This window comes from Pieris brassicae, chromosome 7 (genome assembly GCF_905147105.1).
Source record: "Pieris brassicae chromosome 7, ilPieBrab1.1, whole genome shotgun sequence".
NCBI classification, from domain to species: Eukaryota; Metazoa; Arthropoda; class Insecta; order Lepidoptera; family Pieridae; genus Pieris; species Pieris brassicae.
This window is the reverse complement of record NC_059671.1, coordinates 8,638,104-8,710,192: the sequence shown is the minus strand read 5'-3', so window position 1 is coordinate 8,710,192 and position 72,089 is coordinate 8,638,104. Positions and strand designations below refer to the sequence as shown.

Sequence of the window (72,089 nt, the reverse complement as noted above, 5' to 3'; positions counted from 1 at the left end):
CTTTATTTCATTGTATTTGAGATTCTTTATTTTGTCTATTACAAAAGAAACTAAAACAAAATAGGTTACAATGTTGAAACGCTGTCTCTGCATCACAGTGTAAACAAAATTTGAAAGGACATGACAACACATCTGATGACAATTGGCAATACAGACTGTATTACTTAATATATTGTTTTACCTTTGTATGTTTATTTTAGCTCATTAATTATTAATATGGTCTTAAAACGTCACGGCCATGGCCACAGATTAACATAAAATACAGATCATAGCAAACTTTGGCAACTCAGTCGATCGCATTTCTACTAATATTACTTATTTAAATAAAAATAAATCTGTAGACGCCGTTAGTCTTAGTGCTTAAATTGTTTGCTGAATTAGTCGAAGGTAAAAAATATATTTTTATACGAACTAATAATAGCTTATTATCAATACTTTTCATTTTTGATAGTATCTTTGTGCTCTGTTCAAAGTGTACGTATTGGTAGTTAAATATTATTATATTTTAGATAATATTGCTAATAGTAATAGTTTACAGTATACAAAATAAAATCGTCATGACGTAAAATAACTTATACATAACCATAGATTTATTAGAAAGTTTATTTTCAAGACGATGCCTGTCTAATCCTAATACTGTCTCGAAGTTAAATTTCGTCGGAAATTGTTTTTGATAAATATACTGTGCTTATTTATATGTATATTTTCTATATTAAATGTGTATTTTAAGAATTATAATTAAAACATAAAAATCTTGCGACTGGTTCATGAAATTATGAACTTTTAAATCTAATACTTTATAGAACCTGTACCTATAAATACCTATAGGTGTATTTTCTATAGTCACTAATAAATAATCTCAAATAGCATTATATAGTACCAATTGTATAGCTATTTGATGGGTACATAATATAAATATGAACTTGTGATTTATATGATTTAAAGATTAATTTAAGAATTAATTTAAAAGATTAATTTTAAATCCTTTGAAAGGGAATTTCTGAGGGTTTCTACGACAAATTGAGCGACATTGATAAGAATATATTTTTACTAGAAGGGTTCGTGTTTTCATTGTATTTAAACATTAACTTGTTGAATTTAGCTTATTTTCATACAACATTTATAGCTTCGTTTAATATTTTAAATAGTATGTTTTAGTACGTTTGGATTGATTTTGCCATATGAGACAATGGACTTTCTTGAATAATAATAATTAAAAATACCTCCAAATATTTTATTTTCTTCTGAATTCTTTTAAAGTCCGCTTTTTAAATGGAATACTAAATTAAACTTTATCTTCCATAATTTAATATAATTAGCGGACTGATTTATAAATGGAACCAAAGTTACGTTTTATGTTTAAGCTAATAACTTTTTGGCACTTTTAAAGATTGTATAGTTAGAGTAACCAGTGGATTTAGCGTGCAAATCTTGTCCCTGAGGCCGTAGTTTCGATCCTTGGCTGTTCACAAATATCTATGTGTTAATTTAACATTTGCTCCATCGGTGAAGGAAAACATTAATGGTCGATGGTGTGTGTCAGGCACAGGATGTAGCCCACCTAATTGTCTATTAAATTAAAAAAAATATCATAAACAGATACAGAAATCTGTGGCCCAGAACTCGAAACTTGTAGCGCACTTGATTTATATCGTGGAGGTCCGTTTAGGTAAAGATATTTGTATATTTAAGAGTCATACAGGTGTAACGCAGCGGAACTTCAACTCAAGTATGAGTACCATAGAGTTTTAGGCTGCAATTACTATTAACTACGTCAAAATGGCTTAGATATTAAAATATTTAAATTCAGTGTAACTAGCCAATAATCATCCTTATTGATTGATTGATGATGGATCAATTAAAAATGACTCGGCTACAAAATAATGATAATGATGTGCTCCACATGCGCATAACTATTGGGCAAGGCAGGTATTTCTGCAGTGCATTTATGAATAGACCAGAATTAGTATTTTATTTAAAAATATAGCGTGTTATCACTTAATTATTATTTAAACGACGAGTTACGTGATACAGCCCCTCCCTAACAGTAACGCGAATATAACGAAACGGAAACGGGTAGTAATTAAAAATTATTGTCTTTTGTTTTAACGTCTTAGTATTTTGTACCTTCATTGTTCCATAATTTATGTATTAACAACAAAGCGTAGAGCAAGGGGTATCTAATGTAAGCGAAAGCGATTCGGCGACGAGATGTGAATATTAATAATTCTTTCGTCTTTATAAGATCAGGAGGCTTATAATGTTAATAATTTGTTTGTGGTTTCGTTTGCAAATATGTTATTTCATTTTTATCACAATGACGTGCAAATTTGTCTTAGATAATTTGGTAAAGTTTGGGTGATTGCTACGTGATCGTAGGAGCAGTGTTGGCCTAGTGGATTCAGCGTGCGACACTGAACCATGGTGTCGTATGTTGTATTCACCGGAGGACGATCTGTTTGTGTGCATTTAACACCTGCTCATGAAGGAAGACATCGTGAGGAAACTACCATGCCTAGGCTCAGAAAATCATGCACAGGCACATGATCATTTCACATGGCCTGTTATGATCGCGATAAAGATACAGTAGTCTCAAGAGATACAGATCTTAAAGGAAAAGCCGTATTCAATAGTTACATCATCGAATGAATATAAATAAAATACCAAATAAAATATGTTTGTTATGGAATATAAGATACAGATATCACTTATTCACCGTATTAATCCTAAGTCTTACAAATAAGGAAGTTGTGATTTGTGATAATCTGCTAAAAATATTTGCAATAATAGTATTAGTTGTCTTTCTTCCCCCATATACTTAATGTAGGGGTAGAAACGCTTATAAAAATTTGTACCTAATGTTTACTAACTATTAAGTCTATTTAGACATCACTAAAAGTTAACCGTTTAAGTGAAGTGCCACAAGGAATGACAACATTCTCAGAAACGGGAATAAGTTTTTCACTAAAGCTAATGAATAAAATGCACATTCGGAGCAAATAAAATAATTCCTTGCATTTGAATCAAGTTCGTGATTATGATGTACGAGTTCTTGTCCCAAAACATCTATTATTTAATAAGGTTTTCTAAACATTAGGTACAAATGAAAATGGCGTTTTGTATGGGAGAAAATAGATTTAAAAAAATAGAATTTATTTCATGAATCAAAGTACCATTGCTATCTAATCACTTTTCCCATCTTATAAGTAGTTCATTGATCCCTTTATTAAAAAACCATTCGGGACTCAATAAAATCTTTGAAGGCACTTTCGATCCCAGAGTTGAATTTTTTACTTTGCAAAAAGTTATTCAAATTTCCAATAAAATTGTTATCTGTTGGAACACGGTATGGTGGGTATCTGAGACATTTCAATTGAATCTCCTCTAACTTTAGTAACAGTCTGTTGTGCACTGTGTGGTATAGCGTTGTCGTTATGAAGCAGTGATTGACCAGACTTGGATGTTTAGCAGGTAGCTTTTCCATCATGGTTTGAAGTTGTTGATAATAGAAATCTGTCGTAATAGTTTGGCCATATTTAAGAAAGTTATATCACAAGTCCACCAAACGCTTACCAGTACCTTTTTCGGAGTCAAATCTCGCTTGTGGCGCGATTTGGCTGGTTCAGCTGGGTTCAGCAATTGCGATGAGCGGTTCCGATTACCGTACAGAATCCATTTTTCATCACAGATAATGTTTCGATCTAAAATCCCTTCATTATTGTGCCGGTTGAGTAATGTAACGCTGCAGTCGAACTTCGTTTATCATTTTCACCTTCCCAATTTGCTTCAAGTGGATTAATACAGTTTTACCACTAACACCGCAGTTTGCAACAAACTCAGACGTTGTTTAACAATGGATGGGCTTCCACAATTCTTCGTTATCAACTTTGGTCTCCGGCCGTACCATACACACAATTAATCCTACGAGCCGTTTCTGCAGCACAAGTGCCACGGTGGAACTCGTATTCGTAATATAATATTTTTTATGTTTTCCAACTTATAAATATAGTGAAACAAAGAAAAAATTAATAATGGGAAAATGAAATGCACGAGGAAATACCTGTAAAAATTTAATTTGAAATTTCTTACCAGATCAAAGTGGCCAGGGCGACAAAACGCCAATTTCATATGTAAGGACCAAATAATAATCACATATACAACACAAAGCAGATAGGTTATTCTAGTATAAAAAATGGTTCATGTGGTTTAAACCATGCACAAAATTCTTTCATGTCACCGAAAGCTTTAGTTTAAAGCTAGTCGGACCCCGTGAACTTCGTACTCTGCATTTTATGCATTTAATCTTACCGATTTAGCAATGGGCAACGTTGCCGGTTTTGGCTGTCGGGTTTGTCATTTATGAATTTGGTATAGTGTAAAAATTTTCGACAAATTTTACCTGAATTTGTTTGTATGAGAAAACAAGATTTTTGTTATTTACCTAATAGAATGAGGATAGGGAGGGATCGAATGCTTGACCTCAGGGTCACGCGTCACAACCTGGCGTAAGCCTAGCTGGTTAAACTGATCCGAACATTTCTGGGAAACTTGTGCCGAAATGCTAAATTGGCAAATAACCTCAATTCCCAAGGGATAATATAATAACATAAACATAAAATTTATATGAAAATTATGTTTCGTATTTGCTTCGAGTTTGTTGAATCTGTTTGGCTAAATTAATTCACTTCACAATAATGATATTCAAACATAAATACAAATTGAGCGATCGTTATCTTTCGTCGGCACCCAATGTTGTTAATACTGCGTAATTGAAATATATAATTATATGTATACATAGTCTTTATACGAATAATTCCTTAACCAAGTCTCCAAGCATCTTACCTGTCCGCAGATGCACGTTCTGGTTGAATGTTCGACATCGGTTTGGTCAACGCCAAATCATACTCGTAGATCGCGCTGGATGCAAAGTCAAAATGCCCATACGCCAATTGTTGAAAAGAGTTAGCACTATAGAATCTTTATTTATGCTGTTTTTTTAAACTATAAGATGAATTTTAATATTAAACTGTAGCACTATATAATTTGTATATTTTCATTATATCTAAAAGACATGTAACACCAAAAATGCTGTTTCTTTAACTAATTAAGTCAAGGGAAATTGAAAGGGTGTAAGGTTAAGGGTAGGTGTGAAAGGGATCTTCCCCTGGACTGGTCTTCTTTTAATCTTTGACGATGGGTTGGTCAAAGCACAAGATTAGTGCTTTGAAGCGCTGTATGTAACATGATAGAAACCATACGCCAACTTATTACGCCGCTAACATATTTATTATTATTCTTTATATGGTAAATACGGTATGGTATAACAATTTGTATTGTAATGTATGGCAGTTGGCGAACGTTCCAGAAAAGACAAAAAACAAAGAAGGTTTCAGAGAGATTTTTGAGGGTTCGATCCTGGCGGAGCTATCGGCGACGTTGCCAAACTCTCGCCAAGTGAGTTAATTTCCATTGCAATACAAATTGTTTGCATAGGTAGCAAGCGACGTCGCCAGGCATCCTGGTGACTTAGCGGCCTAATTATAACTTATAATACTTTGCGGCGCAGTATTTTTTATAGAATAGAGGTCGTGCTGTCAGAAGGCTTTCTGAAGTTCATTGCTACCAGAGCGTACTGAATACTGATTAGACGACACGCACTGATTAACGAAAATTAATGTGAGTGATATTGTCAAAAGGTTCACGAGTACTTTGCTGGCCTTTTAAGAATTGATTGGCTTTTCTTGACTCTAAGTCAGACTGTAACTTCCCTCTCACTAGATAGATACATTTTCAAGCCTCTTTATGTATATATCCCATTGGAGTTTGAGAAGTATGGAATAGTGTGTCTGCGCAAGTTTTGGTGCTATATCTATCTAATTTCAATAAAGATTAACTGCTGGCGAATCGCCCTAACCTTATTACTTTTTCTGTAATGCGAAGAAAACACTCAACAAATTACCAAAAAGTTAACGGATATTGTAAGCACTTTAAGATAATGATCTGAATATACAAGCTCCCGTTTATCTTAATATTTTAGTAATCTTAATATAGTTCTTACGTTCAGCCTTGTTATTTCATTTTTTATGTAAACAACTACAGTGGTACAAATAAAACTTTCTTATTTGAACCTTATACTAGGAATAATTAAGATCATAACCTCTTACTTATAAACTCGTTACATCGTTGGTATAACTATTCCTACGTTATGCCATAGGCACAAGACGGCAACGTCGCATTTCATTGGTAAACTTAAGGAAAAAAAAGAAATTGGTCTCTGATAATCGTATTTCTGTCAGTTTGATGTTTCCAGTCGCTGTGATTTTGAACCGAGGTTGTTTATTTTGATTATAATAACCAGTTTTAAAGGATTTTAAAATGCCTAATAATAAATCAGAACGCTAAATTCATTGGAAGAAAGAATAAAAGGTATGTAGAATTGTGAATGTTGAGAAAAACTGAAAGATGAATGTTGCTTTTGTTGAATTTTAATTTGTTTCTTGTGTTCGATTACAGCAGCTTTTTAGAAATATATTACGACACTATCGGTCCAAAATTTAAAACAAAGTTTAAAGACGAACACAAAAAGGAGAAAATGAAGGCTTGGAGTGCAATAACAGAGAAATAAACCACATTTTAATAAGTACCTGTATCTGAAAAACTACATTGTTTAATCAAAACATATAATTGTTTTTCAGCTGTGTATGGACAGAGCCTAAATAAATATTCTCTTATTTGTTACAAAAGTAAGTAAAGATAGTTTTAGTTTCGGGGAAGCCTTATATGCAAATATAGTTTTCAAGGTCTGGAAAATGAGCCCCTTCAAAAAGAACACTAATATAATATAAATTTAAAATTACAGACAGATATTCTAGTGAAGACTGTAGTAATCACTTTAAAATCAATAGAATAATGTAATTAAAATGTTTTAAAATTAAATAGAATAATGTTTTATTTGTTTAAATAACTTAATTGTTAAGAAAACCTAAATCCTAAAAAAGAGCGCCTTCAAATGGAACATAAACAAAATTAAGAATATGGCAGAAATACACTGCTAAGTAAAGATAAATTTAAAATTACAGACAGACATTCTATTAAAGACTAAAATAAATAGAATAATGTAATAAAAATGTTTCAAAAATAAATAGAACAATGTATTAAAAAAGTTTTATTTCTTATTGTCTTTGGTTAACAAAGCTTTTACACATTGAAAGAAAACAATTTTTTAACAGGTTTTAAGGTACTTATTAATTATTTATTACTACTAGTATTAGTAAGGTAATTATTTATTACTATTTATTTTTATTATTTACATAATTTTAAATTTAAATTTGTATTTCTTAAAATAACTCAATTGTTAAAAAACTATCAAACTTAAATGTTTTCTTTAATAAATATGGCCCTCACTGCTGCTCCACGCAGCAAGCATAATCAGAGATAGGTTTCTCTTTTAATTCAATGGCTATATTGTGCAAGACTGCCAATGATACTAGATACATCTTGGCTCTGTTGATGTTCTGAATCTCCTTATCGGTTGTTCCATACGCCAAAACATCTCTCTACACTATTGCGAGTTCTAATGTGGGCATAATTGTATGCTTCTTCTTGGTGAGTGTTTGGATTTAGTAAATAAATAAGGAGTGTAACCATAGCCAGGGCCCCATGTAATGGCCTCTGGCTACTAAATTTACTTTAAATTTGGCATGGCGTAAGGTTTAGCTCTATTTATTATTATAATTGTTTGTAAACAAAATATATGCACGTTCATTGTCAATTTTTTCATGAAGAATCCTAACCTTTTTAGATAAGTAAATAATGTACTAAATAATCTATGACGTAAGTGTTTTTTTATAGAGGCTGGTGTTAAGTAACTCTCAATAAGTCTCAATGCCAGAGGGCTGTGTTAGGAACTAATTGGAAGATATACAATAGAATTTATATAAAAAAATCAATGGCATTACAACCTTTTTAGGCCTGGGCCTCAGATTTCTGTATCTGTTTCATGACCATTTGTTAATCTTATAGGCAAGGTGATCAGCCTTCTTTGCACGCCGTCGATTTTTTGGGTCTAAGGCAAGCCGGTTTACTCACAAAGTTTTCCTCCACCTTTCGAGCGTATACAAAGAAAGTCAGAGTCATTGGCGCAGAGCCGGGGATCGAACCTATGACCTCAGGTATGAGAGTCGCATGCTGAAGCCAATAGGCCAACACTGCTCTATACAATAGAATTTATAGTATTGTCTTTTACATTTACATTTAAAGAAAAGACTTTTTAACGGCAAGTTAGTATATATATATACCTGTAGACAGTTTGTATATACCTGCATCTTGCAAGATGCATATATTGTATATACAAACTGGATTGCGACTGTGGCCTGTTTTACATAGGGCAAACTAAACGCAATATTAGACATAGACGACACACAAAATCAGCAGTCTGTAAACACACACTAGATAGGCCTAATTATTACGTAACCTTTGACCAGCCGAAAGTACTTGCGAAAGAAAAAAGACTCTTCCCAAGATTGGTACGTGAAGCCATTGAAATCAAAAAACACCCCAATTTCAATAGAGAAGACGGCCTAAAATTATCAAACACCTATATTCAATAATATAAATTATCCAATAATATTCAACTTAAAATCGAAATAGAAGACACCGTGAGTCATTTTTGCAAAAACCCATCATCTTTTAGTCGACATCAACTCCGGGGAAATAAATACAGATCATACAACATTCTCTACAGCTGTGATACTTTTTAACATTCAACACCTTTTGTCTTCAGTCACCGTGACCACGCACGCTGTTAAGGACGCGAAACGTCGGAAAAAAATTAAAATTATGTAAGTTTATACATCGCTTCAATCCGTTAAAAAAGTGTTTTCTTTAAATAGAATTTATTCTAATAAAAATTCAAGCCAGACAGATGTAGAAATATTTCTAAACTTTCTCTACTTGGGGATTTACAAATTCGAGCGTTAAAACGGCGTTTATAGGTCTGACTACTCGCATAAAAAGGGTTGGTCCGTCATAATTATTGAGTCAATGAACTTTGATGTTTTAAACTGCAATGCACCAATGCTATGATAATTATGTTATGTCCTGGGCATGGTTTTGTTTAGTCTGTTAGTTGGTATGAATAATGTAAAATAAGTCAATAATCTTTGTATGATTTGACGCGGTAAGGTAGTTTAGAAAAAATTTAAACTTGTCAAGTCTCATTCAAAAGTCATTTAAAATAAATGCAACTTTATTTCTGTTCTTTTTATGAATTAATTTTACATGAAGTTACTGAGCTTAAATTTAAAAATATGCTGAGAAACTAATACTTTTTATTTTATACAGCTTATTTTCTAATATTATGATAACACGATGTAAACAACTAAAATACTTGAATTCAACGTTTCTAACTCGAAAATCGAACGATTCTAACCAACTTATTTGCTAAGAAGAACTTTTCATTGGTTTACGATAAACGATGTAATAGTAGCAATGTGTTTTGTATGAAGACTTCCGCAGCGTATGAACTACGCCTGCACGTACATCGTTCAAATAGAGTTACTGTAGTAAACCAACGAATTATATTATCGTATAACCGTTGACAAATACTTGAGTACTGCTAAGGGTACATAACAAACATCAAACGAGTTTGTTTAAATTCAAATTCACATTCAAATTCTTTTATTGATTTAGTAACATAACGTAGACATCGTCCATAAAGAAATACATATTAAATGCTTCTAATTAGACATTTACTGCCAGTTCTCAAATCAAGGGCGTAGTACGGACGAGAAGAACTGGCAATAAACACGGAGAGTTTATTCACTCTTTTTAATCGCCAGGTGTTTTGCTTTATAAAATGTTTGTAAAGACCTGCCATTACAGTATGTTCCACATGACATTAAGTAATTCATAGTTAGGTAATAATAAAACTAAAAAATAAAGATTTGTCCTCTATCAGCAGTAGGCATGGTAACTAATTATTATCCTTATCAGTACTTAAAACTTTGTTTTATACTTTATAAAACATTAAAGTCAGTAAAGAGTTTCTAGTGGTAATAATAATTTTAATAATAAAAGACCTCGAATTGAAAGGTGAACCTCAACTTTTGATAGCAGCCTTATATTTGTGTCTTTAATACTTAGTACATTCAGCAATAACGAGTTAACAATACTTCATTTAGCAATAATGAGTTTTCTCACTTAATTAATTAGTAAACAATATTAATGTATTAAAAATATATAATTTTTTTATTGGTAATGGATATATAAATATACATATTCTTAATAATGGCGATAACATTTATGTAATACGAAATTTTAATCTTCGTCTTTTGTTTAAGCAGCGTTCGATTACTATGTTTGGCTCCCAATGGCAGACATATATACTTAACTAATAATAAAATTAACATATATCACTGTTACGATGAGAAGTAAACTGAATTTAAATATTAGTTTAAGAAGCGCGAAACTTACTTATGAAAACTAATACAGTGCTCGCGTGTTGTACTTGAGGGTTTAGTGTGGGTATGATGAGCGCAAGAAAAGTTAGCGTTTAACGGAATTCCCAAAATTTGAAGGAGTAGGTTTAGAAGAAATATTCTTCGTATATAATTTTGGATTTGGCGGATACTTAACTGATACGGATAATATGCTCACATTATATTGTCTACTGACTAATTTCTATCACTCCTCCTTCACTGTGCAAAGTATCCTACTTTGGAATTCCTTACCAATTGATATCAGACGAGCTCAGTCTTTAAATTTATTTAAAAATCTTCTTTCTGATCATTTTTCTTCTGCCTCGTAATTAGCTACTACTTATATAATTTAATTATGAGTCAATTAACCTTTGGCAGAGCTTTTACAAGTCTGTTTACACATATTATTATTTATATTTTTCTTTGGATTTCATTTTATTTAGTTTTAGTTATAGTTGCATGTTATTTCAAGTTTTTTTTATTAATTAATTATGTACTTCTTGTACTTTACCCTCTGTAGGTACGTTCTTGAAGTTTCTTTTTTTATTCTCTCATATTAGGGTTGCCTGGAAGCTCTTGTTAGCGATAAGGCCGCCTGTTGCCTAATAACTTATGTAACCTACTTATTTTTTGTTTTTTGTTTGTATAATAATGTATATTACGGTAACAAAGTATAAATAAATAAAAATATATCCTTTAACAATATTTTATACCGTGTTCGAACCGCGAACGAACCGTGTACGGGATTATAATGTCCAAGCAGTCTTACAGTTTTAGGTGTAATATTTTTTATGTATAACTATAATTCTTCATTCCGTGGTCTGACACGTCCGTTGATTAAAATGTCGAATAATTCCGCTCAACCGCAAATTGATCCCATAAATATTTGCGACCCCTTCAATCACTGTGATGACGTCATACCCGAAAACGCGCTGACATACTTATTCCAACCACTAAGGATATAGAGAACTCAGCCTCAGGGGCCTTCGGGCCAGTCCGTATGACTGGTCCAGGATGCTCCCTTTTGGTCACAGAAAGTGCAGCACCTTCCTACTTCTGTATATGTAGGGTGGCAACGGGCAGACGGCTCATCTGATTTTAAGCGACACCACCGCCCATGGACACTCCCATTGCCAAAGTTTCGCAAGTGCGTTGCCGGTATTTTAATAATTGGTACGCTCTTTAAAGCGTAGTATTATCTCAAAAGATTTAACAGGATACTCTCATTCAAACATATGCTGTAGTTGCTCTAACTACGAGTTGTGTATCATGTTATGTTCAACAATTGTCAGTATCACAGTACAATCAATTTATAGTTCAGGTGAAGTTGTGACCCGACACTTCATTCTCGTTTGTCAGAGCCCCCATCACGTAATAGCCAAAGGCAAGTACCGAGAAGCAATCATGCAAAATAAAGTCATGAAATTTGATTATTATTTTGTCAATTGCAAATTCTATCTTCAAAAATGTAAAATTTGCGCGTCCGTCATAACAAGACAGATACATATACTAAGTGCTGTATTATTATAGCTTCTGTAACAAGAATTAAAAATATATTCACATAAACAAAATATTTGGCCTAGTGTTTTCTACCTCTTCATTTGTTTCTGTCCCGGGAAATTCTAGACCAATCAGACCCTCATTGTGGTTCACAGGTCATTCCTCTTACTATACGCTATTACTATATACCATATTTAGAACAGTGGATTGATTAAAGATAAACCTGTGGCGCTACAACGTTCTTAGATCTGAGCCTCTGATTTTTGTATCTGTGTAAAGATCATTTGATAATCTAATAGGCAAGTAGGTTTACGCCGTCGAATTTTTGGGTCTAAGGCAAGCCGGCTTCCTCACGATGTTTTCCTTCACCGTTCGAGCGAATGTTAATGCGCAATAATAGAAAGATAGTGCAATACACAGCCGGGGATCGAACGTACGACCTACGGATGAGAGTCCCACGCTGCAGTTACTAGGCAAACACTACTTAAGTGATTGATTTCACCGTAAAAATATTACATATAGTGTTCTTTAATTTAATAAATAATAATATCAAAATCGATTAGTTTGCACTAGTCTAAGGTCTACAGAAGCCATATTTGGCATTCTTAGGAATTTCACATGGTATATAAACCATGTGTATTGAGCATTCATTCAAGCCAGATAGCAGATTATGAATAAGTTTTAGTCTGCAACCGGGAATTGAACCAAAAACCACAGTCACAGTGAGTGACGAAACCGCTATCAAAGGACATATTGCAATGGTGTCGTGTATTGTTTTTAGTATTTAAAAAACAGGTGTTTTTTTGTTTAAAAGTGTTTATCGGTTAAAGGTATTCCATTTTATAACAGCATTACAATGGACAATACAACATTTGGTCTGGTTAACAAATAAACAGCGCGTTTTTTTTGCATGAACGTGAAAGTTTTCGAAAGTCAATTACCTAACTGAAAAAAATACCGCATTTACAACGCTCATACGCAACAATACTCTATAATCATGTGTTACTTCTTAAGATCATACAGGTTTTATAGGTGACACTCAATTAACGTTATTGATTCGAAGTATGTATCTGTTTCATGATCATTTGTTAATATAATAATATAAATGTTTAGGTTTCCTTTAACAATCGTAATCACCTGTTAATATTTTTTGTACTATTAATATGCTGATATAACTTGCAATTAAAATATAAAAATAAACAAGTGCGACCTTTTTTATCTCTGTACCTCAGAGCGTTGTATCTAGTTCATGACCATTTGTTAGTCTAATAGGCAAGGTGATCAGCCTCCTATGCTTGACACGCCGTCGACTATCACCGTTCGAGCGATTATTAATATATTTAATAAATTGCAACTATATGTTTTTATAATCACAATGGGACTATACTATCTTGGAGTAACAGATCCAACATTACACATATTAACAATGAAAATGCAAGTACAAACACAAACATAAAATGCAACTTCATACCCAGCCGACTGACATTCCAAAAGGTAACTTTGAGTTTTACCTTGAAAGACGTAATGGATGTGCAAATTGAAGGTGGCAGGTTGTCCCAGCATTTAGTTAGTAATATTACTCGCTTGCTTGCTTATGAAGAAAAAAAGCATTTATAAATATACAAATCCTTAAAAGCAAAATAATAAAATATATGAACGTATGCGAACGTAATATAATAATAGATTATTAAGAACTGTCATTATTAATAAAATATTTATAGTCATTCTGCGTGACTTTGCCAACGCTTGAGACATTTTCTTGACAGTATATCTTCTACAGCGTTTCAGGTACAGTGTAAAGCAAAGCCGGGCACTTGTTCCATTTGAGGAATTTAACTGAAAAGATTTTTGAGATGTTATATTTTTAAACCAACAGTATTAGTGTTGGTCTAGTTTATCGTGTGATTCTCAACCCTGTAGTCCTCAAAATCTTAGCACGAGTAACATGTGTTCATTTGAAATATCGTGAAACCTACAAGCGTGTTGAAGCTTCTATAGAAAAACTATCACCTGAAGACAAAACTCTCCAAGAGTTATAGTAAAATCGGATTATTATTACTAAAAAAACGGTGTCAAACTTTGAATAAAAATATATTTTAAACTAGTGAAGGAAGTACTAGTCACACTTATAATAATGATGCAAAGGACAATACATTTTCCAGTAATTTTTGTCAAGATGAAAGTGACCGTATGATGTCTTGAACTGAAATAAGAATTGTTTGGCAGGAATCGAACTTAGGTATCCGGGAACGTTTTGAATAAGCCAAATGCGTGTTCATGGGTTTAAATAAAACAGTTCAACAATCAATTTAATACAGTTGTACAATCATATTAATCTTAAAGTTTTTTCTGATATTAAAGTATCAAAATAATTCAATACATAATCTTAATTAGTTTTTCTGTGAATTCTAAACACAGTTTAGTTTTCAAAGGCTAATTTGTTCAAGCCAATATTATATATATAAACTTCAAGTCAACTGTAAATTATATTTAATAGAAACATTTTGAATATTTAATCCATAACTTTATAATGTTAAATCATCCGATAATCCATTTTAAGTCTAACGAAACAATAATTACAAGTCCTTAAGCTGTCTTCAACTAGCATACGTTTTAATTACAAGAGAAACTTCTTAATTTCCCTCTGGGGAAGTGAGGAGCTTCCATTGAACGTCAGGCTAAATTGATGGGCTCGCCTTGTGACCAGTTGAAAGCTAAACCCGCGTCAGTTGAACGTCCGAAGTCATAGTAGCCACACGCTCCTATGTTTCGGGGACTGATTGCCACGCGGTTGGGCATGTTTTGCCGCCTGCGCACACAATAACATTTTTAAACAATAGAACATTTTGCTTTTAAATTTATTTTGAAGTGTTATGTTTGGTTTGAGTTGGTCATTATGTTGATTGCAAATGGGTTAATTAGAGTGATTTACCGGAAGTGATGTTTGCCAACATGAGAGCTGCGATAATACTTGTTTATATATTTATGGTATTACCGGGGCCTTCGTACACTGCGGATAGTTTAGGTTTGTTAAATTAATTTATACGCTTTGTTTATTAATTAGTTTTAAGCCTTTTAATATAGAAGAACTTAGAATAATCTACTGAATTTATTGTGATAAATTTTGCCTTATAGATATCTAGATATATAGACCTTGCAAAGCATTTTTTAAACTACGGAGTCAAAGTCATGGGAAATGACTTCCGTCTTTAATTTAAGAGTGAGTGATAGAAGGCTTCGATTTTATGTATTTATTTATGTTTGGCGCAATGCTGTTATGCTTGCGTAGATTTTTGATGTATGACTCTCAAAGGTTTTCTAAAAAGAATTTTTCGTTTATGCAGCGTGCGTTGTGTGATTCAATTCAATTTTATATTTCATAACTTTCAGTTTAGTTGGAGCGTTGTTTGCCAGAGCATAATAGTACTTATGCATTGTTTTTAAGCTTATGTTTTGACCTAATTTCAGTTATGATAGTGCATTATTATAATAATATGTATGTACGTCCTTGTTAATTAATTAGGATAACAATATTATTCAGCCGTGATACTCTATGGTATTCTTAAATATTTAGAATCAGTTTTATAGAGTTTTTTCTTACGTCTCCATTACAATTAGGAGACAAGGATTTTTCTATAATTTCTCTAATGAAAGGTTTTAGTAGAAACCGTTGCTATGGTAACCAGATGTGAGTTTCATAGAACACGGATTCATTTGTTGATTTAAATTATTTGAGTTTTAATACCTTTGTACGTTCTTTTGAAACAAAAAAGCTTGAATAAGCTTGAAGGTGGTTTGCATACATCTATAAAAAATTCTATTAAAAAAACAAATACATTAAAATTATAATAAATATTTTGATACATTAGAAACAAAGATTTCATTCACATTAAGCTATATTTATAAGATTATAAACAAAGCTTAATAGAGATGTATTATGAAACTGTGAAAGGTTCTTTTAAAATAACAATTGAACTGGCAAGCGTACATATGTTGCCATGGCAACATAACTCAGTCCGTCCGCTAGCTCAACTTTCTACTAACACACCAGACTACGAATTGGACTTCATTTCAATAATGTTCGATACTTTTGTGAACGGCCATCACATTCCCAATTTAGGTTTTTAGAAGAATTGCGAAGTTTAAAAAAAAATCTTATCTACAATTAAAATGAATGATTATTTTACCACCCAATACGGTCACTTACCTAAATTTGTGGTACGATGTAGTATTTTTATAAAAAATATAATATTATTAAAAAAAAATTCATGATTATTCGGGTCAAAAAACAATAGTTTTTATCGTTGTTTCGGAGCTTAAATAAAAAACTTAACAAAAGTATAAAATATACATACGTACTTGTTGTAAGTTAACATAAAATTGTTAAATGGCGACAAAAGCTCACCCTGGTTTAATAATATTACTGCGTTACAACGAAATAATTAAATAAATAAAAATGAGTTCCTTGTAAATTCTCAATCTGTTAATTTAAACTTAGAAGTTCAGCGTAAATACAGAAGGTTGTTGCCGTTTTAATATTAGCTGAAACAATTAACTCCATTCCTAAACATAACTATTAGCTTATTCAAATTAGAGCAAATCAATCCTGAAATTTTCGATTCGTTTCCGACTGAGTAGTTGCGTTAATTAAACCCTAATTCAATTTCGCGTTAATACCACTGGTATCACTGATATTGCATAAAAGGAATATGCTTAAATCATCCTAATTGAAGTTTTTCCTTTTACCTTTGAAAGGCTTAAAAAAATGGATACGTTTTCATAATCTAGTATAAGTCACAAAAGAAACTTATTCGGATAATTGTCAAGTGTCAAAGTTTAGTGGTCTTAGTGTTGGACAATGTTCACTTCTACACAATATTTTAAAGCTATGGTTGTTATTAACCCTAGTGTTAGCGACACATAAAACCTCATATTTGGAAGCCTTTATTGCCATTATAGATGTTTCCTTCATGGATAGATAAACTTAGTTTATAATTAAATATTTGTCAGTGACGTGAAGGTATAGAATTTATTGTTCATGAACATTTCCTTAAGGTAGAAAATGTTTAATATCTCAATAACTTTTACCGTGCTTAGATAACTAACTATGCTAAGTTTGTTTTGATGAAATCAGTTATGTAGACAACCAAATGTAAAGAAATACAGAATGAATGGAAAAAATCTAAACATTTTTCTTGTTCAAATATATTTTGGGTGTTTTTAAATACTCCTTAATTAGAATAGATATCGATAATTGAGCGTTTGAATTACCTTTCAACCAATGTTAACCGACCATAAAAATTGTTCCAGACAGATTTATATATGAAAAATCATGAACGAATACGCAGTACAAGAGCGATTCCTCACAGTTCAACTCAACCGAATAACTAGTTCACAGATGGTTGACTGTTCGTTATATCGATGGAGTCTTTTGTCTATGACTTCATATTACATCAAATATTTCGTAGATCTATTATCGTGTACAGTTTTGCATGTAATTTTTAGGTGATAGTAATACGTATCACTTCGAAGTCTGCTTTACCACAACTGAGCGTTTTTTAAGCCAGATTTTGCCCCGCATCATTCCTATGTGGAGCCAGTTACCCACTGAAGTATTTCTGAACCATTTCTCCTTAGGGTCCTTCAAAAAAAAGAGTAGCATTTCTGACAATGCATTTGCGAGCCTTCTGTCCGTTTGCCTCCTATTTTATAAAGAAAGCTTTGTTTGTAATCAAATACATTTAGACCTTGAACCATGAGCTATATGTGTAAGTTATATATGCTATCACAAGCTGGCCTTAAGTAACTAGCACTGATGACGATTAAAGACCAATCATCACCCTGCATCCTATAACCTAAGCAAATCCGATCGACTATTAAACCCGAATACTCTATGGTGTTAGTCCAGGTTGATTTCGTTGTCTACCGTAGTTGTCTCGGTTTAACGATAGTATTGGACGCTTGCACAGTTGACATACCATAGTCTAAAATATTGATTTTTATGAAGACAAATGGGCAAGTGGGCAAGTGCGTTGCCTTTTCAGAATCGGTACAAAATATATCAATAATATTTTCAAAATAATTTATACAGTCCAATAAGGTAAATGGGCGCTTTAGGTACTTACGCTTTGACTAATGTACCCACATTGTTAAGATGAAAACTCTTGGAGCTCAATTTCGTTAAGACGCATTATGTCCTGAATGTACTTAAAGCTCCATTATCTTTATTACAACATACATTACACTTTGTCTCAGTCGAGCTTTTTATAATAGAGTTTCGGTATAAAATAAACTAGGATTAACGGTGTTTGTACTAGGTTTTTATAATTCTTAAGTGGTTAATATTACCGTCACATCTACATAGTACGATCATTTAGTCAGGATATTTTTACCGTAATAAATTGCGTATTTTTAAAGTACGACTTAAAAGTACAAAATATGCATTTATTTTATTTTATACGCTACAGTTGAGATCTAAGTCAAAATGTTTCAGCCTTATATTTACGTCTGTTAATTAAAAATTCAATAGAATTTCCAGCAAACTTGGGTTCTTGACAAGTAGATGTTACGGCGTGCTACGAAACGCTACGTTAGCGCTACGCAATCAAGGCTGTTTTTCGTAGCGCTATGCTTTTACTGAATTGTATGTTGCAAGTTGTTGAGATTTAAGAAATTTTAAAAGTATATTTGAGAATTGTCTTAGTAGATTTATTTTATAAACAAGTATAAAAACGGTATTACGGATTAAGTATAAAAACGGTACGAAAAATTCTGACTTCCTTGCAGTTTGACTTGGCTTTTAGCCGATCTCAACAGCTAAGTTTAAGTTTATTTTTTTTAGTTAATTTAAGACTTATTCTTTGTACTTTTATGTTATGTTACATACAAGTTACGTAGTGTACAGTATTTTTTATTTAAACCGAATTTTTATACTTTTTTTCTACCATTACACCTTAACACTTATTTGATAGAAAATTAAATAGACCCTATAAGGAATAATAGACAATTCAACTTATGTATATTAACAAGATGACGTGATGATCGTAATAAAACATTTTATGAGGTAATCCTATCACGCAATTTCCACGGTGATTGCATGTGTTGAACGTTATATAGGACTTTTTACTATACCTACTAAAACCCTACCATTGGTGCAGGCTAATAGAGTCTAGTCTTAAACAACGTAATCTAAAAAAAACAAGATAAATTCTGGGGGACGCTTCCTCTCCTTTCAAGTGTCTCCTTTGGGGGTAAGGTTTAAAGTAAACTAAGCATTAGCTAACTAACTAAGCATTTATAGAAGTCATAATTAGTACTAAGTATCGACTCTGAGTCACCCTTAAACAATTCATGCCTTTGACGAAATATTAATAACTGTATGGAAAACGTTATCTTGCATAACGGTGAATTAAGATTAATATTAATATTTTTATTTTATATTAAGAATATATTCTTATGAAATCCTTCCTTAACAAGAATTAGGAAATGACAGTGTATTGGAGCAATTTATCTTTATCTCAGGTGACTTATTAGCCACGTACACGGGACATTTTAATATCGGCATATCTAGGGCTTATGCTAGGATGATACCACCTCTATTCTTATTATAGTGATAGTATTTGATGTATATATATATATACATACACACACACATATATATATATATATATATATATATATATATATATATATATATATGTATAGGTAATCAACCGACCCAAATCTGTTGTTATGATTTTTTAATATAAACTAAAATAAAGTGATATAATATATATATATATATATATATATATATATATATATGTATAGGTAATCAACCGACCCAAATCTGTTGTTATGATTTTTTAATATAAACTAAAATAAAGTGATATAATGCTTCCTTTTTTATGTTTTGCTTGACATGTTTTTTTCAAAAAAAATTTAAATATCATAATAATTATTTAAGAAATATAATGATTGTATTTATGTAGTAATATTCATAATCACATTTATATGATTTGACATATATAATGCTAATTTTAAAGTATATGTTGCAAGCTATCTTTTACTTTAAAGCTTTTTCTTTTTAAAAACGTTAAAATAAAACAAATACTAAAATCACTAGTAAAAGTTTTCGTTTTTACTAGTTATTTTTTGATTATTATTATTATGCAATGTGGTGTGATACTACGATGCCTGAAGTTACATTCCGGCAACGTGCTATCCGTAAACATTTATTTTCCCTGGACATCCATAAGTCGAGCGGGCCTGATGGCATCCCCCCAATTGTGCTGCGTACTTGTGCTCCTGAGTTGGCTCCGGTCCTAACGCGCCTTTTCCGGTACCTGTACTCCCTTAACACTGTTCCGAAGTGCTGGAAGACAGCTTTGATACATCCGATGCCTAAAAAAGGCGATCGCTCTGATCCGTCCAACTATCGCTCAATCGCAATAACCTCCTTGTTCTCCAAAATAATGGAAACCATTATTAACGGCCAGCTCTAGAGGTATCTAGAGGGCAACCAGCTGATAAGCAATTCTCAGTACGGCTTTCGTAGTGGTCGCTCAGCTGGCAATTGAGTCCAAGGGGGAGGCGCTGGCGGTAAGTTTGGATATAGCGAAAGCCTTCGATCGGGTGTGGCACAGAGCACTGCTCTCGAAGCTTCCAGCCTATGGGCTCTCCGAAATTATGCAACTGGATTTCCAGCTTTCTCGCTGATTGGAGTATTAAGGTCGTCATCGACGGAGCATGCTCCGACCTTAAACCCGTCAATGCTGGTGTCCCACAAGACTGTGTCCTATCCCCGACCCTGTTTATTCTGCATATTAATGATATGTTGCAACTTAGCAACCTTCATTGCTATGCGGACGACAGTACTGGGGATACTTTTTACACGGGCCGGGCAGGTATTTCTTGGGATGTTGTTGATGAGTGCCGGAACATACTTGTGTCTGAAGTCGAAACTCTTTTACGCGGAGTCTCGGACTGGGGTAGGCTAAATCTAGTACAATTTTGACCCCAAGAAGACACAAGTCTGCGAGTTTTCCGCTAAAAAAACTCCCTTTGTCGCTACTCCCCTCTTTGAAGGCACTCCTTAAAGCCTCAGCTAACATCGGAATATTGGGCGTTGACATATCGAATGACGTCCATTTTCGCGGTCATTTGGAAGGGAAGGCGTTGCGTAGAGATGTTGGGTCTCTCTGCATCTTCTACCGCATTTACCATGGGGAGTGTTCAGAAGAGTTGTTCGGTCTAATACCCGCAGCTGAGTTTCATTATCGGACGTTAAGGCAAAATACAAAATACCATCCGTATCACCTCGACGTCCGTCGTTCCACAACTGAGCGTTTTCTAAGGCAGTTTTTGCCGCGCACGACCGCTATGTGGAACCAGCTGCCCACTGAAGTATTTCCGAACCAATTCAACTTAGGGTCCTTCAAGAAAAGAGCGTACCAATTCTTGAAAGGCCGGCAACGCACTTGCGAGCCTTCTGGCAATGTGAATGTCCATGGGCGGCGGTATCGCTTCACATCAGGTGAGCCTCTTGCCCGTTTGCCTGCTATTACATTTAAAAAAAATGCGAAAATACAGCAAAATATCAGATAGGCACTGGACAATGTCTCTTTTAAATTAACATTGTAGCTGTTGTGATCCGCAAATATATTTATCGGTTACGAAATCAATGATCCCTGGATTTTGCGCTAAATGTTTCCACTAAACGAGTAAGGCGTGAGTGACGTCACAACTGTCACGTTTTTAATTATAATTTATATCAAAGGGTGCGCCCCTTTGCCACTCACGGAATTCATCAATTAACATGAAGTTATACGGAATAATTTGAACAATGCAGTGCATTTTTATGTTTGTTTAACTTATAAGATATACTTTTTTTGTATTATTTTAGGCGAAGGTTGGCGATTCAATTTTTTTATAAGATTTCACTATATACGGCTTGAACTTTACCAATTTCATTTCTTTTTTTAGGGTTGTCTGGAGATAGCTTGTGAGCGTTACGACCGCCCATTGTATCCCTAATATTTTTTATGTGTTGATGTTATTTGTTTTTCTATAAATGTAACTAAATAAGTATATATTAGTATGACTAAGTATAATATATGTAACTTGTGCGTAACTTGCACATAATGCTTCGAATTGCTCTATATTCTCCAGACTATTTCCCGTTATCAGACTTCAAGAGATTGCTGGGTAGAAATTGCTGAAGATGCGCTGTTAAGAAGTATTCACTGAAACTGTAACTTGAGGCTAAAGACAATCGTACTATAATTGTATCGAAAAATTGTAATAGCCGTTGTATCGCTATCGAAGGATATTAAATAATTAAATCAAATTCTATCATAAAAAGATTTTTACGCTTACGAACTTTTTAGCCTATAAAATATTGTGAAGAAATTAGTGTGATACAGGCGTATGTCAAGCTTGTTAATTACCTAGCCTAAAGAATCATCAATATAACAGACGCAAATGTGTGTTCCATGTCTTATTGAGTGCTAAATGGTCATACGTTCACAAGCTCTAATAATCAGTTGACGGCTCAATAAAGTATTATAAAGATGTCAATGACCCCAAGTTTTAATTTCGTATTCTCACGTCACATGATAATTTCTAATTAAAAACTGTAGGAATATTACAGCAAACCAGCTCAATACGCCCACAATGTGATATCCTGATACGTGGAGAGAAAATAATATTTTGTATTATTTGGTTCGGTTTTTAAATAAAATCTAATTAATGGATGAAGTGGTTTGCAGTATACAACAAGTCCTTTAAAGTGTTTGTGCTAGAAATTTATAAAACAGTAATATAATTAATAAATTTATTATTATTACACGAAAGCATATCATGTTGAAACTGTCGTGTTTGGGGTGTTGTGTCAGTTAAGGGCGATATTTTTATTTAGCCAATTTACTTTTAAGTTATTTGTATATGTCCAAGCTATTATCCTACCAATATTTTATTATCAATCCGCATTTATATCTGTCTGGGTCGATAACTCCTGTCTGGAACTCAAGTTCTGGCGCGAAAACTTTCTCCACCAATTTCGGTCCCGCGCTTCCCTTACAGTATATTATTTTAAGGATGACAAGTCTTTGAATTGATCATTCCGTCTCGTTGGCATACGCGATCTTTTGACTTCGGTGTTGTGAATCACGATGAGCTTCTCTAAGTTCTAGTTGCGCCTACGCATTGTGTATAGCAACGTTGCATAGAATCTGGATAAGTATTGTAATTTTGAAAGATCCTAAATGTGTGTACTTAATTGTGCCTAACCACATGACGAATGCAAATTTGAATTAATATCATTGGTTAAAGGATTTTTATGTCTTTTACTTTATTTTTTATAACAAGAGAGACATTTACCCATAATTAATCGCTTTGCATCGGCTTTCAGCAGTTCCACAACACGAAATGCAAACAAGATAAAATAATACAAAGAAACAGCAATGAATGAATAGAAGTAAAGTAATACACAACGTCTCGCTGTGTAAATAAAATAAAATAACAATTTCCTACTATAATAATGATTACATTAAGTTTTTGTTATTATGGTATTTAATATTATTACACAATCTCCGACGCAGTGAAGGCCTCCTCTAAATTCTTCTACGTTATTCTCTTATCTCTCTCTCTCTCTACATATTCGCTCAAGGTAGAATATAATGTAAAAAACAAAACAGTACCCTAACGGTCTGTTGTTGTTGATCGATCACAAAAAACGACGTGATCCTTTGTTTCATATTTCATTCAATTATTCTAAACCTCATTATCTGTAGTTTGAAACTAGTATGAAACGTTTGAGTGTCGGTACATATGGTACATAAGGTGTATACCTAGATCTTAATCTGTGACGAAAACTAACCATAGAAGAGGTTGCATGTTTTTATGCTCACCAGACCAGAGGCGCAATGCCAGCCTTCAATGAGTTTGTCCATGAGCAATGATACAATGTGAGTGTCCATGAGCGGAGGTATCACTTTACATCAGATGAGCCTGCCCGTTTACCTCCTATTACATAAAAAAGCGCGTCCTTTTCCGCGTTTATGAATTGGTACTTGGATGAAGCATAAGTCAATTTGGGTCGGAAATACTTAAGTAAGTAGCTGGTTCCATATAGTGGTGGTGCGTGCCAGGTGGGGCCGAATTTGCGCTTTACAGAGTTGGAAGCCGGTGGCCCGTAGTGAATTATCGTCTCGCCTTACTTAGCACAAATGACTCGTGTACATCGAGGTACAACTTATTTAGAAGGCTTTTTGGCCTAATCTATATAATCTTACAGTGGGTTTCACGCGCGGTCTACACAACTTTTTAATGGAATCTCGGTCCATTTACGTAACTTAGAAAACTACTTACTGTTCGCAAACTATTCCTTATTCTTGTCTTGTTTCGATTAAGATGTTGGAGTAATCTGTCTGATCTTTTTTGTTTTTTCTTGAAACAATGTAATGGCATTTAAGTTAGTACCCTTGTGTAATCTAAGGTTCTATAAAACTAAACTTTTCAAATATAATCGTCTTTCCTCCAACCTCCATTTTGTTCTTTTTGGAGTAGAGTTTGGAGTAAAGTTTGCGACTAGTAAATAGTACCGGTGACCTGGTGCTTTCCTCGCTCAACTAATAAGTATCGTGACGAGGGAATCCTGCCATCGTCTAAGATACACTTCCACAGGGACCAAACTTTTTAAATTTGTTTTACTTTCATTTTTATTAATTTTTGATTATTTTAATTATCACTATATAGGTTAAAAAAATGGTAAATACTGTATATTTGATTGTTATGTTTTAATTATAATTTTATTTTTATTACAGTTTCTGGTTGTATTTCATTTATTTTTACTACGTACGTTTATCTCTTGTCAATTAACATTGCGCTCTTGTTACATAATTTATCTGTTAAACTTACATTTAATTAAATGCGGAGTATGTTTCAAATAATGTCGTCTATAAGACATTATTGTCGACAGAACTCAAACATATGAAGTATCGATCTATTCATTGACACAAGAAATTCTATACAAGGCGCGTTTTAAGACTAGCAATGCAGTATAAATCCATGTCATGGTGAAGTATTTGTATGTAAAATCTGTCATAAGTGATGTGGTTGAACTTTATTTACTTTAATACTTTGCATAAATAAATCACAACATTTTTTTTGGTATTGGCCCCAGATTTCTGTATCTGTTTCATGTTTGTCAATCTAATAGGCCTTCTGTACCTGCCGTGTTGGGATCGGCAAGCCGGTTTCCTTACGATGTTTTCCTTCACCGTTCGTGCACTACCAGGGTAACCTACGACCGCAGGGATGAGAGTCTCACGCTGATGGCACTAGGCTAACACTATTCTATAATAATAAGGATCAAAGATTATTATATAGTTGTTGTTTATATACTTCAATGTAACCTAAACCTGAGTATATATTGCCAAAATGTAACTGACTACATGGCGTACATACGGTTCATGGTACCTAAACACACAAATTGAGAACACGTAGAAGTGCAAACAATCCTAAAACTAACACAGATATTGCGACACAAGCAAAATTGCATGCCCGTTATTTATCTTATGTATCGTGTGTGTGCGACTCTCTAGGTTACCGTGAAATGAGTACGTGCGTTCGAATCACGACTGTGCACCAATGGACTCTTCAATTTGCGCATTTAACTCTATTGTACATATTACGGAAATTTCGGGAAGACATCGGCGTACTATACCAAGAATAGACACCGTTACAGAAACTGTTCGGACTTAGTAAAACAACATATGGGCCAGTCACATATTTATCAGTATAATCCTAATTAAAATCTAAAAAGTTATAGATTAATTTTAACTTTAAAAACTTCCTCCTTGAGGCACTCGTTGTAGTGACGATGACGACGTTAATTTTATGCCGATTGTATGCCAGACAAATCAATAGCAGAAATAATACGCATATGCGAACGGTTATACTGTAAAACAAAACACAAACGAATGTTTTTCACTTGTTTAAGAGAGAGAGAGAGCTATCGCTCTAGTGCAATCACAGATACGCGAAACGTCGTTTAATCAATCACAAACAAACACGATTTCGTATTTTGTTTTAGTTTCCCCATATCACAGTAAAATAAATAGTCTACACGATTCTAAGCTCTTCTACCTTTTTACACTGTTTAATGAATAGTCAAAGGTCATTCATAAAGTAAATAAGAAGGTCAAGTTTTAGTTGAATTTCTACATTTAGTTTTATTTTATATGAATAGTGATAAAACGAGATGTTTAAAAATAGAATTTCAATAAGTGATCTAAGTCGAGGTTATTTGCGAATGTATAAATTACATGTGGATGTACTATTGATTTGTATTAAAATTATTAGGCATTAGTGTATTAGTAATAGTAGTGCATGATGATACTACTGTAACGGTTATACTTTATCAACTTGAATCCAAATCATCGATTTTTGAGTCTAAGGCTTTCTAAGAAATATTACTTCAGTATAAACTGAGCATTATGAGCTTCCAAGTAACAAGCCTTATGTCATAAATATGATTACTAATAGAGATTTTCGTCTTCGCTAACACGAGAGTCAGGCATTTAAAATTTCCTATAGAATTTTTTCACAAGATGTCATCTAGATACACTAATAAGAATGAGTCAGCAAATTGTGTGAAAACCGTGTTTATTTGTTGCGTGATGAAGTGAGCTTTTCGCTTTAATAAAATTGCCAAGTTGTCGTCGGCGGAGAAATGTCAAATGAAAATATGTAATAAATTTTGTTTTGTTCGCTGTTAATAAACAAAATTGAAACGTCGCTGGCGATGACAATCATAGTTTTTGGACGAAAATTGTTGTTTTTGTGGTTACTTGAGACTTTCCTCGAACTCATTATGTCGAGCCATTTACGATTAATTTATAAGGGATCTTATTTGACGTGAATTTCTTTCTACCACGTTATTGTCAGACTTGGAGTCATTTTGTTTTTCTATGCTAATTTCTGTACTTATTTATTTCAAAATAAACATACAAATTCCATACAATTTGAATATGTATTATTAACATTCAGCAGCCCTTTATAGACAACAGATTTGCATTTTTAATAATATCTATATATTGTAAAGTTTATGTGCCTCACATAGGTCCGTTACTCAGTGTTATCTTAAATTTCTCGAGGGGAGACTTGTGAGGGCGGCAGGAGCACTTGGCAAGCTCTTGCCTAACCTCGGAGGCCCATGTCAGAGCGTGCGTCGGCTGCATTGCGGAATCATTCGCAGTATGGCCCTGTACGAGGCCTACATTTGGGACGACGCGCTGAGCAGGCGCACGATTCGTATCCTTATACGGGGGTCGCAGCGAGTGATTGCGGTTCGGGCAGCTCGCTGCTACCGTACCGTGTCGTTCGATGCGGCCTGTGTGTTAACTGGCACTCCTCGCTGCCTTATACCGCGCGAAAGCCGAAGTCAATAGTTAGCGGGAATCACACGTGGGGGCAAATAGGCTGGCTACGCCTCGAGCTGGTGCATTGACAGTAGGGGACTGGGTGAATAGACGGTAGGGTGCTGTGACGTTTCGGCTTTCGCATGTACTGTCTGGACATGGATGCTTTTGGCCGTATCTGAATAAGGTGCCTAGAAGGGAGGTGCATCCGTTGTGCCACCACTGTGGTGCTTCAAATAACACGGCGGAGCATACTGTGTCTGATTGTGTCACCTGGAGAAGGGAGTGTCATGACCTGGTATCGGTCCACCCCACCTCTCTTTACCTGGCATAATATTAGCTATGCTAGGAAGTGAGGGGGCATGGAGTGCAATGGTCTCCTTCTGTGAGCATGTAATGTTGCAGAAGGAGGCTGCTGAGCGATTGAGGGAATGGTCTGGGGATAACCGTAGACTGATCGGTGGTTTAATGCTGGGGTCTCGACCTCGAGTGGCCCGGAACCGCAGGTCTTGAATAAGCTCTGTATGTCGGATATAAGCCCGGGTCCCTTGGGTAGAATGCCTGGCGAACCCCGAGGGCACATCTTAAGGGCGTGTGAAGGGCTGAGGTGTTTTTAGTGTGTGATTCCACTACCCCTCTGAATAACAGAGGGATTTAAGGGGTCTACACCCAGCCCCACTGTCCCCGCGTCATGCTCAACATCCTTGGCGCAGGCCTGCGTAAGAGCATTTTCACCTCATTAAAAAAAATCTGGAAGATATGTTTTATATTCAACCGATTCTCTCATAATCCTTCTTTGTACAAGTGTTATGGCGCCGACACAAAAAGCTCATTAAGAGATAAACCCCGCGACCTCTCGATTGAGTATCGCACTCTAACATTTTTATAACATAAAAAAATATAGTATAATATTATTTGTATACAACTATAATTACTTCGCACGGCTGTGTATTTTTAGGTAGCATTCTAATAATTTGTTATAAATATACATCATTCTTATAATTATTAGGTATAATACCTTAACGTATATATACAATTTATTTGTGAAAATCTCTTGTTTAAGCCTGTGGTATTAATAGAAAGTTTATTCGCTTGGAAATATTGCATCGGAAAATCTCCATACGGTAAACAAGTTCTCGTCTCATCTCTCTCAGAGGAATCCGTCGATAATAAAAATTGATCAAGTATGTTATAGTTGCGAGAACTATGGTTCCCTAAAAATTCGCATTTATTCGATTTTAAATGTCGTTAACACAAATTAGGAAATCCTTCATAGAATTTCATCGAACATAAAAATATCTTATTCGGTACGGACACAAAAAGGCTGTCCTTGTAATTCACAGAAATATATCTACGTAATATACGTAAATACTGCTTATAGGAAAATATACACAATATTCTTTTATACGTCGTGATTTGTTATGGAATATCTGTAATAACTTTTAATTACTGTTAAGGAAATATCCCTTTTGTGGTGGTTACATACAATATTTTGTTAATTTACATTTGTATTATAAGACATAAAAAAAAATTCTACGCACGACTGACATTACTTGAAAATAATAGGGCCCAAACGTACTTGCACGTCTCTCGGCATGGCATATTCCTGGTCGGTGGTTAAATCTTCAAATTTCTTGCTTTAAAATTTTAAGCTTGCTAAAAGTAACATCATAATCGTAAACTGACCCGTTATATATGCTATGTACCCAATACATTATTATGCATTCTCCGAAACTTATATGAAAATAGAAAAAAGTTTTCTTTTATAACTACGGAAAGTTCTTAACAAATCCTAAACTAGCACAAAATAATAATGGCAAGTAAAATCACTCTTTATTTCTTCTCATTACAATAATAATTATAATAAAAAAGTTTTTGTTTCCATATCCTTAATTTTAAATGTTGTTAGTAGTATTTTTCTCTATAGCTTAGTGTTAGTAGTAGATGCTAGTCGCCTAAAGATATGGACCCCTCTAAGGTAAAGGCCTCTCCAACCCTTTCCAGATTGCGCTATCTATGGCATGAGTCTACCAGTATTTTCCTGCTATTTCTATTAAGTCATCAGCCCACCATCTTTTTGGCCTGCATGCTCTCATTTTACGTGTGATGCTTTGTCTTTAATGCCCATCTGTTGTACAGGTTGTACACGACCAGCCCGTTATATTTTAATTTCAGAGCTTGGGAAAGAGAATAGGTTACATTACTTTGTCTGTAAATTACGCCTGTGTTTATTTTAACATCTAGGGATTCTGTTTGTAAGGTTTATTTTAGCCTTATTGTACTTAATCTACCAGTAAAGTCGGCACAACATAATTAATACCTATAGAGCATCTCATACGATTCCGTTTACGGAACACTAAAACTAAGTGTATGTCAGAAAATTATGCAGATACTGTGGGAATTATTGATTGCCACACGACCTAGCCTTAATACTTATTCCCTACATAGATGACCTACTTGTAAACGTATAAAAGATAAAATACTGTACAGCTCATTGTAAACAATACTGTTTTTTATAGGGATTAATTAGCTTGCCATTGAATTTATAGCTTTTTTAGAAATTTTATTGCTTTTTACATTTAATATAAACATTGTTGCGGTTTATTTATATACAATTCAAATTTATGTTTAAAAGGTTGCTTTTTTGAAGTGAAACTTCTTTATCGGCGTTGGAAAAAAAATTCCGTCATATTTTTCAGTTATGTGCCATCTTTTTCTTTCCACGGTTGAATCGAAGAGATTACGATTAAGAATTAATAACAAAAATATATAATGACGATAAAAATGATAGTAATTATTCTATTACAATTAATAAAATTCTGTAATAATCTTAGTAGTAAAAAGGTGAAATGAAGTAATTGTATTATTTGTATTCATGTCTATATAAAGGCCTTTTGTTAAACTTTATCTTATTTAACTTTATTTCACCAATTTCTGTAAAGTTGCATATAGTAGATCATTTTTCGAAAAATAAGGTTATAAAGCAGTTTCACTTCTTACAAGTGTACACTAGTACACGCACACATTTTTACATTTAATATAAACATTGTTCCGGTTTATTTAATTTGCTATTTGTTGCTGCGACGAGAGGAATCAAAAGTTATTTTACAAAAAGTGGTTGTTTCTGTAAAATAAGCGGGGCAACCAAACCTAAGGGCTGCCTCAGACCATGGACACCCATCGTGAATGCTAGCTTTTAAGAAAGGAGCATGCCGATTCCACTGCTTGCTAGGTATAAGCTAGGTAGGTAGTAGGCTATAACAATTTTTGACGAGTTACAGAATTTAGATAATATTGTCAAGTGCCTATGTCGAGGTCCTGAACACATTACTACTCTTATTATATTATTACTGAAACCCGCAGTGGTTTTTAAATGTAATATTTGAAGAGTTTTGTATTAGTATAAAAAAGTCTAATGTTATGTGCTATGTTAATAGTTATAACTTTAATGATTTTGTAAGGTTTTAACACAGCAGACCAATAAATAAATGTTAATAAAGGTTATAATTTTTGTATCAAAGTTAAGTTATATTATATTTATTGTTAATAACAATTTCAGATTACAATAAATTGAAGAATGGCAAAAGAATGTTACTTGTCCATGAGGCGCTTTAATGTTCAACTTGTACATTTATGAAGAAATTGCATTGTAGTTTTCTTCATGAAATAAATGAAATCACAATAGTGTGTCACAATACCAATATACACTAAACAAGTATGGTCTTTACTATTAACATCTTAAATCTCCTCTCAATTAATATTTATAAAATTGGATTATTAGATCGGTAAATATTTTAGTAATTTTCAAATAGTATGATTAAGGGAACGTTTAAGGTAAGTACAACTTTGATCCATATTTTCTCACAAAGCTATTTCAAATTTTAAAATTGAGTTTTATTTGGCCTTAAGCTTCTATTTTAGATGCAATTTTTTAACTGAAATTCTTCTCGTAGACTCAGAAAAAATATCTGTTTATCACAGATGCTTTAAGACTTATTTTAGTATAATACTAGTTGCCTTTGGTAAGAGACTTGTGACGAGACAGGTTATTTTTTTGTTGTTGTTTTTGTTATGAAGAGAAGTCAGGAGAAGGTTCTTACGAAAGAAAAAAAATAAGAGAATTACTCGGGAAATTAGAAAATGTAAGAATACTTGTAACCATATTAAGTGACTCATGACTTTTGTTTTTTTTAGTGCATAGCATGCATATCGTTCAAAACACATGCTTCGTTTGGAATTATTATATTGATAAAATAAATATAAAATAATTAAAGTTGCTAATTGTTTGTGGGATTAATCTTGAAAATCCATGTTTTACACATGGCCCATGTCGCATGTTCCCATGTCCCATGTTTCTGAAATATTTTTTTAGTTAAATATACCAATTCGAAATAAATACTCATAGTTAAGACAGGACAACGCGACGTCTGTTGGGTCTGCTAGTTTAGAACAACTTAAACTAACGACAGCGGTACGCTGCTTATTATGCTCGGCACTTTTAGGTGATTGATTTCTAGTCATTGATTGAATTAATTAGTAATAAACTCAGCCTTAGATTATAAACAAGTGTTAATTGATGTTCTGTATACTTTTTTGAGATTGACAAGCTCGATGCTAACAATTAGTTTTTTAGCGTTTTGTGGATAAGTATTTGTTATAACATCTACTTTCTCAAAACACAATTAAAAACCATTTTCTACGCACATTTTATTCAATCCAGTAGTTTTTGAGTGATACAGTAGTTTTTGAGTTAACATTTAATGGGACTACCATGCTTTTGCAGTGCCTCGAGCATGTTTGCAAAGGCTGATAGTGAGAGCTTCTGGGCGATCCGTCGAAAACAACAGCATCACTTTTACGTTGATTCCGAGGCAATATCCCCAGTATAATAAGATGTCAAAAAGTCTCAGTCGCAAATTGTTGAAGACAAGTCTACGTGTAGGCCGTTTATTTATTTCATTATTTATTTATTTTTATTTGTAATCGGAATTATTATTATTATTTATAATATTACTATGGGATAGCATTTAGGAAGGAGATTTGGCAAATTTACTAAAAAGACTACATGTGCTATCGTTATTCAGGATATAATTTTTTTATTCTTCTAATTAAATGCGAGTTCAATTGAATGCATACTGTAATATTTTTATGAGTTAGGCAGCCCAATTATATGTAGCCCTCTCACATGTAGGTCAACTAAGACTTTTGTATTTTTAAAACTGAGAGTGGGGTCAACTCTGCCAAGAGATTCATGCATATTTTGTTTACCATTAATTTTATTTGGCATAAACTGAATTTTGTAATCTTCACATATTGTTCAAGTGTATCTTTGTTCTTTTCATGTAAATAGAACTGTGTTTTTGCGAAAAACTCACCGACATCTTATTTTTTTGTGTTTTATATACGACATTCGATATCTCTGAAAATATTTATATAGTTCAGTTTTTTGGTTGCTATATAAAATAAAAAAATTCAAAATAACTCTTTTTAATATATGTGCATTTTTGAAGGATAAACCGATGCCTAAACAGAAAACACTTTGGAATTTATATTTATAAAGACAGGTCTAAGGCATGTCGGTTTCTTTACGATGTTTTTCACACAACAACAGCGACTGTTAGCGGTCATAGAGAGGATAATCTTTGGTGAGTAGTACGACCTCACTGTTAAAAGTTGCACGCTTACCAACTTGCAAAAGTTACAACTTTCCTAGGCCAACACTGCTGTAAAAAAAGTGTGTGCGTACAAAGTACACATGTCAGAAGTGAAACTTCTTTTTTATTTCAATTATTACTAAGATAAAAGCCCCAATAGATGATCATGTACCAACATGATCATCTATTGGGGCATAGGGATCATATACTGGTGTATATGATCACTCCATGTATTTGTATATCTATATTCACATTGTTTACAAACTGTATACATGTTAATGATAATATAAATAAATAAAAAATCTGCGTTTACTGCACAAGACTATATGCGACAGAATTGCCGTCTTAAGATCTTATATGTAACTACTAAACGAATACATCAACCAATAGCATGTATTTATTCGATCTCCCTTTCTTACTCTCTCTCAATCGACCTCGATCGCTCTATCCCATTTCTTCGACAAAAAAAGCTGCACATCGTCGTGACGTTCATCCGTAAAAATTACCCTCATGCCTAATGTATGTCATATGGCTGAACCCCACAACATTATTATTAACGTATTTATTAATTTAAAAATATATTTTTAACGTCGTTACTATTATACGATAACCCTTACAATAAGTGAAAAGTCACACATACATAACCCCATACACCTATCATCTCCTAGTACCCACCCCTCTTGTCGCTCCACTGCGTCAGTATTTCTTCTTTTGTGTCCTAATGTAGGCATTGTTTAGTTCCGCCTTTTATAACACACATATTTTATTAGATGTTGTGCTATTTTGAAATAAGAAGGAACATAAAATCATCAGAAAAGTGTTGGCCTAGTGACTACAGCGTGCGACTCTCATCCCTGAGGTCGTAGGTTCGATCTCTGGCTTTTTTTTGCTGGAATTTCTTTCTATGTGCGCATTTAACATTCGCTCAAATGATGAACGAAACCAGCGTGAAGAAATCTTAGATTGAAAACGTCGATGTCGTGTCAGGGACATTAGGTACCTACTTGCCTATTACATTGACAAATGACGATGAGACATATACAGAAATCTGAGGTCCAGACTTAAAAAGGTTTTAAGCATTACTGATATAAAATCATTTAAGTTAATTCATAGTACATAACTATCATTTGTTTATAAAATCATTGTTAGCACAGACATACATTAGGATAGCCTATTTCGGTAAGGCTATCCAAATTGAAAAAAGTTTTTAATTCAATTAATCAATACTTCCTGAGATTAAATCATACAAATTCTTCAGATATAGTATAAGTATAGTGTCTATATATAGTATATTTTTATCATACAGTCGTATATATAATTTGTAAGAGTATTGGCAAATGTAGCTTGCATCTAGGTTATTTAATCGAAATGTAAAAATACTTAAAAGTCTATCTCTCCGCTTATACTCCGACGGCAAAAAACGACTTCTTTATAAATAGTATTTTACTTCATTCGTTTCATATATTTTATATTGTATATTAAACTAGCGGACCCAACAGACGTTGTCCTGTCTTAACTATGAATATTGATTTCGAATTGGTATAATTAACTAAAAATGCTTTATGATATATAACATTCTTTGTTTGTTGGTATTCCTGGTTTTGTTGGTATTCCGACTCGGGAACTAACAATTAGCGAATAATATTTTATTAATATAATAACTCCAATAGAAGCATTTGTTTTAAACAATATTAATTTTTCTTACATCCTCTTTGAAAATATTTGCAGCACGCATCACCTAATCAATCCAATACTATAAAAATAAAGCTGCGTTATCGGAATCATATTTATTATAATACGTATTTCGCGATATCTTCAAAAACATTTGCATTTTTCCTGTCTGAGATAAATGTGTATTTTAGCATTTAAATTATAAATTTATAAAAAAAAATGTATGTATATTTAACGTATTATAGTTTTTACGTAACGTAATTTTTTTTTACATTTTTTCTCTTATTTGCTTACACTGCTAACTTTTCCTATTTTTTTTTACGACTGAGGTGCAAACTAGCTGCTGTGGTCTCTGGAAGAATGACCAGCGCTGTGGAACAACTCTGCTCCTCAGCATAATGCTGAGCCAGGGCATTGGCCCTACAACCACAAGCACACAAGCATTATACAACTAAACCTTTTTCTTTAAAAAAAATTGTTATCTCTCTATTATTATTATTATTTTTTTATTTTTCTTTTGTTTATTCTTGTTATTTTACGTGTTTCTGTGTGTATGTTTTGTTGGAAATAAATGTTATGTTATGTTATTATGCTGCTACAATTCTATCATAATCTGGGCATAAACAATAAACGTTACCATGGCAACCCATTAGTTCGATTAAACAAACAAAGCACTTAAGCGTATTGTTTAAGTACATAGTAGGTGGTTGCTGTGAAAGTAATAAGTAATTCAATATATTATTATTTATAGTATTCAATACATATTACATTGAAGGAAATCAATTGACTGAACACTTACAAACTTTATTGAATTAACGTAAATTTTTACCGTCTCTTTGCGTATTGTACATCTGAAAACAATTTACGAAAAACGATGTAAACATGTTTTTGTTTCGTAAGTAGTTATATATTGGTTTGACTGTCACGGTTACCAAGGGTGGTTATAAACAAGAAAGTAATTCCTAAGGCCATTGAATAATATACTAAGAATATACATGAAAGTCGAAACTGTGTGGATTGTGATTGGACAAATGTATGCAACACTCACACAATGAACAATCATGTATATAACAATTCTATCGGCCGCTAACGCATTTCAGGTAAACGGGCAGGAGGCTCATTAGATTGTAAGTTATACCACCGACAATGGATACTCATACTCGCCAGTGCATTACCGGCCTTTTAGGAATTGGTATGCTCTTATCTTGAAGGAATAGATTCGGAAATTCTACAGTAAGCAACTGGTTCCACAAGTGGTGCGCGGCAAAAAGTGCCTTAAAAAGCTCTCAGTTCTGGAACGACGTACGTACAGGTGGAATTCCGTCTCGACGATCGATCATAGAACTCTGCCGGTATAAATTCAAAAAACTCCGTTCATTCTCCGTAGTAAATTCAGTAGAAGATGCACTGCTCGTTTATAGCAAGTTGAAAAAATACCGAATCGAAGTTGAATTACATTATGCCTAATGAAGCATAAACTCGAATTGGAATAAAAATTCCTACACATATATTAATCATGAATATTGTTTCGCAAACTATTTCAGCGCACAGTTGCTGTCATCAATCACTTTACACCTTTACCTATTGATTTTCAAACGTTCAATCACACTATGCTATTAAAATACAATTTTGATGTTGATACAAGATTTTGATTGTTAGTGTGTTATAAAATATGGGTAGACCTATGTATATATTTACTTAATACTTTGTTACAGTAATACATAAATATAGTACAATTAAAATAAAATGTGGGCATGTACTAGTGTACACACGTAAGAAATAAAACTTCTTTATGACCTTATTTTTCGAAAAATGATCTACTATATGCAACTTTACAGAAATTGGTTAAATAAAGTTAATTAAGATAAAGTTTAACAAATGGCTTTTATTTTTTATGGCTTTTACTTTATCTTAGACATAAATACAAATAATACAATTATTTTATTTTACCTTATTACTACTAAGATTATTACAGATTTTTATTAATTGTAATATAATTATTACTATCCTTGTTATAGTTATGATATATTTTTGGTTATTAGTGGCTTAGAATATCTTCGAATTAACCGTGGTAGGGATGAGAAAAATATGGCGCGCAACCGAAAAATGCGACGGTCAATTTTTTTCCAACGCCGATAAAAAAGTTTCACTTCAATAATTAGATTAAAGGAAGACAACTAGCGGCCTTCGGATCTCTTAAAGGCAACCATTATTTATTATAACTTTGTTGTATTACGTTGTTGGTACATAAACATTCAGATAACATAAATAAAGAAGGCAACGGACAGCAATACATGTATTGAGAAAGTATTCTGTCTTGAGTGTTGTAAGTGAACTCTTTAAAAGTATTTTGTGTTACAGCGCCGTATCCCGGCTGACATGCATGTTTTAAATTGTTGGAGATTTTTTTAATATATATATATATATATATATATATATATAAATATTATATATTATTAAACTAGACAAAATGGCTTTAAAACCAAGGTTTTCACTAATAACAAGTTAAATCATTAAACATTACTAACGTATGTTGAATCCCAAGAATAACTTAACCAATTTACAAACCATTAGAACATCCACAATACACTAGTATTATAGTTAATTGGATTAAAATAAATTGATTTTCTGTACCTCTTAGAGGATAATACTAAATCTTATCCTGAAGATATATAACCCTTGTCCCCGTTAAGTCGTTTGTATATATATTTCTTTAAATATCTCAACATTATCGCTACCAAACTAAACATTCTAATTACAGGCGATCAGTAAATCCATAACTAATTAATTAATTGCATAACGATCAATTTGCTAATAGCTTAGTCACCATACGAAATTTATATATCTAGATCAACCCTATAGGAAAATTAAAACGGGTTCTCAATGTTTAATTATATTGCTTATTAAATAGGAAGAGTATATATTAATTAATTGAATTTTAGATATATAAATCGTAAAGAGATATCTTCTGTATGTAAAAAAATATAAAAGTTCTCTCCGGCGGGGAATCGAACCCCGGTCTCCCGCGTGACAGGCGGGGATACTGACCACTATACTACCGAAGATTTCTTATCGTACTTAAAACATAGGTTCAGAATTTAATAAGGTTGTTGCGTATACCCAGAATATATTTTAAATTTGGTACTTTTTAAGTGCGTGTTTATGTGAACTATACTAAGAATCACGGTCACGTAGAATAAAGCTGGCCTCCGCCCATGGAGGCTTACATCACCGGGAAGCTTAGTGGTATTCCTTACGTTACTAAAGAGCCCCATATATTGGAATATTTATAAAATCTCTAATTATAATCTATATTAAGTTTTTGTATTCAATAATGAATAATTATAAATATTCACTCTAAGTTTCTATATACAGGACTGCTGGCTGGCACTTTAAAGACGATACAGCGGGCGGCATGTTACGACGAAGATGTGTCATTGTCGTGTGCTAAAGGGACCTATATTAGTATACAAGTCGCTCAATATGGGAAGGCATCCCCGGGAGGTTATAATTGCAAGACTGAACCACAAAACGTATCTGATGTTGAGAAGTGTCTGCGGCCCACTGCTATGCAGGTTGTATACCAATTTATTAGATAAGATATATATTATCGGTGAACCAATAAACTTTCTGTCTGCGCTATAATATGCGCATATATAACTATATGCGCATTTAACATTTCCACGAACATTGAAGGAAAACTTCGTGAGGTAACCGGCTTGAATTAATGACAAATGATCATGAAGAAGATACAGAAGTTCCAAGCCTAACAAGGTTGTAGCGCCACTGCTTTTTTAAATTCTTATTACATAACATGCGCTTTCTTCTACTAAATTTTTTAAAGTTATTTTAAACCTAAACTATGTTTCCAAAAAAGGCTTGTAGATGACATTAATGTTAATTAATTATAATTAACAATTAAAAACATTAATTAACCAAATAACTAGTCCGTCTAGTAATTCGTGTGTCCTACTTGTAACGAAACAATTAAAATCGTGTATTTCCATGAGTTGTGTTATTGACTCAAATTAATTTAAAATAGTACCTGAATAGTAATTGAAGTGAAACCTTCTTAACAGTACTCAATCCTCCAAACGGTAGTGGTAGCCTGCCAGAAGAAACCAAGTTGCAAATTCAGCACCAAACTGAAACCAGGCACAGCAGATCCTTGTCCACATGCAAGAAACTTCGTGGAAGTCGCTTTTAAATGCAGACCTCGTAAGTATAATTATTATTACATATGTGTTCTAGCTGTCACTTTGACCTCTCATTGTTCCCTTACAATAACACGTTGCCTTTGTCCGTTTACCTCCCATTACATAAAAAAACGTCAACAGCAACTGACCTTAGAACAGCGCAATACGGTCCTGTCGTGGAGTCACGTGGACTCTACAATTCTACAGTTTTGGAATGACGGTTTGAATATATGTAAAATAATTGTCAATATTAATATTAAATTAAAATCATTCAAATTAGTGAAATAGTATGAGTGCATGTTAAGTCTTAAGACTAATAAGAAATTTAAAACTACCCTCATTAACAAAACTGGATATTTATAAGAAAGATTCCAATAACACTACTTACAGTCTCTATTAAGAGAACTAAACACTATGTTCTTGTTTACTATTTATTTCCACTTACCACTGCTTTACAGTTGAGTAGGCTATATCGTAATATTAAATGATGTCAATGCAATGACACTTAATAAAAAAAACATATATGTGTACTAATACATGCGTTAGAAGTAATACTTATAAGATAAAAAAATTATTTTACGTTTTGAATACATTTAAAGATCTATTTTAACGCATTATCTAGTTAAATAAAGTTTTTTCAAATATAAGAAAAAATATTTCTACATAATTAAAGATATGGTCATTATTTATTTTAAAATGTCGACTACGCTAACTTCAGGGTGGCGGTTATTTGTGACGGTGTGCGTGCGCATGTTAAAAATTTACGCTCATAATTTTTCTCTTATGCGCCTAAAGTATAACTTCAAACAATACTAAATCTCCTACTGAAGGTGTATTAAAATTTTTAATTTCCTAAGCAGTAATTTTTACACAAGGAAAAAAACATACAAATACAATACTCTTCGTTTGATAACATTGCGAAAATAAAACATTGAATAACTGAGCTGATATTATTCTTTCATTCAGTAGGGTTCTAGTCGTCACAGCCATTATGAGAAATTTATTGGCTCTTTCTTTTTAGTTCACGTAAGATTCTGCTGAAGCCCGCAGGCGATCCTGATTTATCGTTCGTTTATTTATTCATGTGGGTCTTAAGGGCTTATTATTTCATAGAGGGCAAAATGTAGTTACGACGTTTGGAAACTACTATGTCTTAAGACAAACGACCTTATAAAACGTGGACTGAAGGTATTTATTTATTTATAAGTAATATTACAGCTACACACTACTACTTTGTAATATATATTATTATAAAAAACAAATCATTGAGACAATAAACAAATCTAAAAAGGATTATATCGTTAAATAAAATATACAAAATAGAAAACATGAGTCAATTAAGTTTATGAATATATTTAAAAAAAGCATGTGTGTACGTACACGTGTTAAAAGTTATACTTCTTTGGCGTAACAAGATAAAAATCTTATTAAAATTTAAATCTTTCGCCTTATTCTACGTTGATAGGAAAAACGAGACTAACAACAGAAAAAAATACTGTCATGATTTTCCCTAACGCGCCAAGTTTATCTTAAATAAAACTGATAATTAATATTAAATCACAACTTAATATTTTAGGGAAGTAAGAAATTCTTACGACTGCTAAATAAAGTCAAGTTGTAACCATGTTTTTTCTGGAAATAAAATTGTTGTTATGGTAACAAACAGTACTACGAAATCACGTTTATAATGTTTAAAGAACTTTTTTTTCTCATTACAAAAAATGTATTTCATTTACACGAGAAAACTTTATATATATATATACGAAGCCATCAGCCATCCCAATTTTAGACAACTAGGCTCATTTTCTTGTTTCTTTAATGCCCTTTTGAATTAGTTAAACGCGCTAATATTACGAATGTTAGGCGGTATTTGATTAAATAATTGCACACCCTCATACTTAATAGACTTCTTCAAATAATTTGTACGAGGCTTCGGCATGATAATGAAACTCGCTCGACGAGTATTGCGTGTAGAGGTGTGTTTGACTTTTTAAAATTATAACCTACTATGGAGAGAGTTATTTAAAAAAAATTAAGATACAGGTCCTATAAACATATAGTTGCTTAATCGTCATAATTTTGGTTTCTTAGTAGGTTTTACCTAGAGAAAAAACATATTTTCTATTGTCATTTGAAGATAGCATTTTGGCTTTATTGGTATGTCAAAGAAAAATGAGGTAAGTAAATCTATTTTTAGACTGTTTGACTGTATGTTAATTATTTATTATAATAAATAGTGTAAAACCTATAGTTTCAATATTTGTCAATAAGTTAGCATCTTTTATTTATTTACATAATAATATCTTTGCATTGTTTTTATAACACCATGCGCCTGTTTTATTTTACTATAGTAGTATTTTTGTTATAGGTACATGGTCTTCACATATAATTATCAAATCAAAGTAAATATATCCATATGAACCTTTTGGAAGGGGCTACGAAAGTATTTTTTTATATCATTAATTTTGACTTTCAACAGTATCTTTTTAAAAGGCCTAATTGAAATATAATAATTTGAATACATATTTGGCTCTAACGGGTTTAATCTAAAGACATATTCGATACTTTATATTAACGCTATATATAAAATACACAGAGATAGTATATATAGTTATACTAAAAGAGAGCCCAAAGTATACACCGACGAGCGTGGCAACGGCTAGTAAATGTGACGTTTTACCCAAAACTACGCTACAACTACGCTACTAGACATTTTATAATACGCTATTGACCATAATTAAAACAATGTAGATCAGTGAAATTATATTAAAATTATTTGGAATTAACAATTATCGTTAATAATTTCCTAGTAATTTATTTCTAAAAAAAGCAAAAATATAGGTATAATTTATGTTTCCTGAGTTAACGATATTTTATTTTTAAATTGAAAGTTGTGTTGCATAGAGGGGGCATAACAATTGTAGTAAGGCTGAGGTGGGGCGTGGAACAGAAAAAGGTGGAAAATACAAGTATAGATATTTAAGATAAAGGGCTACCTTGACTGCTATTTTCAATAATTTGTCATAGACTAAGGAAGTCTGTTAGTGTAAATAAAAGCGTCTCTGGATCTTGCCTTCTATCGAAGACTATATTACTCATTGTGTAATCAATAACTAACTTATTGGTTCTAGCAATATGCATTTTCAAATCACGCAAGCTTCCTTAAATAGTATGAGGGGTTGGTAATCGTGGCAATAGTTTTACGAGGGCAAAGCCAGTGTAGTGATTTATGTGATGTTATTAAATTCCGGCGAGAGGTCACCGGCCGGCCACGCCCGGGAGTGGCCATAGGTGCGCCGTTTATTTGTTGCTGGCTAGACTAGCGTTAAAAACGCGCGATTTCAAAGATTACATTGTCTCTATTTGTATTTGTTAGTAATGTATAGGTAGGTATGTATAAACTTTATTAATGTTACATTACTTCATTCAAAAAAACCTTTTTCATATACCATATAAAAACATTTTTCCCCCGATCTGTCATAAAATGCATTGCAATACTTCATGCTTCTACGAGTATACTTTGACTTTAAGGCTTGATGAATCAGTCATTTCCTTCTTTAGTACTGTATTTGACATACACTATATAAAACTCTCCGCTCTTATAACATTGCTTGAAGCTCTTGATTTGACTTGATGACGCATGTCTATAGATACTAACCAATAGACAATAGACTTTTAATGTAATTAAACGCCAGTTTACACATAAAGTAACGAATCCATTAAGGTTCCCTCAGAGTATAATTGAACAAAGAATACTCGAAGCTTTTATTTTGTGGTTTTGGATTTCTAATGGAAAGGGTTGAGGCATGTTTACATAGAACATGGCCAATTATGCAATCTAATTAGTTGTGTAATTAATACTGAATAGTTATGAATTAGTTGGAGCGGGTTTCCACGCTGATTGGCGTTTGACATATTTTGTATTTCAAATAACGGCTATAATTAATATACGTTGATAACGAGATTGAACTTCGATGAAGGATCGAAGTAATTTAAATAATTTCATACGTTAGGTAGGAAATATTATGCTACGATATGCATGCTGGTATTTGCTTGCAGTATTTAAAATTTGACAAAATACTTGCAGGAACTAAGCTATACAATGCTGTGGACGTAAATCAATCTGCAGTTCTTCAGTATCCTCAAACCAGAAATAATTACTGATAAGAGTTTGTTAGTTGAGCCGTAAGGTTCTTTATTTAAAATATGAGAAAGCTACGAGAAGCAGTTACTATAGTATCTCTATATGTACGAATCATCGCAGTTGCCTGATATGTTGTATACGGCCGTTAGATTCATGTAAAAAATAGAAATTCGATAAACACATTACGTCAGAAACAACTAATTGTCGAAGTCAATCTCACGTTTTTGTCAAAACAGGAAAATAACCGCAATATCGCCTATCAATTAATTACTGTATGAAAGCTTTCCCATACAGAGTTCATTAGGATTATAATTCTCCGTCACTCTTTAACGATGATATATTCCTTTTGTATACAAGTAATGTTTACGTTCAATGTTGACAAGCGTTGACGAACACTCAGGATTGAGAAAAAACGTATTGGTTTTACATACTTGTATTTTTTATTTGTCAGTCGAATGACTCTTTTGTAACTAAAGTTCTCTGTCTGATTCTCTCAAATTGTGACGTGGAAGGAAGACGTTTCAAGTAAACGAATGAAACATATGCCTGAAACCAATTATGAAGATGTAATCTTATGTATATTGTTTAACTCTGTTAAAATAACTACACCCTCTGTTACTACGATAGGCATTCCTTGAGGCCTTGGGATCCCGGAACAAAAACTCAATAAGATTGGGCTCTGATCTCTCTTTATAAAAAATACAATTATGTTCTCATTATTATGTTCTAATATCGTTTAAATGAGTGAATGTAACATTTGTAATGTTATATTTTCAATTTTAGCATCGATGTTTTGAATCTTATAAAAATACTTTGTCGCGCACCACTACTATGTGGAACCAGCTGCCCACTGAAGTATTTCCGAACCAATTCGACATAGGGTCCTTCAAGAAAAGAGCGTACCAATTCTTGAAAGGCCGGCAACGCACTTGCGAGTCTTCTGGTAATTTAAGCGTCCATAGGTATCACTTAACATCGGGTGAGCCTCCTGCCCGTTTGCCTCCTATTACATTAAATAATAATAATAATAATGCTTAATTTTCAACAGATGAATTCCGGAGTCGAACAGCATGTGAGGACGATATAATAAAGTTAAGTTGCAGCCCATACTCTCGGCTGGCCATCTACGAAGCTCACTATGGAAGAATCGCGTATGAGGCTCACTCTATGACCTGCCCGCAAGCCCAGGGCATAGTCGATGAAAGTAGGTATAATTAATATTTGCAAGCCAATTTGCCATTTGGGGTGTCCACGTTTCGTTTCCCTTGGGATACCAGTCAAGAACTCTTCGGAGCGTACGACCTAATGTCCCTTCATCGCTAATTCTATTTACGACAGTCAATTGTTTTAACATTAGTTATGCATATAAATATTTTATTCTTCAATCATCCAAATATATAATTATTTATAATTTGATTATTACTATAAATATTTTAAAAGTTTGGTAATTTTGGATGTTAATCGCTGGCGGCATTTCCTCGCTGTATTGCGATACTTATTCGTTGAGCGACAAAAGCTCTGGTGTCACCAGTACTATCTGCCAGGCGCCAACTTAAATCTTTAATTAGCGCCTGTAGACTTGAACCCCACGGCCTGATAGTCTCTACTCCATAGGGAAGAAAATCAAAAAAAAAAAAATTATAATTTGGGTTCAATCTAAATAAACAGTTAATTATTTTATTACAATAGTGACCTGTCTTAAGAAATTTTTAGGTCATAATGATTAAACATTGTATGTTATTACTCACAAATTCGCACGCTATTATGGCTGGCATATATGAAAAAACATATCTTGTAATATCATATGTTCCTACTTAAATATTTAATAAAATTAGTTTAATTGAACTTTTTATCCATTTCGGGATTTTTAGTTTTTCATAACACTTTCAGTCACGTTTTAAAGTGTTTAGATGCTTGACGTTTTAAAAATAAAGTGATAAATGGAATTATACTATAGTTTATAATATTTAAAAAAATCACCTCATTTAACTGTAGGTAATTTAGCTAGTTTTAGGTAAATAATAAAATTACTAATTTAGTCTATATTTCGTGTTGTTCCCACGAGAATGTAAGTGAGTGCTCCTATTTCACCATGCCTCCTACTTATAGAGGACGAATCTTTGTTTTTATTTTGTTTTATCATTATTAATTAGTAAATGTCACAAGGAACATGGTGTAATAGTTGCAGCTACTTACAAACAAAAAGAGTGGCGGAGAGTTTATTGCCTGTTCTTCTCTTCCGTTCTACACCCTAGATTTGAGATCTGGCACTAAATGTAAAATTGGAAGCATTTCATTTTTGACGTTCATAAGTGTACAATGTGTTATGAATAATATTTTTTTTTGAATTGGTTTTTTGCTTGAAATCGTTTCCATGGACCGATCACATAATGTACAACATTTTAATAATTTTTAAAACACTGTGGCAAAATCGCTTTATTATCTATAGTTTTATTTGTGTGTAATAAAAACATTATATATATTGACAGGTTGCACAGCCCCCTACGCATTGGAAACCGTGATGCAGTTATGTCACGGAAAACGGCGATGCCTCGTGGTTGCAAATCGCAAAACGTTTGGGTCCCCCTGCAATCCAACTTCGAGGGCGTACCTTAAAATTGCGTATGCGTGTGGTATGATTTCTTTTTTGAAGATTCAATTGACTTGGTTAATAATAATAGCATATTGGATGAGTTTTTAAATTCATTACAAGGGGACAATAACTTAATATAAAAAATATAGGTGAAGTACGCATCTATATGTATAAATAAAGTGCATTGTTAAACATGTTGCTAAGCGCAAAACTCGAAGACGGCTCGACCGATTAGTTTATTGAGAGAAAGCACTTTGAATATAGAAGAAAAAGTAAAAATCGCCCTTTTACATAATTTCTAGTATTTTATAATTTAAGTTATTTCCTATTTGTAAGTTATATTGATTTGAATTTCATCTTTAATTAAAAACGAATACCACAGACTTTAAATACAAACGCAATATTTTTCATATCATATTTATTTTCGGCTTAAAATATCAAAATTGTATACTTCAATTTTATGTTGAACAGTGTTATTTGAAACTCGCGTTTTAATTCAAACTAAATTTCATTGATAGAGCAGTGTGCTTCTAATATAAGCAACAATTTGCTTAAATGGAACAACCAACTAATTATACCACCAAATATTTTCATTTATTTTCAAATGCCTTGGCTTTATGGTCCTAAGACACCGCCTGTTGCCTAGTAACTTATGTAACTTACTTATTTTTTATTTGTATAATTATGTATATTATGGTAACAAAGTATAAATAAATAAAATGAATAAGTCACGACTATTGTTTACAGTGCCCTTAGGTGTATTGATAGATAGATACGAGAGTCCGGCAGCAAAGGATGAAGTAATACACACACAGGTCATGAATCAAGATGAGGGGCTATTTGATGATTCAGGTGTGTAATATCAAAATGTGGAAAAGGCTCAAAATTAAACTCGGTCTAACCGTTGTTACGATGTACGATGTTCTATAAAAAATTGCAACCACTGTAACAATTTGTGTAACTGTATTTGTGTGTAATAAATATATGCGTAAAACGCTCTAAATCAAACAGAACCACGCGGCCTAACAGAAACCACTGTAACAATTACGATACTATTGTTAATAGTAAGGCTCTACACACATTTTCTTTAGTTTATGCGCCTAAATTTTAGTATTGGTTTTACTAAAATTTAGTTTTTTACCAAAATTGCTTCAATTGGGGAGAATTGATGTTAGACGCTCATCCTTAAAGGAGGAACCTTGACCACTCGAATCAAATTCTGGCTGGCTTGAACGCCATGTCGGTATTAAGGTCCAGGACATGTATATGGCGCAGCCAACTACCTTAATAAGCCGTTCAATGAATAGCCTAGCTTCTTAACTAAACGGAATTTAATTAGCGGCCTTAAAAATATTCAGCAGTTGATCAAACAGCTAGGCAAACGGATGGGTGACTTGACAGTTCGTTTAAATTTAGTTCCACCAAACTGTCAATATGGCGTCGGAAAACCACAACTTTGATGGTGTTTTCTAAAGTTTCATTAAAAACATTAAGTACAATGGAAGAATGTAGAATGTGTATTTAGCTGAGACTGACTCAAGCAATTTAATTTTTACAGAAATATTTTTTATGTCAGATGTCTCATCTTTTTTATCTCTGTCGTACGAAGGGCCTTAAATATTAGCCAGCCAGTTTATTAAATGTTGTAACAAACGCTACGGCTGAATATCTTTCATGCCGTTAGTTAAACTGCGCTGTTTAGTTAAAAGGCTAGGCTGTTAATAGAGCAGCTTATTAAGCCAGTTAGCTGCAAGACATATATCCTTACTAAGAATAACATTGATAGCGCGATTCAGGGTAACGTTGAGTCGTAGTTATTTGTAGCAACAAACAAACTGTAGCCGCTACAGAATTATATTAATTTAAATCATAAATTCGTTTCTATATTCATTAAAGCAGTTTTAAATAAAAGGTTTTTTTAGATACCGGTGAGCATTGGGAGGGGAATGTTGCAACACCAATTGCTGATTCAGCGCTGCAACCTCCGTCGGATGACATTCATCTCTTGTTAGAAAAGGAAAAGGCTTCGGAAACCACCGCCGGTTCTGTAAATAGAACAGGTACGAAAACTTAAATCTATTAAAAAAAAGACAAATTACAATCTTGTCAATTACTGATTAATAAGTATATGACAATTAAGTATCACTGTCTCAGTCTAAAGAAAACCTTATAGCTCGGAGCGAATCATTAAAAGTTGAAGCTTATACCATAGTTTAAAATAAGTTCATATTCTAAAGTTTAGACGTATTTCACTAGCCTCGAGTTCCTTAACTAAGATCTTTATGTTTGTTGTAAATTTTTGATAATTTACTTTGAATTTGGCTATTAAATGACACCATGTATAGATAAGTTTTATTTCGTTTCGTGAAGATGTTAACTTTTATCTGGGACAAGTGTGTGAACAATTCTTAATAGCGTTCTTAGTAAGAAAAATAAATTGATTATTGAATCAGGTTAAGAACGTATCATACGTACCCAAATTTGATAATCCATATTTAGTATTGTCTTTCGTTAAAATAGCATTTACACATTAAGAAAAACACTTTTTGAACGGATTAAACCTATGTATTATTATTAAAACTTATTAATTAATTATGTAAATAATTATTTACATAATTCTAAATTTTTATTTTTTTTCCGACGTTTCACGTGCTTTTCAGCGTGCGTGGTCACGGCGACTGAAAACAAAAGGTGTTATATGTCAAAAATATCACAGCCGCAGAAAAAGTTGTTTTATCTGTAATTATTATGTGAATTATTATAAGTTTTAATAATAATACATAGCTTTAATCCGTTCAAAAAGTGTTTTTCTTAATCCATATTTATCTTATTTATAATTTAAAAATTTACCTACAATGGAAGTGGAAATTAGAATTAGGTCAAATGAATTGAATCTCTCAATTCGATGCATGTGTTTAAAATATTACTTCTAGTGGAATTTCAATGATATTTATTTATTTATTCATTATAATGATGTTAGGGAGGTAGCCAATCGTAAGGAGCCGGTTTGCCTATTTCACAACTTAAAGGCGGTGATCCTAAATCAATTGCCTAAGAAGGATGAGCTGTGGGATGGAATTTCCAATAAACATCTCTTGGAGCGTAACATAGTTCTCAGGACCTGAGAATTTGAAATTATTTAATTTAATATTTAATGTTAGTAAAAATTATGCCAATTAAAGTATACATTCATAATGGCGGATCCCCAGATGATAGTCAACTTGACATAGCATCTATTAAATTTCGCTCAATTACGATCACACAATTATGGCTAAATATCGGCCCAAATTGTCGATATTTAGAGTGTTGGGTGATAATAATTGCAGGTGAAAGCGGTTAACCGCTGAGCGCTAATGCGTTCATGATATCCGAGATCTGAACTTAAGGGGAATTTTGTAATGAAGAGCGGTTTTCTATCTAACATTAATGATCATCAAATACTCTATGTTTTAATAATGGTATTAGTTTATTATTATATTTCGTAATCCTACAGCGAACATAAGTTATATATAACAAAACTAAAATGATTAAATACGTATACGTCGGATGTATTGTGTGGTGTACAAGTGAGGGTATGTACGTGAGGGTGTGTGTAGCGTTCGAATGAATATGATATAAACGCTCTTTATAAATATCTATCATGATTATAACTTAAGGAAGAGTTTACTCGTGTGATAGTGAAATGCTCATGCATATTATTACTATAAAAATCCGTATGATTAAGTTAGAAATATTGTTGTTTAAGTATATTGATTATTCCTAATTCGTTTTTTGAACTAAATCATCGTTTCAGGTCGTTCGAAAGCCAATGAAAATCTATACTTTTATATCGGCGTAGCGATATCCATTTTTCTAATACTCACTCTGTGTCTCATAATCCTCCGATTCTATATTAACCGTCTACGGAAACGAAATGCAAAGAACGGTAATATGTTTACAACAGAGGCGCCAAACATCTTCAGTGATGCAACATCTGATATAGATAACGACGTGAGCCACATTTCTGGAAACTTCTACGATCCAGGCCATCCCGATATGTTGTATAGAGAAAGTACGAGAACGTTAAGACCCATGAAGCCTTTATCCACAGTTTATCCAACCGCTGGAGCAAGTATGTATGGCGTAGATTATATACCTCCGCTCGAACCGTTGAGGTTTGAAAGTGACCCAGAAGTGATGATGAGCCCCAAGAGTTTAAGTGGATACACTAACACAGAGTTCCATTATGGCTGACGGTATCTTGGAGGCGGCACCTCTGAGCATTGTGGATAATTTTAACTGTATTTAAGATTATGAGTTGTGACAGCTTAAAATATGGTATTGGAGGTTGTGCCAGTTACCATTAGAGCCTTTAAGGATTTTGTGGATTATTCGCGTAAGAACTGTTATTGGTGTAGATTTTGTTGGAACATTATAATATCGTCTTTAATACTAAAAATCTTCAGATTTTTTTAAATAGATCTGAGTTCAAAATTCAGGAGGCTCACGTGATGTTAAGTTAAGTGCCCATGGACACTCTCAATGCCAGAAGGCTCGCGAATGCATTGCCGACCTTTTATTGTGAACTACAATGGACATCTCGATTAAAATAACACTGTTAATATCTGAATTTATCTGAATTGTAACTGGTGCTTCGATAAAATGTGTATAAATAAACTGTAGAACCTATCGAAGAGCTGTAATATAATGTTTTAATAATTGATTTAATTAATAATTAAGGTGCTAAATTAAAACCAAATTTCTATGTTGTTTTAACATCCGCATATGTATATAAATACGTAATAAGAGCACTGTTGGCCTAGTGGCTTCAGCATGCGGATCTCATCGTAGGTTCGATTCCAGGCTGTGCACCAATGGATTTTCTTTCTGCGTGCGCATTTAACATTGCTCGAACGCTGAAGGCCGTACACCTACTTGCCTATTTGACAAATGATCATGAAACAGATACAGAAATCTGAGGCCCACTGATTTGTTTTAATATCCTCAGCGCTTATTTAAAAAATTACGTGAATATTGTAATCGCAGGAGCAGGGTTTTAGGAGAATATCATACGATATTATTATAATTTTTAATAGAAAATATTCTGAATGGAAATAACATCCTAAGCGTGAAGCGCGATTAGAGATATTTGAACTGCATCGTTATTGTGTTTTTTTGCCTCATACTTACCATCAGGCGCCATACTCGAACTATAGATAGTTATTAATTAATTAATTCCTTATTAATCTGGGAAAGATACTCTTTGAGATTATATTTTAATCTGTATAAAAATAAAATTATTTTATATCTGAAAAGCTGTATATATTTTTATCTTCAAATCTAGTGATAGTAGTAGAGAAAAAGACCAAAATGTAAATTTTAAAAATACGCTTATTATCAGTCAATGTATAAATTTAATTAATATTAAGTTTCATTTAAAAATTAATAGAGGTCAATTTTTTAAGGGTCAAGGTTCTCCAGTAGTATAAGCAGGTACTCCAGGAAGCATATTTGTATGAAAAATCTTAAAGGCTATTTATGCAAAAGTGTGTATTGAAAACTCAGTATTTCAATATGTTTATAATGAAACATTATAAATTTCATAAGTTTTACGTTTTTTCGCAATTCGCTTTCGCTTTACGTACTGATTTTAGAGCTGGTGTTAAGTGACCACGGCTCATACTCACCTACTATCATATGGCCCATATCATAGGTTTTTTAAAGGCTCTTGCCCTTAAAAAACCTTTGTTACCTTAAAATATATCTCTAGTTATCACTAGAGAGATCTTTTTAACGGTTACATTGAGTACATTGAAATGATTTTGTGCCTTTGATTTTCCATTCAATGGTATGTAGAATTTCAACTATAGTTTGTAAGATTTTATAATCGTCAATGTTTTAGTTTTCTTTTGGTATTTCTTTATAAAATACATGTAAATATATCTCCATAGTATTGGCAAATCTTTATAGATTCTAACTGCTTAATATGTTAATAACGTTGCCATATTACTAAATGATTATATATGTAAAATACGTACCAAAAATTCGCACCAAGTTTTACTAGATTATCGCTTATAACACTTACATTATGCATATTATGCACTAAACAGTCAATGTAATTTTTATAATTTTTTAATAAATAATCTAAAAACATGTGTTTTATTTCATACAACCTATTTAAATGACAAGACAACTTACATTTAAATTTACGTAAATTCTATCATAAACACGTAGTTAAAACATTGTTTAAGTTTAGAACGATTTAAACGGACTTTAGAAAATAGAATCTTTTCAAAAGTTTTCCCAATCGATGTTCTTTTTCGTTAGCGATTCCTTGTCCAATTTATATTTTTAGCGTGGTAATGTTGCGTGACGCACCGTCATTATTCAATAAAATTAGGGGAAATTAGGGGATATGACTCCTCCATTCTTCAAGACGCTAAAGAGGGGCCTGTTAATGTTGGGGAAAGTCAGTCATATATTATGAACATTAAGTTATTTTTTTACTAACAATGCCCGATGATAAATCAAAGTTATTGATATGCTGATGAGTTATAATATATTTTGTATTATATTGTATTCGTCTGTTATTTCGGTGACTGCCGTTAACTGGATTCTCGGCTTATTGTTCGATTCTATTTACAAACATTTACATGAAGTTAATTGAAAATTTTCATGTAAAATTAAATATTGCATATTTGTCCAATTTAAACTATAAACTGTATGGCATTTGAATATCAAAAATTATATTTAATTACCTGATATTCCATATTAAATCCTCATTCTCGATTCTTGGTCCAAGACCAAGAGTTATAGGGACAGGTCCCTCATGAGATTTCTGTGTGTTTCGTGATATTTTTTTCTGCGTAGTAGATAAATAGGTGATCCTGCCTGATATATTACGTCAATTAGCGAGTGTAAGACACTATCTCCACTATCTTTTCCTTGTATAAATGTTACATGTCCTTATAGAAAAATAGACCAGGATTTCTTTCAACATAAATAAATACATGTTACAAACAAACCATATTTATATCCTCATTATATTTGTAATCGAGCCTAATTTAATGATCTTAACTGAGAGCAGAACCTAGTACTCAATAAACACTCAGGGTAGATGTTTATCCGCCATTGATCTCAAACGTCAAATTGAAGGTTTTTAGGATAGCTTAGTGCCAGTAATCCTCAACAAGTTTGTTGTCCAAACAAACGGTTTGCTTATCTTTGTTTATGGCTAATTCGATAACAAAAACATGCCTATTTTTGACTAAGCTTTAAAATATCCTTCAAAAATAAACAAACAAAAAATAAATGGCTTAATGTGTGTGGCTTAATGTATCACACGTTTTTTTATAAATAAACGGGCATAAATTTCTATAATAAATTTACTTTCATACGTCTACTTCAAATACCCTTTAATGAAAGGCAAGGTGGTGTGAAATCGCAACAATTATTATTTTGCTCGGACCCGAACCTAATGCGTACATTGCCAGTAAGTTACAGGGGTGAAGTATTAATTACAATTAATTTACGTAACTAAAAATATATAAAGAAATTTCAAAATATCAACAAAGTTGATACATTGATCTTCTGTACAAACATTACCTGTCCACATCGTATCCCTAGTTTTTTTACTAACTACTTACTGACGTGAGACTTATCTTAAATTATCGTGATTTATGTGTCTTTTACTTCTTATTTTTAATGTATCATATTTTCAGTTTAGTTTGTTTTTTTTTGTTTCCTTTTTAGTTTTGTCTTAATAACTGTGTATAACATGTATTTTTGCACTTCTTGCCTAATTCCTATCTTAATTCTTATAATCTTATCTAATTTAATTTTTTTCTTTACTCACAGTGGTTGCCTGGAAGAGATCGCTCGAAAGCGATAAGGCCGCCAATTGCCCTCCTTTTGATTTAATTATGTTCAATTTTTATTTGTATAGTAATGTAACGAAGTATTAATAGGTCCTTACATATGAAATTGGCGTTTTGTATGGGAGGAACAAAAAGTCGAATATTTTTAAATATTCGACTTTTTGTCGAAATTAATAATATTTAATTAATCAAAGTATGAACCATTGTTTTCTATGCACTTTTGCTATCTCATAGGTAGTTCATTGATCCCTTTACTAAAAAAACCAGTCGGACGGGAATCAATAAAATCTGTGAAGGTGATTTGGACTGCCCCATCAGAGTTAATTTTTTTCCCTTGCAAGAAGTTGTCCAAATTTCGAAAAAAATGGTAATTTGTTGGAGTAAGGTCCGGAGGGTGTCTTAGACATTCCAATTAAAGCTCTTCTGATTTGGTAGCCGTCTGTTGTGCAGTGTGTGGTCTAGTGTTGTCGTGAAGTAGCAGTGGCGTGGAGCGATTGACCAGCCTAGGTTGTTTAGCCGCTAGCTTTTCCATCATGGGTTGCAATTGCTGACAATAGACATCAACCGTAATAGTCTGGCCAGATTTGAGAAAACTGCAATGAACAATACCGGCACTAGTCCACCAAACGCTTACAAGTAACTTTTTTGGGGTTAATTTTCGCTGGGGCAGGATTTGGCTGGCTGGCCAGGATCTAACCATTGCGCTGAGCGCTTCCGATTATCGTAAAGAATCCATTTTTCATCACAGTAAAATGATTCGGTTTAAAATACCTTCATTATTGTGCCGGTTCAGTAATGTAACGCAGCAGTCGACGCGCGTTTGCCGGTTTGCTTCAGTCAATTCGTGAGGTACCCACCTTTCAATCGTTTTAATCTTCCCAATTTGCTTCAAGTGAATTAAAACAGTTTTATCTCTAACACCGCAGCCTGCAGCTAACTCGGACGTGGTTTGCGATGGATCCGCTTCCACAATAGCCTTCAATACTTCATTATCAACTTGGGCCTCAGGCCGTCCACGGGGTTTGTTCTGCAGGTCGAAATTTCCAGCACGAAAACGTTGGAACCAAAAACGAACTGTGGTTTCTTTTGCAACATGTCCGCCATACACATCATTCACCCTTCGAGTCGTTTCCGCAGCACTAGTGCCACGCCGGAACTCGTACTCGTAAATAATGCGATACTTTAAGTTTTCCAGTTTGTAAAATGAGTGACGCAAACAGAAAAAAACAAATGAATGACGGTCATCGAAGCACAAATACATGAGTAAATAGCTGTACAAATTTGAATTTGAAATTCCTAACCAAAGAGAAGGTATTTAAGGGCAATAACGACAAAAGGCCAATTTCATATGTAAGGACCTAATAAATAAATAAAGTTGTAAAGTATGGACAAAACGCAATTGTGTAACTGTATAAAGGTCCTCAGTTTATTTTTTGCATTTAAAACCAAAATCGCTGAACAAACTGAAAAGGAATTCTCTCGCTGATCTACATAATATATCAGAGTTTCCTTTGAAGTGTCTTAAACATGTAAAGTAATCTTCGAAAAGAAATGCAAACCAAAACAATCGATACAAAATCCAGCCCATTTGGACTCCATCCATGTCGTTAGAATAATTTATTATTATCGCCGCTTGAAAATCTTTTTTTCATTTTACATCCCACAAAAGAATGCTTCGGCACGATTGATGGATTCTCTGATCAGGCTAGATTTCGTCTTGATAGATTTCATGCCATGGTTTTATTTTTAGTTCATTTTACCTAAAACAATAAAATGGTATGTAATCATTTTTTATTATCGAATCACAGAAAAACTGATGTCAATTTTGTTAAAGAAAAAATGGTTTAGCACGGATAATACAAATGTTTTAAATCATTTTTAGCTAACATGGTCTTGTATTTGAGATTGATATGAGAACTGGCACTAAATGTAAAATTTGAAGCGTTTTATATACATTTCTGTTTTTGACGCTCATAAGTGTACATTGTGTTACCTATATGAAGAAGTGATTTATAAATTTTTGACAAAAGTATCTAACTGACGCCATAAATTCAACTTTAATGCGAGCGAAATGCTAAAAAAAATGTTGTTTTTTTGTAGGCTCGCCTGATGTTAAGTGTTACCGCCCATGAACAATCACTATGTCAGATTTCTCGCAAGTGCGTTGCCATCATTAAAGGAATTGGTGCGCTCTTTCTTTGAAGAGCCCTAAGTCGAATTACTTCAGTAGGCAACTGGTTCTACATAGTGATGATGCGCGTCAAAATTGCCTTAAAAAGTCCTCAGCTGTGGAACGAAGGATGAAGACCGACTCTCCATAGTAAATGCGTAAGAAGAAGCAAGAAGACCTCACAGCACTACGCAATGCCAAGGGTAAAGCTGTAAAGTTGCTCTTCGTATCGTAAATCCATTAAAATCTATTTTGTCATGTCTATTTTCTATCAGAACTATTACAAAACCTTTTTGTGCAATCATGGTTTGGGTCTATACCTGTCAAAATATTCTTTCTATAAAACAATTTCATTATCATTATTGCCTATTGATGGATTTAACTACGCTATAAACCCCTATATTCATAAATTCCACATCAGCCTCGTTTAGTTAAGAGTATCTTGATGGAAAGATATGAGTACTATAGTTGGCATTTTAGAGTATAAAAAAATTCAAAATCATTTATTTATATAGGTAACACTATGTACACTTATGAACGTCAAAAAACAAATGTTTATGAAATACTTATAATTTTACATTTAGTGCCAGTTCTCAAAAGAACGAAAGAGAAGAACTGGCAATAAACTATCCGCCGCTCTTTTTAATCGCCAACTTTTTTGTTTTACATGACGTTTGTCAGGAACTGCAACCATTACACCATGTTCCACGTGACATCTTAAGTAATAAATAATAATAAAATAAATTAAAAACAAAGATTTTTCTCTATCAGCAGGAGGCATGGTAAAATAGGAGCACGCACTTACATTTTCGTGGGAACAACATGCAAATACGTAGTCGAAATAAGATTCGACATACATTTATCACTAAAAGTTTTATTCATTATTACTATATAGGTTTAGAATATTCTAAATACTATTTTAAGAGTAAAAACATACATTTATTTATTAATATTACAAAAAATATTTTTTTTTTCAAATTGTGACTCAAGATTTCAAGTATAATTGTAAAGATGTTTACCTAGAAACAATATTCGAGCGAGTGATGCCGTGTAAGAAAAAAAAACCGTTGTCCTTATGCAGAATAATGTTTACATTTTATTAAGTTATTAAAAAATTGTCTGAAGTCAATTCAAATTATTTATTTCAATTAGGCCTATTAAAAACACACTTTTGTGAGTAAAAATGATAAGTTAAAAATATATAAAAATATTTTGTTGGTATTTCCAAAAGGTGGAGATGAATGGGTAAGAAACTTCATAATTAAAATAGGTTTTTATAATAAATATTGATTAAATAATTGTATAGGAAGAACATAAACAATGCAGCTGATAACTTTATTATTATGTAGATACAAATATTTACAATTATTACAGCTATAGGTTTATACATAAAGAAATGACTTATTTTTTTATTATAAGTTTGTTATTCAGTTAAAAGTTGCCCAGGTTTTGTCCGCATTAGTCAAAGCTGTAAAGGTATAATAATTTATGAAGAAATAGAACCAACATTTACTTTGGATACACAAAACACGTTCATTGATTCCTACTTAGCCTAACCCAACTAGATGACGCAAGGCACATCAATAAAATCCAATTCCACTAACATTAAGTCCGAACACAAGCCATTTGCCAAGCCGTTAGGTGATCTACAATGTGGCTACAATAGTTTCAGACATGTGTCCGGAAGGTATCCGATAATGGGCACTCAATGGCGTCACATACGTCGACGCCCAACGCTTGGACGCCAGCCAATTGATGAAATGTGGCTTTGGCTTATTTACTGTAAGTCCTTAGTTCGTTAGATAAAAAAACGTAATCGCAATTTTATAAAATTAACAGAAAACCTTTTGCTATCCATTAATGTTTTCCAAGTACATTTTTCAATCAAATTATATATCCCCTACACGCTTCAAATAGGTCGCTTACCGGCGAAGAGTCACGAAAACTATACAGTTGCGAGAGCAAGCTGGGAATGGGAGCTTGTTGACGCTGGAAAGTGCCAGTCAAATACAAAGCAAAAAGGCGGTGATGGAACTTACACTATCATAATCTCTCCCAGCAAGTACGCGCTGTCCGTTTCGTTATTCAATATACTTAAACTAAATAACCTTCAAATTTAACGTCAAAAACATCAAGAACTTCGTAGGTAAGGAAAGAAGTTGTACCTTCCTCTTCCTATATGAGGTTCTTAGGAACTGCTTTTGTATCTTTTGTATCCTTTGAATCATAATATAATACTTTTTATAAGGGAGCTATATGACGCAGCTAGGCTGCATCATAGTTGCATATATTTAATGCATTATACAATTTTTGTACGATGGATAGTTTAGGTAATATGGCCACAAACGTGTTTCCACCCCTTTTTCCAAAATGGCAGCTGGGTGACAAGGGCGTCAACCTCACAAACTTAGGTTTAAGCTTCTGTTGTCCCTACACGTCCCATAAATAAAATTGCGTTCTCTTAAACATGATCAGCCCATGTAACATTTCAATGGACTAATATGGTTTCGTGTTACTACGTCAAGCTCCTTTTAAAATCGTCGTTGTTAGTTTTTTTGTATAGCTACACTAAATTGCTGTTAACATTTTCGTGTCAATTATCGTATTTATTTTTATATTAGTTGTGTTACTCATACTTTTATCTGTGAAAAATTGAATAAATAAAATAAATTGAAATTAATTAAAATCTATAAATCATATATAATTAATCGTAAATAAGTGTAGTTCCTAGTCCTCTGTAGATAAAAGTTTAAGTGTTTATCAACACCTCTTTCCAATTTAGATATAACCTAACGCGTAGTAGTGGTAGGATTTAAAAGGAGATGGACAAAGAATGGAAAGATCATAACTACTTCGACAGCTTCATGTCTCTTTGGAAAGCAAGCGTGAGTAATATTATACCATTTAAGTATGTAGATGATAAAGTTACGAGCTAGTTTATAATCAATGGCGCCCGTACTCTGTAATTTACAATGACAGCGATAACGCTGTATGCAATTTCGATGTAGCTCTCTCAACACCGTATTACTTTTGAAACTTTATATATTTAATGACCTCAAACCTACGCAGGTTACGTGTAACCTCTAGAACCTGTGCTCGAAACACAATTTTTGTACGTAAATTACGCGATAGTAAGCGATGCTTCCAAATTTAAGTAGATTAGCTGGAAATATAATAATTCTTGAATAATAATAATTTGCCTAGTCTTTGGATTGACTCGCAGAAGGACATAATTTCAATAAATGATTTATTTACATTAGCCCAATTATAAAGGCACTTTTGCGAGTCAGCTCATTCAACCCAAACGCTGTGATGACTCCAATATCGTGAGTTTGAACTTCAGTTACATAGAAAGCAATAGTTGCTTTTACGAGACAAAACAACATGAACACAACGCACAATACAAACAATGTACAAAGGAGATATCCTTGTCGTACGTGATATATGTTTTATCACCTAATGATACTTGACACTATGTAAAGCAAATTATCAATGAAACATTTTAACCATACTGCGTCTCCAACTCTAGTCTACGTTCCACTTTTAGGTGAGCGTTTATGTTGCGGTTACCTAGTTAAGGAGTGTGTAGGAAATTAAACACAATCGGTAGCCAATATTTTATTGCGCACGGAAAGAATGACCGGCGCTACCAATTGTACGCTACACACCGTAGCAATACATAATGTGTGGTGTACAATAACCACTACACACTACTCTGGCTTGGTTTGTTGGCGATAATTTTCCATTTTTGCATTATTTACTTCATTTGTTGTAATTACGAACTTGCTAGACGATATTCGATATTCAAAGGATATTAAAAATTGTTCCCAATAAATTTCTTAAAGTTCGAAATTTTCTCAAAGAAGAGGAATCAAGGTCTTTTTCTTTTAGTTCCAAGTCGGGTTGACGACGACCTTTTGCTGTTGAAACTTCGTTGGCTTATTACTTCGCGAGCAAACGTGGCGAGAAAGATAACATGATAAATTAGTCTTATTGGAAATAAATGTGATAGTTTATTACGACTATCGCAAATATAATAAATGCTTAAGTACTCTATGCTAATGCCTGTATTAACGTACTATTATTAACGTTGAAATACTTTTATCGGTTTATTGTTGTGCCTCCGTTCTTAATAAGGAACTATGACGTCCCGGCTTTGGGGCTTTAGTTAAGTAGCTGACCTTTATAAATAAAATAAAAATAGCCCTTATTCGAGTACACATAGTTACACTAGGTTCAGTTCAGATATGTTATTCCTGGTACTCGACCTCCGACGGAGTGAAGGCCTCCTCCAAACTCTTCAACTTGTCCCTATTCCTTGCGACAATTTTCCAATTAAGGGTATTTTTGACCCATCTGCCATCACGAATGCGGCCAATGTGACCGGCCCAGTTCTATTTTAACTTTTTTGTATATATTATTGTCTTTTATTTTCGTAAGGCTTCGTATCACATCGTTTTTTATCTTGTCATTTAGTTTCAACTGAAGAATCGAGCGCTCCATAGCCCTTTGGCATACATATAGGTATAAACATATACATGTGTAATAATAAAATTAATTTATACATTTGTTTGGAATATATGTACCTATAAAACTAATGAGGATGGCGGCTACAATCCGATATTTATAGATACTGTCATTAAAAAAAAAAACTAAAATTAAAAGAGCTATTAAAAAAGTTATAATTTAATATTTAAGTTTTTTTGCGTTATTATATTCCAGGAAAAGAAATTCTCAAGAGAAGTTTAAAACGTTTAGCAGCAGTTGTAATAATCTAAGTTTCCAGAAGCATCTGTCATAGAGTAATGGATGTTAAAGGACGGAAAGTTAAATCAGGTCAAGTACCCCGTACGCTCTATAAAGATCTTCTTTGGATTTTTAAATTATTCAAAACTGGATGAATAGATAATGCTACTCGAATTAAATCTCATTTTACTTTTTTAAATATTCTACTGTTATGCAGTGTTTCCCAATATTTTTTGTACCATGGCATTTGGCCTTTCTAAAATTCTTTTGTAATACGAACAAAATAGTTCACTTTAGTTAGTTTAATTATAGGTTTCAGGAACGAAACACAATAAGTAAATTTTCAAAACTCAATGAAAAATTTAAATTGAAATTTCTTGTAATTTTAATAAATTTTCGAACTATCCATTGTGGTGGGGCCTGGGCTCCACGTTGGGAAACACGGGTCTAGACGCTTTTAAACTCGAAGTCGTAATTACAAAAATTTCAGAGGCTGACCTACCTCGATATGTATATGTTGCAGTAAAGTAGTTAAATCAGAGAGTTAATTGAATCTCTATACTGTTAATTAAAGATCGGTATTCAATCAAGTCGCTAAAGTTCCGTCAGACACGTGGGTGAACGAAACATTTAGCGAGTTTCCTAAACGTTCCTAGTCAACAAGACTAACCAAACAATTTACAGTAAAAGAAAACACTGAATTTCTAAGCTCTCAGTTCTTCACGATCACACCGAAATAAACATAACAAATGAAATAATCATGGCGGAGTCTTGTTTTACATTTAATAAAATTATTAATCAACACGCTGGTTTTCGGTCAGAGAGATAGTTAAACGTTTTCGACGCCGCTTTATTTAAAGCAAAATGCTAGCGACTTAATTGAAAATCGATCTTTAATTAAATGTCTAGAGGTTCAATTAACTCTCTGATTTATTTACTTTACTGCAACTGCTGTATGATATATTGTAATATAACATTTACTTCAGAATGAAGAATTAAATAAATAAAATTCTTATACATTCTTAAAATGTTACATGTTTTATTTGTAGCGTCACCGAATTTGTATAATAATAATAATCATTTATTTGCACGTATGTAATACGATATAATATTCAATTGTTCACATATTCTGCCTGTTACAAACGGCATACCATTTAATGAAATTAAGATAAATAAACGTGACTAAACTACCTGTAATCAGAGTTTTAAAGATTTTTTGGCGTTTGATAAAATAGTGGTGGTTTTCGTTACTGTATGTATTTCGTTTGTGAAAATTAATTATTTTATAGGTTAGAATTTATAGTCAATAATTACCACGAACAACAAGATAAGTATGGATAAAACGTGTTGGATTTGACATACAGGCGTTCAGAGCCTTCGATTCGGTACAGATACCGGCAAACTTCATAACCATTAAACAGCGGAGGAAAGATTGCGCGTCGTACACAGCGCGGGACACTAACTTCAACTGATTTAACAATCACGCAATCGACACGTCACTCTCCCACCTCCGCGCAAATCGCTTCTTTGGACATTGGCTTAAGATGTTTGCCGGTATTTATATGGTATACCTTAAAGATGAACAACAACAACAAGACAACAAGAACAATTATTTTTACATTACTTTGATCGCATATATGTAAAGAAATAAATATAGGAATAAGCTTCAGCAACATGTTTATGTCATAGTCTTTTTGCACAAGACAACACTTTACTACTCAGTTTGTTTCTTATAAGTTGTACCAACAGATTTAAAGGAAAACATCGCTAATATCTATAAAATAATCTTTAAATTGTCATTAGATAAGCCTCAACAACCTCTAAGGTTTAGCTTCAGTAAAATATTTTCCAACAAGCCGGACAGAGATTTAAGATTAGCATAATATATTCAGGGACGCAATATGTGAACAAAACAGTACCAGCAGTGGCTCGTTGATAAACACATAAGCCTAACTATTACAAAGGAGTTTTTATAGAAAATCTGGTATCAAAATTTAGGCGATAATAATAACAATCTTTTAATATAATATTTGAGATATTTATGCAGTTGGTGTGTGTTGATTTATACACTACACACTTATTGTATCCTAAATTTGAGACATATATCTGCTACAAGCATCTAAGAGGTTTGATGATCCGTAAGTCAGTGGGTGAGTGTTACGAAACTTTGACTTATTACAATTATTAAACTACTCGTTAAAATTGAATTCAATTTGAAAAATAACGTCCTCTTACAATGTCAGCTTAGTTACTGAATAAATAATGTTCTAGTGGATAGAAGTTATAGGGGAATCGAAAATAGCTAGAACTGTTTTGAGATAAGGATGGTAAAACCGTGCCGATTTTTTTGGTCGACTTGCCCTGATTTAATTTTTATTTGATCGCCGTTTTTGGACTCATTACTTATTATAACTTTTTAATATATATTGTATATATATAATAAACATATTTGCCTTTAATTTTACATAAAGTGTAATACGTATTATAAATTCATTATTAAACCCTATAAATCTTGGAATTACATCATATTAAATAGTTTAAAACTAAGAAAGTCACAGTCCAATAATACATTTTTCAGTCTTGCACTTCTGCTAAAATCGTCGTGGTTGGACTCGTTACTCGGTCCAACTTCATTAAACACGGGGAAGCCCTGTAATTGCACTATCGAATCAATAATGTGAAATTAATAGAGGCTAATAAGGACGTAATGTAAAATGAAGAGAAGTGTAAGCGTAGTGATTGAGTGCGTCAATTTTAACACGGCATAATTATATGTTTTATGTGCGAAAACATTCGCATTTCTCGTACGTTGCAAGAAAATGTATATAAAGTATATAAAATAATAAATAAAAATAAATTAGTAGCGCTACAACCTTTTATCCCTCAGATTTCTGTATCTGTTTCATTTTCATTTGTCGATTTAATAGACAGTTAGGTGATCAGTGTCATTTGCCTGACACACGCCGTCGACTTCTTGGGTCTAAGACAAGCCGGTTTCCTCGCAATGTTTTCTTTCACCGTTCGAGCGAATGTTAAAAGCCCACTTAGGCAGAAATTCCATTGGTGTACGGGGATCGAACCTACGACGTACGCTGGATGAGAGTCGCACGTTGAAGCCACTAGGTCAACTTTGCTCTTATTAATATTATGAATAATGAAGGCTCTTTAATTCCAAAATATTAAAATTAAATGTATAAAATTACATAACGTTAGTTATTATTCCATTATTACGTACTCATTTCTGTAGTATGGACCCCTTAGGGTAAAGGTCTCTTCCTGTATTTTCCGTTTGGTTCTGTTCATTGGTTTACTCCACAGAAACCTTTATGACATCGTCAGCTCATCGCTTTTGTGGTGCTTCTCACGTTTCCTTTTATGCGTGAAAGCTGATAAAGTAAGGAAAAAAATGCAACAAAAATCTGTGGACACAAAGTAATTGATACGTACGCACTGGAATATCACTTCTAATTTCGTTTATACATATTCATATATATGTATGCAAATGAAATTGTCGAATATTGGACGTACTGTCTCCCGACTATAAATAAACCGCAGATGATTATCTGTTTTGCATTTTGATTTGTATTTCAAAGGAATTCTTTTGTTTTCCAACTCTGTTATTTTGCGGTATATTTTTATATATTCCTTTAATTATTTTATTCTGTAAAATCAGTTTATTTTTTAAAAACAGAACTGCATTTAAGACACGCAGGCATGCTTGAGAAATATTGGTCCCATTGATAATATGATGTATAGCTAGGTAACCCTGAACATTTTTAGAAAATGAAAAACGGGTAATGTATAAAATCGCCAATACTTTTATTGTTTTTCGAAGTAATCTCCGTTCCTCTCTGCACATCGTCGCATTCGATGGAACACTTCCTTAGGAGTATATGGTATATGGATTGTGGACTCAGTTTCCGCACTTAGAGTCTCTATAGGCCCCTTGTGCGTAAAGTCCTGGCTAACAAAGCCAGCCTAACTCCTCCCAAAAGCACAAAAGCCGCCTAGGTACTTCGCAGGCTTCACGGAGTGACCTCACTGTTCCGAGGATTTCTGCACGTTGTTTAGCCATAGCCTCGCATTCCAGGAATACGTGGGTGACTGATTTTTCTGCGCTGAAACAGCCTCTGCACAGGGGGCTGTCTGTTGCGCCTAGGACAATAAGATGTTTATTAAGTGTGTCTCCTTGGGCCGTAAGGATGGCTCGTAATTGTCCCTATCATTGTTTTTAGATTGGTTCTGTTTAAGTTTAGAAGTTGCTTTGTTAGTTGCGGGTTGACTGCTGGCAAAGCCATTTTGGACTGTCTGCAGTCCGCACCTTGTCACAACCGTTGGTGTTGGAGTTCCGCAGATCTTAGGCGAACCCAGGTTTGCACCTGCGAGAAGGGAAAGGCAAGGGGCGGATACGGGCCAGCACGCATCATTTCCGAACCTCTCCTCGCAAATTCGTCGGCAGCATCATTACCGAGAGATCCACTGTTGTCCTTAATCCACTGCAGGCTGTTTGTCAGGGTTATTGCCTCCATTATTGCGACATTCCAGTATTAATTTACTGTTTGTATTTTTGCTTATTAACGCCATCAGCACAGACGCACTGTCAGATACGAACTTATTACAAAAGTTAAATTTCTAACCGCTGCTCGGCTCTGGATGCTTCGGTTAGAGGGACACACTCGCATTGAAAGATCGTGCCCATGGGTAGGTGTATGTTGATTTTGAGATCAAGAGAGAATTTGCCAGCGCCGGAGCTACACCCTATTTTTGAGCCATCGGTATATGGTACTCTGTGGCATTTTCGTACGCTTTCACCGCATCTTCAGGGCTCGTAAAGCAATTACCTCGAATTTTATCTTTAGTTCTTGGGAATAAATGAAAATCGCAGGGCGCCAGGTTAGGACTGTACTGTGGATGACTCATTATCTCGACCTGCCTTAGTCAAATATTCACCAGTCCATGCGAAGGTGTTTCTGGTCGTCGGTTAAAGTATGGTGAATACATCTGGTACAAAGCTTCCTGACGCCTAAATGTTCGTGTAATATTTTTTGAACTTGACTCATAGTAATGCCTAGGCTTGCCCGTAACTGTTGATAGGGCACTCACTTATCTTTCTCTATCATGCGTCTCACAGCACTGATGTTATCTTCAGTAGTCGCTGGACGTCACCCACGCGGATCATCATTAAGATTGCTTAGTCCACGCATAAACTCGTTAAACCAATTGTAAATAGTGGCACGAGATGGGACTTCATTGAGAAATACTAATCGCAGCCTATCATAGCTTTGTTGTTGAGTGAGCCCACAAAGAAAGTCTAGTTTAGATTTTCCGCCAATTCACAAAAACAAATGACAAATGAATGCAATATTCAATAATAATACATAAGGTTACCAAAGAGTTATAAAATTGAAATTAAATAAAGTTTTCATTAGCAATGTATCTAACTGGGCAATTTTAAACATTTTCAGTGTTACATAACAAAATCCGAAAGTTTATAAATTTCATAAGAAGGTTTATAAATATTCTAGGAAATTTAAACTTAGTATAAAGTTTATACTTAAGCGGATTTTGTTATATTCCGGTGACATATTCATTGTTATTAATGTAAATAACGAAAATTGGAGATATTGACCTCAGGTTTCTTCCTGTGTTTTTTTTTATTTTTTAATAGGCAAGTAAGAGCGATTTGTTGCGTGTCAGCAATAGATCTTTGCAGACATAGAATGTAAAATGTTGAGCACAAGTATGCTTCGAACGCACGACCCCTGATGTGGTTTTTTGAGAGTAACATGCCAGTACTGCTTTTATTAATATGAAAACATATTTATCGATTGCCCCGGGACACAAAGTTATGAAGCAATATTACGACTGTTTTAATGTTTTCTCATTCTTTACTTCCATGAATGATGATGGCTGAAATTGTTTTCAGAATTTTGCCAAAACATTTTTCTATAAAAAACACGAGTCTTTATTTTGTGAACAAAGCTAGAAATACTTGTTTACCTAATTTCACCTCCCCGGAAATAGATCCCAACAAGCATAAAGATTTTAGTTTAGATTGTAATACTACTAAATAATCATAAAACTGAATGCGACATTTTAAAAACGAATAAAGAGTGTTAATAGATTATTACGTTCTAAATTTCATCAAAATGTGCCGTCGTAATGTGCGGGTGAAAAACAGTGAAACAATCGTAAACGCTTTTGCTCTTCAGGCTAATTAGATGAATTACAGTTATATACATTTCGTTAATTTCTTACTGTTTACACAAAACAACAACAAAGTATATAACAAAAAAAATTTTAATCGTCGAATAGGAAAATAAATACCATTTCATTTGATATGTATAATTGTATGTGTAATGTAGTTAGTATCCTAGTAATGATAGCAATACATTATTTTATTTTTTCATTTACGATATATGTATATGTCGCAGATTCCATGCGATTAATATTAGTGAGATAGTTATCGCGCACGTCCGGAGCAGGCGCCGATCGGAGAGGAACTCAACGATCGATGCAACTGATACATTTCGTGTTTTTGCCACTCTAATAAAACAAATAACGTGTTTTCTTATTTCGTTTTTTTCTGACATACACAATTTCTTATTAGAAAGCAAGCGGTTCTGCAAGAAAGGGTAGTCACTCTAATTGAGGAACTTACCATTATCCAAGATAGAAATTATTATTTACAGGTTGCCTTTTGTTGGAAATACTTCCACTAGGAGCCAATTCTATAGCCAATTTTCTTAAAATCCTCAATATTTTGATAGAATTTGCTCAAACAATTTTCATTAATCTCATTAATCTCCAAACGTTTTTAACATACAAATTCACCAAAATTCGTGGAAACTTAAGCAATTATCTATTTTTCCAATGATTTTGTGATTCTGAAAGTGTCGGACATTTACCTTAACCTAATCAGAGTTGGGAAGCGACAATATAACTTTGCTTATTGGAGACAATAGGCTGAAAGGAAGCCGGTCAATCGTGTAATTAGAATTTCTGGAACAAGTTACGAATAGATGATACGCCTCTATTGTATAAATCGTAGTCAAAAAGTATGGATTCATTTCTGTCTTTTTTAATAAAGATTTTTCCTAATACAAGCAGCCTTGCCTAACATATTTGTTCGATTTTGAGGACTAACAGATTTGTCAAATCGTTTATGACATACTGGAGTCACACTTAGCCCTAAGTCTCAACTCTCAACCTGAGGATTCTCTCTATCATGCTGGTGTCCTCGCAATGTGTTTCGTATCACCTAGTGTTAATTTGGTTGGAAGTTCCTGATGGAGGTTCTTGAGGTTGAAAGTAAAATCATGAATCTCAGCTGATATGATATATATTGTAATAAAACATGTTTTTTACGCAAGTGTCAAAAATCTCTACTTGATTAAAATTACTTAATTGACGATAATTTTATAATAACTCTAAATTTCAAAGTTAAAGCTATATATACACGTGCAAGGGTAGGAAGTTTACTTAGTAAGTTTGTAAAAAATACCTAAAAGTGTATGTTGGTTTTCGAATTTAACTTTTAAGTTTATTCACTCATTTAAATTTATACAAAAAAAAATGTTGAAGTGAAACTTCTTAGGTGCACAAGGGTAAAATTTTTACGGATCGTCACGATGTAGGGCGTTTTTGTCGATAAAAAGGGAGAGAGCGATTGAGACCCAATAAGAGATAGTGAGAAAAAATACACGCTATTGGTTGATGTATTCGTTTAGTAGTTACATATTAGATCTTTACACGGCAATTCTGTCGCATTAAGTCTTGTGTAGTAAACGCAGATTATTTAATTATTTATATTATCATTAGCACGTATACATTATGTAAACGGTGTGAATAAATCTAGATAGACAAATACATGGAGTGATCATATACTGGTACATGATCATCTATTGGGGCTTTTACCTTTATTTTTATTATTTTATTAAGCCTTTATTGCTGACACCCAGTATAATATATTAACACTCATTTAAGTAACATAAAAAAAACTTAATTCTAATACATAAATGAAACTTAATCTAATATAGCACTTGACCCGTTTTGGGTAATCAGCGTGTCCTGTGACACATATGCCTCTTCCAGCTGCTTCCATTATTTTATAATGTTAGCTAACCTTGGCCAAGTTGTGCCTCCTATTTCCCAGCTCAGAAACGAGATGACAAGGCTTTTACCTTAGTGGAGTACCAATATTTTACAAAGAAGTTTCACTTCTGACAAGTGTACTTTTTCTTTTTTTAATAAACTACGAATAACAATAAACATGCAAGTATTTAAGTTAATAAACCCCTTTTCCAGGTTATCCCCTGTTAGTTACTTCGGTCTGTGTACTTTCATAGTTCCACGAAGATGTGGGTAAGTTGCAGTCCTCAGACCTGAGCTTATGCATTCGAACCCCGACACAAATATTTAATAGAGAAATTTACGCTTGCCTGCACTTTTTTGGTAAGGTAAGGTGTACAAAAGTATTGCGAAGGAATCGGCATATCTCAGAACCATAAATCAATGACAAGACCAACGCAGACAAAAGTTTAACTGTACTTTCAATATAAATAATACATATCATTGTAATACTAGAACAGATTAAAACTTTAGTAGTGTATAGCTCAGCTATTATCACAGTTTACAGCAGCTAAATGAACCATTTACGTTTATATCCACCATAAAGCTATACCCACATTTATCCTCCACTTTACGACAGCTGACGGTGCTTCAACCATCAACGCAGCATTAAAGATTATGTATTCATACCTTTATAATTGATCTTGCGAAGCAATTTCCCAGTCTATTGAAGAGATGTAAGACGATCCATCATTATTTCACTTTGAAGTAAATGATTTTATTTAATTATCTCGTTTGTTAAGATTTTTTGGACCTGTCAAGTAGGAGTAGATTTCTACAAGGCTTTGAGACGTGATGCTCCACTTTGCTCACCGTTTTTTGATTATTAGGAATTTAATTTAAAATAAATATCTCCATTATACGAGATTACTCATTTAATTTAATTACTCATAAGCCTTATCTTTAACAATTCTGATATTTAATCACGCTTCCACGGGTAAGGGATAGATCTTAATACAGTAACTTACAATGTACTCTCCACAACGTGGTTTAGTTACAACGTTCTCATATATATTTGAAAGTTTGTGTTGTAAAGCTATTCGTTAAGGTGTTTAACTCGAAAATCACACTGTACAGCCTTATACGAGAAGTAAGTCTCTTTACTCGACTCATATGAATTAATGAGGATAAGGGCTTTTTAATGGTAATAATAATATGATAAGAATATTCTATTATAAGTATTTATTTGAGTAATTCGAATTTTTTTCAAATTTAAGCTTTACAATAGAATTTCTAAAGATCTTGACATTTGCCACCTTACCAAAGGTGAGAAAATATTTTTGGAAGCGTGAAAACTTTGACTTTATTTTGCAGTAGTACAACAAATTCTTTTGTTTTACATAAGTTTTATTTCGTATATTTTGTTTAACAATGTAATCTGTTTTGACTTTGCCTTAGTGATCTTTTACATGTATATCTGTAGCTGGAAGTTTACTATACACATAGGAGAGGTTATAGACTGATACCAGTGGAAACAGATTGTCCGTTCCAGATGCTTCCTTGCTGATCACGACGCTCAGACATGAGCTACTGACTGAAGAAGAAGATTACTTATAAATAAACAATAAAATATAGAGAAAAACAGGTCATAATTACACACTATAATACTAGTTAGACATGTTTCGTAGATAGTATTCGACAACAGCAGTCACTTAACACAAACTGTCTAATTGAAACGAAACTTACGGTTTCACGGATCGATAATTCCTCACCAAGTCTCGGGGGACAAAGAGATTTCCCGGCTTTATCGGAATTGTGAGGAGCCGTGCGTATAAATCTTTAATTTGATTAAATTGTCGTCGTATTCTAGAGGCTTTTTGCATTGTTTTTTGCGTCGTTAATCAAGATGTAAAAATCCCATGTTATGCTGAATGCTTATTTTCGTACTACTTTTTCTAAAATAGGTTATTTATAAGTGATAAATTAGAATCAATAACGAGCTTGTAGTATAAGTACTAGTCTTAGGACTATTATTACCTCTTGGATTATAATTACGTAAGATATATTATACGAGATACTTATATACATAAGTCATATGAAACATAATGTTTTTGTTGCAGCTCCTTACAAACAAAACTTGATTTGAGAAGTGGTAGTAAATGTAAAATTAGAAGCATTTTATATACATTTCTGTTTTTGATGTTTAACTGTACATTGTGTTACCTATAGGAATAAATGATTTTGAATTTTTCAATTTTGAGCCTTTCGTAACTACAAATATTATCATGACTTGTGGTATAAATAAAATAAAGTGCATCAAATTCTTGGAGTAATTAATAGTATAGTGTTCCGTTTCCACTACCATGCATACGGTTCCTGTTAACAAATGGTTAATCTAATCTAAACTAAACTAATTCTATAGAAACATACGATAAAGTTTAAAAAGCTATACAATATTTTGTCCTTGTTGCTTTTAAAATATCTTTTAATATAACTTAACGTTATTTTCAGTTAGACAATTGGCTGAGCGTTCCTTAGAAGAATTTTTTGCCGCGCATCACCAATTTGTGGAACCAGCTGTTCACTGAAGTATTTCCGAACCACTTCAACTTAGTGTCCTTCAAGAAAGTAGCGTACCAATTCTTAAAAGGTCGGCAACGCATTCGCGACTTCTGGCAGAGTAAGTGTCCATAGGCGGCGGCATCACGTAACATAAGGTGACCCTCCTGCCCGTTTGCCTCCTGTAACGGAAAAAAACATCACAGATATAACGCTGATGATATCCCTTCGCTTAATTTAATTCTAAAAGTCAGTCCGCTAATAATAAGTGAAGCGATAATTTCAAAGTTGTTATTAATATTTTAGAATACGTTTGAACTGCACGTAAACGCATCATAAAGTTTACTGGTGTTATCTATTCGATTAAAAATGCTTTACTACAGATAAAGGCAATGCCCTGGCCACTTGCAAGCCTTTTGGCAATGTGAGTGTTCATGGGCGGCGGATATCACTTACACTGATGTTAACATCAGGTGAGCCTCTTGCCCGTTTGCGCCCTGTTATTAAAAAAATGCTACTGATAAGGCATATATAATATAGGGAATAGGCTACAATAGTCGTCACATCTATTCATCTCCCTCAAATAAATACTACCCGGAGTAATTACCAAGCGATGACACACATAAAAGTGTGTAAAAAATGTTGCACGGTCACTGCGCAGAGCCGGGAAAAAATACGAGATGTGCTAAAGCCAATACGATGTTCATTTCGTACGTATATTGCTGTTGTATTTTTACTTTTTCTGTCCTGTATCTAATCACATCAAATTAAATTATAATCATTTATTTATATAGGTAATACAATGTACACTTATTAACGTTAAAATGAAATACATATTAAATGCTTCTAATTTTACATTTATTTCCAATTCTCAAACCAGGGGCGTATAACGGAAGAGAAGAACTGGCAATAAATTCTTCACCACTCTTTTTAATCGCCAAGTTTTTTGTTTTACACTATGTTTGTAGGGTGCTGCAACCATTACACCATGTTCCAAATGACATCTTAAGTAATAAATAATAATAAAATAAATTAAAAATAGATTTGTCTC

The 72,089-nt window shown here is 33.2% G+C and overlaps 1 protein-coding gene and 1 non-coding gene across 2 annotated transcripts; one reads left to right on the top strand and one right to left on the bottom strand.

Moving 5' to 3' along the window:
* The first annotated feature begins 14,811 nt into the window (after positions 1-14,811).
* LOC123712233 (protein eva-1 homolog C-like) lies at positions 14,812-48,977 on the top strand. Its single transcript, XM_045665238.1, has 8 exons — positions 14,812-15,003; positions 38,080-38,279; positions 38,784-38,922; positions 44,093-44,248; positions 45,534-45,677; positions 46,385-46,489; positions 47,560-47,697; positions 48,964-48,977. The coding sequence occupies exons 1-8, from the start codon at positions 14,919-14,921 to the stop codon at positions 48,975-48,977; spliced, it is 981 nt and encodes a 326-aa protein (XP_045521194.1). The 5' UTR covers positions 14,812-14,918.
* Trnad-guc lies at positions 37,698-37,769 on the bottom strand. Its single transcript has one exon. It is a non-coding gene; the product is annotated as a tRNA-Asp (tRNA).
* Positions 48,978-72,089: the final 23,112 nt, after the last annotated feature.

What these genes read in the sequence shown, in the direction of transcription:
- LOC123712233 (XM_045665238.1), top strand. Translation starts at nt 14,919, where the DNA reads ATGTTTGCCAACATGAGAGCTGCGATAATACTTGTTTATATATTTATG. An exon ending in TGCGGCCCACTGCTATGCAG is followed by an intron (nt 38,280 to 38,783) that starts GTTGTATACCAA and finishes CCTTCTTAACAG; the next exon opens with TACTCAATCCTCCAAACGGT. An exon ending in GGGGCTATTTGATGATTCAG is followed by an intron (nt 46,490 to 47,559) that starts GTGTGTAATATC and finishes AGGTTTTTTTAG; the next exon opens with ATACCGGTGAGCATTGGGAG.